Below are 72089 nucleotides of genomic sequence, written 5' to 3'. Positions count from 1 at the left end.
TGACTATGTTTGTAACGTTAAAAGTGTCCTCACCTCCCATAAAGGGAAGTGTTGTGAATTTGGATTCGGGGCTCCCCCGGTGGCTACTGGTGGAATTGAACTGGTGTCTTCATCTTCTCTGTTCACCTGTTCCCATCAAGATGTGGGAGTCGCTATATAACCTTGCTTCTCTGTTAGTTGCTTGCCGGTCAACAATGTTATCAGAAGCCTCTCTGTGCTTGTTCCTGCTCCTAGACAACTACTAGATAAGTTGGACTCTTGTCCATGTTTGTTTTTGCATTTTGTTCCAGTTCACAGCTGTAGTTTCGTTACTGTGTCTGGAAAGCTCTTGTGAACAGGAATTGCCACTCTGGTGTTATGAGTTAATGCCAGAGTCTTAAAGTAATTCCTGGATGGTGTTTTGATAGGGTTTTCAGCTGACCATGAAAGTGTCCTTTCTGTCTTCTGCTATGTAGTAAGTGGACCTCAAATTTGCTAAACCTATTTTCATACTACGTTTGTTATTTCATCTTGATTCACCGCCAATACATGTGGGGGGCCTCTGTCTCCTTTCGGGGTATTTCTCTAGAGGTGAGCTAGGACTAATATTTTCCTCTGCTAGCTTTATTTAGTCCTCCGGCTGGTGCTGGGCATCTAGAATCAACGTAGGCATGCTACCCGGCCACTGCTAGTTGTGCGTTAGGTTTAGTTCATGGTCAGCTCAGTTCCCATCTTCCAAGAGCTAGTTCCTATATATGCTGATGCTATGTTCTCTTGCCATTGAGATCATGACAGTTTGACCGGCCCACTAAAGGGTTAAAATCCTTGGCTGAGAAAGGAGAGTAATAAGAAGTCTGCTGAGTTTTTTTTTTTTTTTTTCTTTGAATGGCTCTGTGTCCACCTGTTTGTAATGGATCTTCAGAGTGTAACTGCAGGTTTGAATAATCTCGCCATGAAGGTACAAAATTTGCAAGACTTTGTTTGTCATGCACCTGTATCTGAGCCGAGAATTCCTTTGCCGGAATTTTTCTCGGGGAATAGATCTGGGTTTCAGAATTTTCGAAATAATTGCAAATTATTTTTGTCCCTGAAATTTCGCTCTGCCGGAGACCCTGCACAGCAGGTCAGGATTGTGATTTCCTTGCTCCGGGGCGACCCTCAAGACTGGGCTTTTTCATTGACACCAGGGGATCCTGCGTTGCTCAATGTGGATGCGTTTTTTCTGGCCTTGGGGTTGCTTTATGACGAACCTCATTTGGAGCTTCAGGCAGAAAAAACTTTGATGTCCCTATCTCAGGGGCAAGATGAAGCGGAAATTTACTGCCAAAGATTCCGTAAATGGTCTGTGCTTACTCAGTGGAATGAGTGCGCCCTGGCGGCGACTTTCAGAGAGGGTCTCTCTGATGCCATTAAGGATGTTATGGTGGGGTTCCCTGTGCCTGCGGGTCTGAATGAGTCCATGACAATGGCTATTCAGATCGATAGGCGTTTGCGGGAGCGCAAACCAGTGCACCATCTGGCGGTGTCCACTGAGAAGTCGCCAGAGAGTATGCAGTGTGATAGAATTCTGTCCCGAAGCGAGCGGCAGAATTTTAGACGGAAAAATGGGTTGTGTTTCTATTGTGGTGATTCTACTCATGTTATATCAGCATGCTCTAAGCGCACTAAAAAGCTTGATAAATCTGTTTCCATTTGCACCTTACCGTCTAAGTTTATTCTATCTGTGACCCTGATTTGCTCTTTGTCATCTATTACCACGGACGCCTATGTCGACTCTGGCGCCGCTTTGAGTCTTATGGATTGGTCCTTTGCCAAACGCTGTGGGTATGATTTAGAGCCTTTGGAGACTCCTATTCCTCTGAAGGGGATTGACTCCACCCCATTGGCTAATAATAAACCACAATACTGGACACAAGTAACTATGCGTGTTAATCCGGATCATCAGGAGGTTATTCGCTTTCTGGTGCTGTATAGTCTACATGATGATTTGGTGCTAGGATTGCCTTGGCTGCAATCTCACAACCCAGTCCTCGACTGGAGAGCTATGTCTGTGTTGAGCTGGGGATGTAAGGGGGCTCATGGGGATGTACCTGTGGTTTCCATTTCATCATCTATTCCCTCTGAAATTCCTGAGTTCCTGTCTGACTATCGTGACGTCTTTGAAGAATCCAAGCTTGGTTCGTTACCTCCGCACCGAGAGTGCGATTGTGCCATAGATTTAATCCCGGTGTAACAGGCCAAAGTAACCCCGTCCCAGATTAACCCCGGGTATAATTTGGCCTAGGCCAGAGTATACCCCGGGGTATAAACTGGCCTAGGCCAAACTATACCCAGGCATAAAATGGCCTAGGCCAAACTATACCCCGGGGTGTAAAATAGCCTAGGCCAAACTATACCCCTCCAGGCCACATTATACCCCCCAGGGTTAAAGTGGCCTAGGCTACATTTAACCCTGGGTATATTTTGGCCTAGGCCAAACTATACCTAAGGATGTAAAACAGCCTAGGCCAAACTATAACAGGCCACACTATACCCTCAGGCCAGACTATAGCCTTTTACTGGTTGCTATGGGATTTTACATGGCCACTTTATCCTAGCAACGCCCTGGATATGGTTGGAAAAGGGGTTTATCTACCTTGGGGGGCACCCTCACAGCACTGCGGGGAAGCCGGGGAACCCTTTTACTGGTTGCTATGGGATTTTACATGACCAATTTATCCTAGCAACGCCTTGTATACGCTTGGAAAAGGGGTTAATCTACCTTGGAGGACACCCTCACAGCACTGCGGGGTGGGTGGGGATCCCTTTTACTGGTTGCTATGGGATTTTACATGGCCACTTTATCCTAGCAACGCCCTGGATACGGTTGGAAAAGGGGTTTATCTACCTTGGGGGGCACCCTCACAGCACTGCGGGGAAGCTGGGGAACCCTTTTACTGGTTGCTATGGGATTTTACATGACCAATTTATCCTAGCAACGCCTTGTATACGCTTGGAAAAGGGGTTAATCTACCTTGGAGGACACCCTCACAGCACTGCGGGGTGGGTGGGGATCCCTTTTACTGGTTGCTATGGGATTTTACATGGCCACTTTATCCTAGCAACGCCCTGGATACGGTTGGAAAAGGGGTTTATCTACCTTGGGGGCACCCTCACAGCACTGCGGGGAAGCCGGGGAACCCTTTTACTGGTTGCTATGGGATTTTACATGACCAATTTATCCTAGCAACGCCTTGTATACGCTTGGAAAAGGGGTTAATCTACCTTGGAGGACACCCTCACAGCACTGCGGGGTGGGTGGGGATCCCTTTTACTGGTTGCTATGGGATTTTACATGGCCACTTTATCCTAGCAACGCCCTGGATACGGTTGGAAAAGGGGTTTATCTACCTTGGGGGCACCCTCACAGCACTGCGGGGAAGCCGGGGAACCCTTTTACTGGTTGCTATGGGATTTTACATGACCAATTTATCCTAGCAACGCCTTGTATACGCTTGGAAAAGGGGTTAATCTACCTTGGAGGACACCCTCACAGCACTGCGGGGTGGGTGGGGATCCCTTTTACTGGTTGCTATGGGATTTTACATGGCCACTTTATCCTAGCAACGCCCTGGATACGGTTGGAAAAGGGGTTTATCTACCTTGGGGGCACCCTCACAGCACTGCGGGGAAGCCGGGGAACCCTTTTACTGGTTGCTATGGGATTTTACATGACCAATTTATCCTAGCAACGCCTTGTATACGCTTGGAAAAGGGGTTAATCTACCTTGGAGGACACCCTCACAGCACTGCGGGGTGGGTGGGGATCCCTTTTACTGGTTGCTATGGGATTTTACATGGCCACTTTATCCTAGCAACGCCCTGGATACGGTTGGAAAAGGGGTTTATCTACCTTGGGGGCACCCTCACAGCACTGCGGGGAAGCCGGGGAACCCTTTTACTGGTTGCTATGGGATTTTACATGGCCACTTTATCCTAGCAACGCCTTGGATACGCTTGGAAAAGGGGCTTATCTACCTTGGGGGCACTGTCGCAGCATTGCATGGAGGCTGGGGAACTCTTTTCCTGGTTGCTAAGCGATTTCAAATGATCAATCTAAGGTACTTACACCATGTAAAACCCTATAGCAAGCAGGGTGCCCCCAAGGTAGATAAACCCCTTTTCCAAGCATATACAAGGCATTGCTAGGATAAAGTGGTCATGTAAAATCCCATAGCAACCAGTAAAAGGGTTCCTCGGTGTAACAGGCCAAAGTAACCCTGTCCCAGATTAACCCCGGGTATAATTTGGTCTATGCCAGAGTATACCCGGGCATAAACTGGCCTAGGCCAAACTATACCCCGGGGTGTAAAATAGCCTAGGCCAAACTATACCCCTCCAGGCCAGATTATGTAACTAATCTGGGGTTAAAGTTGCCTAGCCCAATTTATACCTCTCAGCTCATATTATACCCCAATGAAATCATTTGCATTGAGTGATATACACAAGAATTACTTAATGCTTCAACATTTTATTGAGAAACCAAACTGACAATTCTTAAAGAGTACCTCCCACTATACAAAACTTTTGCCCATGGCAAAAGTAGTTGTAAAGGGGGGTATTTGTAATGCATATGCATTACAAATACCCCCCCATTTTATAGTTACCTTAGGGGGGCTGCCCGATTACCCCCCCTCGCTAACCGCCGCTGCCCGTCTCCTGGTAGACGGGGTCCCCCTCCTGCCGCTAGGTGGCGCTGCCTCTCCATGCGCCGACGTCACAGCCAGGCGCCATAGAGGAGAGCGGCACCTGGCTAGTGCCGTTGGAGCTTGTAGAAGCAGAGCCAGCACCACCTAGCGGTGGGAGGGGGGGCAATAATTTCTCATTAGCTATAAGTCACTTATCATGCAATGCAATTATCTGGGGCAACAAATCGCCCAACAGTCATTCTGTGTATTATGACATTTAGTCTAGCATGTCCTTGCTACCAAATTAACGTTTAAAGCTAAACACTGATAACAACATTGAAATGATCGTGCTTATTTTCAAGATACAGTGCATGTTCAGTTGTTGACTGCAGATTGAAGCTTGCAGGATATGTCAACCAATCCATGGAGTCACCGACGTTTGTGTAGATTATTATGTCGCAACTCAACAGATTCGCCGTGGTCATGATCTCTGCATCAGTTGCCCAGACTCCATCACGAGAGATTCCAGAGATGTTCACATATTCATTCACATTTTGGTTCAAGTAGTCCTGTAGTTTTTTTGTCAAGTCAGTTTTCATATGGTGGATGACTTTATCTCTGAGAAGGGAATGGTTGTCCTCTGTTCCTGTCAAGATGTAGCTGATGGCCCGGAAGAAGCAGTTTCCATCACCTTTGGTTTTATATGTACGCCGTGGTTGTTCAAGGTCTCGTCTGCATCCACAGTATACAACCTTACTAAACGTAAGGCCAAGAGTGGTGCTAAGATACTTCCTTCTTGAACTTGGTAGTAGGTTGAAAGCCTTAGTTTGCTTATTTTTCTGTGTGGCAGAGTCACTGGAATAATCATCATCGGATGGTGGAGAAGCCTCTTTATCCTGGTAAATCTTTAGGTTGCTGGTGTGGTATGTGTTGCTTAATATCTTGCCAGTTTTGTTGTTCTTAAGTTTTACTCGTCCCTTGGTCAAGGATTCCACAACTAAATAAGGTCCAATCCAGCGTGGTTCCATCTTTGAACCTATGCGTTGAATACGGCGCTGATTCTTGATATAAACTATGGTACCAGCAGTGATTTCTTTGTTGCTTTTGTGTCGGCGATCAAAGGCACACTTCTGGTGTTCTTGAGCAGAGTGGATGTTGGTACTGACGTCTGAGTGCAGCTTTTTAAGAATGCTTGACAGTGTATTTAGCACATCAGGGGTGGCATGATCTGAAATGGGCATGGGATCCACCGTATCATCTTTTGAGGGATTAAGGTCCATGGGAAGCTTGGCCTTCCGTCCATACATGACCTCAAATGGAGTAACCTTGGTTGAAGCATGCACAGATGTGTGATAGGCAAACAGAACACCAGGGATGAATTGATCCCAGTTGTTTCCTTGGTCATTGACAAGCTTACTAAGAGCTTCTTTAAGTGTCCGATTATCACGTTCCCGCTGGCCATTTGTTTGTGGGTGGTATGCAGATGAAATACGGTGATCTGTTTGAAAATGTTCCATCAGGTTGTCAATGATCGAGTTTACAAACTCTCGTCCCTGGTCGCTAATCAGAGTCTCCATACAGCCAAGGCGACAGATAACGGAGTACAAAAAATTTGCCACTGACTTGGCACTCTTATCTGGGACAGCTGTTGCTTCAGTCCATTTGGAGAAATGATCAGTGGCAGCAACTATATATTTGTTGCCATTTGATGTTTCCTGAAGAGGGCCAATCATATCAATCCCAACTAAGCTCCATACTTTTCCAGGCACTGATATACTGTTGAGTGGTGGAGCTTCCTTTGTGATTTTGGGATTTATAACAAAACATTTTTGACAGGCTTTCACATACTGGTGAACGTCATTTTTCATTCCCTTCCAGTAAAACCGGTCAGAGATTTTGGCTAAAGTTTTATCTCTGCCAAAATGGCCCCCAGATATTGGGTTGTCATGACAGGCCTTCAGGATATTTGGCAGTCGACTTTTAGTAAGAACCTCCTTTTCCCTATGATAAACAATTCCTCCTTGGGCTCGATATGGCTTTGCTGTTTGTCTAAACTGGGACTTGGCATTTGCACGTTTCTCAGGAGGTAGATCGTAGGTATACTGAGGGTACCTTTGTTCTGTTGCAGTGTAGAATCTCAAAAGCTGGTCATACAATTGATCTTCCATGGTTGTCAAAATTGGAAAAGATTTGGTGTCATAGAGAGCAGAGAGGTGTCATAGAGAACATACAAAACAAGTTATCATTAACTATGCACTGACAGGACAGCGCCATCTACTGTCAGTTCAGATCTGCACACTTTTCAACAAATAAGCAATAGGGTGAGAAAAACAGTGAAGTGATAACATTATGGCCTAGAGAAATACTATAAAAACTATTTTATACCCCCTGGTATAAAGTTTATCCCCCGGGGGTATACTATGGCCTAAGTCAGCTTTTGAATTTTTGTGCTGTTTCCTTCCTCAGTAAAAGGGTTCCCCGGCTTCCCCGCAGTGCTGCGAGGGTGCCCCCATGGTAGATAAACCCATTTTTTAAGCGTATCCAAGGCGTTGCTAGGATAGAATGGCCATGTAAAATCCCATAGCAACCAGTAAAAGGGTTCCCCACCCACCCCGCAGTGCTGTGAGGGTGCCCCCAAGGTAGATTAACCCCTTTTCCAAGCGTATACAAGGCGTTGCTAGGATAAATTGGTCATGTAAAATCCCATAGCAACCAGTAAAAGGGTTCCCCGGCTTCCCCACAGTGCTGCAAGGGTGCCCCCAAGGTAGATAAACCCCTTTTCCAAGCGTATACAAGCCGTTGCTAGGATAAAGTGGTCATGTAAAATCCCATAGCAACCACCTAAGGGGTTAACCACCTATCCTTAAGTGCTGCGAGGGTGCCCCCAAGGTAGATAAACCCCTTTTTCAAGCGTATTCAAGGCGTTGCTAGGATAGAGTGATCATGTAAAATCCCATAGCAACCAGTAAAAGGTTTCCCCACCCACCCGCAGTGCTGCAATGGTGCCCCCAAGATAGATAAACCCCTTTTCCAAGCGTATCCAAGGTGTTGCTAGGATAGAGTGATCATGCTATATCCCATAGCAACCAGTAAAGGGGTTCCCCACCCACCCCTCAGTGCTCGTCAGTGCCCCCTAGGTATACAAAGCCCTTTTCCAAGCATATCCAAGGCGCCAAGACAACGAGCTGGCACGAGCAGGGCTGAAGATTTCATGTCACATGTGACTATAGGGAGGGGGTGGGGCTTAGAAAGGGAGATCCCTGGCGTCACCAGAGGTGGAGGAGCTTGAAAAGGAGCAGTGCCCGATGGGAGGGGGAGCTGTGACCTAGAAGAATGAGCAGCTTTCCCTCAGCTTACCCTGGGGGGTATAATCTGGCCTGGAGGGGTATACTTTGGCCTAGGCTATTTTATACCCCGGGGTATAGTTTGGCCTAGGCCAAAGTATACCCGGGGTATAATCTAGCCTAGGCCACTTTAACCCCGGGTATAGTCTGGCCTGGGGGTATAATCTGGCCTGTTACACCGGGTAGTAAATACCCAAAGGGTCGTTTATTTAATCTGTCTGTGCCTGAACATGCTGCTATGCGTGAATATATAAAGGAGTCCTTGGAAAAGGGACATATTCGTCCATCGTCATCTCCCTTAGGAGCCGGTTTTTTCTTTGTGTCAAAAAAAGACGGCTCTTTGAGACCATGTATCGATTATCGGCTTTTGAATAAAATCACTGTTAAATATCAATACCCATTGCCGTTGCTGACTGATTTGTTTGCTCGCATAAAGGGGGCCAAGTGGTTCTCTAAGATTGACCTTCGTGGGGCGTATAATTTGGTGCGAATCAGGCAGGGGGATGAGTGGAAAACCGCATTTAATACGCCCGAGGGCCACTTTGAGTATTTGGTGATGCCTTTTGGTCTTTCAAATGCTCCGTCAGTTTTCCAGTCCTTTATGCATGATATTTTTCGCGATTATTTGGATAAATTTATGATTGTGTATCTGGATGATATTCTGATTTTTTCGGATGACTGGGACTCTCATGTCCAGCAAGTCAGGAGGGTTTTCCAGGTTTTGCGGTCTAATTCTTTGTGTGTGAAGGGTTCTAAGTGTGTTTTTGGGGTACAGAGGATTTCCTTTTTGGGATATATTTTTTCTCCCTCTTCCATTGAAATGGATCCTGTCAAGGTTCAAGCTATTTGTGATTGGACGCAGCCCTCTTCTCTTAAGAGTCTTCAGAAATTTTTGGGCTTTGCTAACTTTTATCGTCGATTTATTGCTGGTTTTTCGGATATTGCTAAACCATTGACCGATTTGACTAAGAAGGGTGCTGATGTTGCTGATTGGTCCCCTGATGCTGTGGAGGCCTTTCGGGAGCTTAAGCGCCGTTTTTCCTCTGCCCCTGTGTTGCGTCAGCCTGATGTTGCTCTACCTTTTCAGGTTGAGGTCGACGCTTCTGAGATCGGAGCTGGGGCAGTGTTGTCGCAGAAAAGTTCTGACTGCTCCGTGATGAGGCCTTGTGCCTTCTTTTCCCGTAAATTTTCGCCCGCTGAGCGGAATTATGATGTTGGGAATCGGGAGCTTTTGGCCATGAAGTGGGCTTTTGAGAAGTGGCGCCATTGGCTTGAGGGGGCCAGACATCAGGTGGTGGTATTGACTGACCACAAAAATTTGATTTATCTTGAGACCGCCAGGCGCCTGAATCCTAGACAGGCGCGCTGGTCATTATTTTTCTCTCGGTTTAATTTTGTGGTGTCATACCTACCGGGTTCTAAGAATGTTAAGGCAGATGCCCTTTCTAGGAGTTTTGAGCCTGACTCGCCTGGTAACTCTGAGCCCACAGGTATCCTTAAGGATGGAGTGGTATTGTCAGCCGTTTCTCCAGACCTGCGGCGGGCCTTGCAGGAGTTTCAGGCGGATAGACCGGATCGTTGCCCACCTGATAAACTGTTTGTTCCTGATGATTGGACCAGTAGAGTCATCTCTGAGGTTCATTCTTCTGCGTTGGCAGGTCATCCTGGCATTTTTGGTACCAGGGATTTGGTGGCAAGGTCCTTCTGGTGGCCTTCCCTGTCACGAGATGTGCGAGGCTTTGTGCAGTCTTGTGACGTTTGTGCTCGGGCCAAGCCTTGTTGTTCTCGGGCTAGTGGATTGTTGTTGCCCTTGCCTATTCCTAAGAGGCCTTGGACGCACATCTCGATGGATTTTATTTCAGATCTGCCTGTTTCTCAGAAGATGTCTGTCATCTGGGTGGTGTGTGACCGTTTCTCTAAGATGGTCCATTTGGTTCCTCTGCCCAAGTTGCCTACTTCTTCCGAGTTGGTTCCTCTGTTTTTTCAAAATGTTGTTAGTTTGCATGGTATTCCTGAGAATATCATTTCTGACAGAGGGACCCAATTCGTGTCTAGATTTTGGCGGGCATTCTGTGCTAGGATGGGCATAGATTTATCTTTTTCGTCCGCTTTCCATCCTCAGACGAATGGCCAGACCGAGCGGACTAATCAGACCCTGGAGACATATCTGAGGTGTTTTGTGTCTGCTGACCAGGATGATTGGGTTGCTTTTTTGCCATTGGCGGAGTTCGCTCTCAATAATCGGGCCAGCTCTGCCACTTTGGTGTCCCCGTTTTTCTGTAATTCGGGGTTTCATCCTCGATTTTCCTCTGGTCAGGTGGAATCTTCGGATTGTCCTGGAGTGGATGCTGTGGTGGAGAGATTGCATCAGATCTGGGGGAAGGTGGTGGACAATTTGAGGTTGTCCCAGGAGAAGACTCAGCTTTTTGCCAACCGCCACCGTCGTGTTGGTCCTCGGCTTTGTGTTGGGGATTTGGTGTGGTTGTCTTCTCGTTTTGTCCCTATGAGGGTCTCTTCTCCTAAGTTTAAGCCTCGGTTCATCGGCCCGTATAAGATATTGGAGATTCTTAACCCTGTTTCCTTCCGTTTGGACCTCCCTGCATCCTTTTCTATTCATAACGTTTTTCATCGGTCATTATTGCGCAGGTATGAGGTACCGGTTGTGCCTTCCGTTGAGCCTCCTGCTCCGGTGTTGGTTGAGGGTGAGTTGGAGTACGTTGTGGAGAAAATCTTAGACTCTCGTGTTTCCAGACGGAGACTCCAGTATCTGGTCAAGTGGAAGGGATACGGCCAGGAGGATAATTCTTGGGTGAATGCATCTGATGTTCATGCCTCTGATCTGGTTCGTGCCTTTCATAGGGCCCATCCTGGTCGCCCTGGTGGTTCTGGTGAGGGTTCGGTGCCCCCTCCTTGAGGGGGGGGTACTGTTGTGAATTTGGATTCGGGGCTCCCCCGGTGGCTACTGGTGGAATTGAACTGGTGTCTTCATCTTCTCTGTTCACCTGTTCCCATCAAGATGTGGGAGTCGCTATATAACCTTGCTTCTCTGTTAGTTGCTTGCCGGTCAACAATGTTATCAGAAGCCTCTCTGTGCTTGTTCCTGCTCCTAGACAACTACTAGATAAGTTGGACTCTTGTCCATGTTTGTTTTTGCATTTTGTTCCAGTTCACAGCTGTAGTTTTGTTACTGTGTCTGGAAAGCTCTTGTGAACAGGAATTGCCACTCTGGTGTTATGAGTTAATGCCAGAGTCTTAAAGTAATTCCTGGATGGTGTTTTGATAGGGTTTTCAGCTGACCATGAAAGTGTCCTTTCTGTCTTCTGCTATGTAGTAAGTGGACCTCAAATTTGCTAAACCTATTTTCATACTACGTTTGTTATTTCATCTTGATTCACCGCCAATACATGTGGGGGGCCTCTGTCTCCTTTCGGGGTATTTCTCTAGAGGTGAGCTAGGACTAATATTTTCCTCTGCTAGCTTTATTTAGTCCTCCGGCTGGTGCTGGGCATCTAGAATCAACGTAGGCATGCTACCCGGCCACTGCTAGTTGTGCGTTAGGTTTAGTTCATGGTCAGCTCAGTTCCCATCTTCCAAGAGCTAGTTCCTATATATGCTGATGCTATGTTCTCTTGCCATTGAGATCATGACAGGGAAGCCTGTTCAAGTATACTTATTGTTTTGCACTCAACAAAATTGTATGTCTGTTTACTAATCTGTATTGTTGTTTTTCTTCCCAGTCCCGGAGTACTGTGTTTAACCAGGGGGGAGTGCAGCGCCCCAGAGTCCTGGTCGTTGCAGTACTGTGGCTCCGCCACTAAGGGGAGCCATGGTACGTTCGATGGCACTGAAGGAGTTCCTCCAATCAGGTATCACAGACACCAATATGTTTCACAGCAGGGCCTCCGGGGGGAGCTAAGGGTGCTATTCATTAGGCCACTCCCCACCATAGTGGGTAAACTGGGGGTCAGGCAGGAAGTTAGGGAGAACGCTGACGGGATTGAACGGAGCAACACCCTGTGGCAGAGGGTGTTGTGAAGGGAGAGACTGTAGGGTCTCTGCCAGGGGTGGGACCCTGGCAGAGGCTTGGCATTGAGAGAACGTAACGGGACCGTGCCTGCTCAGCTTAGCGGCGGTGCCCAAGAAAGGACTAGAAGCGAGGCAGATTGTGCTGAGTGAGAAACGAGATCAAGCAGAAGGAGAATACCAGCAGGGGTTTTGTTGAAAGAGGCAGCACCCTGTTGAGGCGCAATACCGGTGGCCGGAACGCCGAGGGAGTGGATTAGAATACAGCTTCAAGCCATACTCCAAACAGCGGCAGGACAGTCGGTCTCAGGCGGGCTGTCTACCACATATCACCTATGAAGTCTTGGGAGGCAATTGCGGGAGAGGGGCGTCTCTAGGGTCCCGGAAGAACTCCAGGCCTACCTGACAAACGGGTGCCATTCCAACCTGAATACAGGGAGGGGTGGATTACAGAGGAACATCAAATCGAGTTGTGAGGGAACTTAAGAAACAGACACAACCGTTGTGGGGTCACTTTCCGTGAGCACAGCAGGGAAGGACTACAACACATAGCGCTAGAAGGAAGGCACAGATTTCCACCTGAGAGGAGGACTCTGGAGGTGCCATTGGACCGGCCGGACTTGCGCAGCCTGGTGAACCGTATTCTGGACTGAGGACTCAGAGATCTCCAGTAAAGAGGTAAAGAGACTGCAACCTGGTGTCCTCGTTATTTACCGCGACCTGCACCCCACAACTGCACCGCTACACCACCATTAGCACCACATTTCACCGGACGTCCCCCACTGACGGACAGGGCCACGGACCGGGTCTAGCCACCGTGACAACCCCAGGACTGAGACCTAGAGGCCCGGCTCCGGGTACCCCTCGGCCCTGCGGCGGTGTGGGGGCGCGCCGCACATGCACGAACTAGCACATGCGCGATCAATATGCGTTAGTCTAGGAATGTCACTGGCAAGTGTTCTTACAAAGGTCTCCGGCTGCAGAACCTCCACTTGTTTACCCACTACAGTGAGCCCGTCAGCTGTTACGGTAGTGGACATGCCTGCTGTTTTTGACATATCTCAGACACCGAGCACACCACATCTTTCGCCATCCACCATAACATTTGCACCTCTCTCATGGTCCAGCAGTTTGTCCTGTTCTTCGTACTTCATCCTCTCTCAGCACTGCAGCCAGCCAGGAAATTGCTGCTTTTCCGCCTGGTAGAACCACATGCTTTCCTAAAGCTGATGCCCATCGCAGTCCCCCATAGCCAGTTGCCAGTTGCCCAGTCGCCATTACTTCTCTCAGAAAGATGTGCCTGCGCTACACCAGCTTGTTGCAGACAATATCATCTGTTCCTTGAAAAAAAATCAATGTCTGCCAGGTTGCATTTCACCACTGACACCTGGATGTGCAAACATAGACAGGGGCTTACCATCGCACTGGGTGACTTCGGTGGGTGTGGAGGTAGGTGGTCAAGGGGCTGCTCCACAAGTCATTTAATCCCCAAGGCTTGTGGGACAAACCTCTGTATCTTACACTTCCTCCTCTTCTTCTGGCTCCTCCACCTTATCACCTTAAAATGGCAATGAAGGAATAAGTACCCTTAGCTGTTTTAATGTGTACCACCGATTGCAAGAGGTTAACTCATTTTTTATGTTTCTCACCTGTTTGTCATTTGTAACCAAATTATTTTTCAAAGTTATGCCTTTTTTAAAGTCTTTTTTTAGTACATCCTTATGTTCATCTTTGTGGGGAGCAGTTTGGTGTTTTCAGGTGGTTTTCGTCATCAATAGGGTTCAGCGAAACGGATCGGACAAATTAAAAAATCGCCGACTTTCGGCAAAGTCGGGTTTCATGAAACCCGTCCCGCCCCTAGTGTGGGATCGGCCATGAGGTCGGCGATCTTCGCGCCAAAGTCGCATTTCGTATGACGCTTTCAGCGCCATTTCTCAGCCAATGAAGGAGGACGCAGAGTGTGGGCAGCGTGATGACATAGGTCTCGGTCCCCACCATCTTAGAGAAGGGCATGACAGTGATTGGCTTGCATTCTGCGACGTCACAGGGGCTATAAAGGGGCGTGCACGCCGACCACCATCTTCTGCCGATCTTAGCATAGGGAGAGGTTGCTGCAGCTTCATCAGAAGCAGGGATATAGTTAGGGAGGGAAGATTAACCCCCAAACTGCTTGTGCTGTAGCGATTTCCACTGTCCAACACCACCTTTTCTTTGCAGGGACAGTGGAGGTTATATCTTTGTGCATCAGCTCTGTAGCTTATAAGGCTCCCTGATAGCTGCATTGCTGTGTGTACGCCGCTGTGCAAGCCAACTGCTTTTTTAAAAGCAAAAATCCTGTTGCTCCTTTCTGCAGTTATCTTGTTTATTTGTCCACACTTCTGTGTGCAGCAGTCCTTTGTATTGCTGCCATACTTGTCCTGAGATCATTGTAGGGAGATTGTTATTGTCGTACAGTCCTTGTATTTTTTCATATATCTTCCAGCCACTTTCTGACACTTACATTGTGTTGTTTTATACACAGGGCCTGAGTTTTGGTTCAGTCTCCAAAAAAAAAGGGAGATTCAAATTCTCAACAAGTTTATATACACCTTCTACCTTGTTTTACAGTACCATATAACGGTTGTTATTTTGGTTAGACTTTCAAAATAATGAGGAGGTCTGGTGGAAGAGCCTGTGGGCGTGGTTGCCAGCTGGTACTGATGGTGGTGGTGGTGGTGGTGGAGCATCTAGTGGTAGTGGCAAAAGCACAATAGCACCTAAGGCTGGTGCTGTTGAGCCAGCGTCATCCAATCATGGATTTCAAATTATTTGACCCCCACCTTCCCCAGCTTGCCTGAAAAATGTCTTGGTTTTGGCCTCTTCTTACTGACTTCTCCAATTCCTCCATATGCAGCTGCTGAATGTCCACCATAGGCCATTTTTATACCTCCCTAAATGGGCTGACTCCCCCCACAGGGCCGTGGTCACCACCTGGCGCAAGCACCCATGCGAGTGCCGTTTGCCTGGACAGGTGGGTGTGCCCACTCTTGGGCGACGGCACTGGCACTGGGTCCCTCATAGTACAATGAAGTGTCTCTGACGGTGGTGGTGCACAACCAACGTCAGACACACTGTCATAATATGAGGGGCCCTGTGCCAGTACCGCCGCCCACGAGAGAGTGTTCCCCCCAGCTCAAACAGTGCTCTACCACTTGCAATACTTACCTCTCCCTGCTCCACCACTGTGTAGTCTGTGCTGTTAAAACCTTCAATGGCACTGCCAATACAAGTTTGTTGAAATGATAGATGATAGTTAAAATATACAGGGGCCCTGGCCTCCATTTAGACCAGTTAATACTTTGAGACTACTACCACTGTCTGCTACTCAGCACAGGAGCCCGCCCCTGTACCTAGCTATGCCACCTGTTTATTTATGAACAATTTTTTGGCAGACATTTTGCCCACTTTATTATTTTGGCCTACTAACTGTGTCTGCCACTCCTTACAGTTGTCCTCCACTGAACAAAGCAATGCCGCCTGGTTAGTCCTGTTACCAATTTTGAACTGCATTTAGCCTACTTTATTATTTGGGCCTACTAACTGTGTTTCCTCCTCATCCTTCCCATTGCCCAGCCAGTGCTAGATTAGCCCGCTGGTACATTGACCCAGACCACTACATTCCCCTTGCACTCTACACAGCCAGAATCTGACCCTGCTGAAAGTCAGGTTCCCCTTCCCGCATACTATACCACCTTACACAGGGACAAAGAGGAAGGTGCAGGTGAAAGTGCAGGTTCCTTCATCAGGTGGGGGGGAATACTCGTTGGCACTGGCACAGGGCCCCTCATAGTACGCAGAAGTGTCTCTGCCGGTGGGAGGCGCCCCCACCGTCAAACACAACGCTGTACTATGAGGGGCCCTGTGCCAGTGCCAATGCTAACGAGTGGGCCCCCCCTGCTTGCTCAGGATCACGGCACTTCCAAAGTTGAAATACTTACCTCTCACTGCTCCACCGCCGTGACGTATTCCACATTTCCTGGGCCCACGAAAATCTTGAGCCAGCCCTACCCCCGCCCCCCACAACTTTAGCCAAATGACCCCCAGTTTTCAATGTCTAACTATTATTATAAAGTAAATTAAGATTGACAAGCTTCAGTAACAAGAAATGATGTTTTTGGCATTAAAATGGGCACTGTAGGTGTTTTACCGTCCTCCACTCACTGCTGACTTTGCTCCCCCATTGACTTGCATTGGGTTTCGTGTTTCGGTCAGCCCCTGAATATTCGCAATAATCGGCCAATTTCACCCGACCCGACTTTTGACAAAGTCGGGTTTCGCGAAACCCGACTCGATCCTAAAAAAGTAAAAGTCTCTCAACTCTAGTCATCAATTTGCAACCTTTTTTAACCCCTTTACTACCCGAAGAGTTTCCATTTTTTTAAAATCATTTTCATCTTTTCCTCCCCTTTTTGAAAGAGACATAAACTTTTTAATTTTTCTGTCCATATAGCTGCATTAGGGCTTGTTTTTTTGCTGGACGAGTTGTACTTTGAATGACATCATTCATTTATCATATGATGTACTGAAAGGAGGGAAAAAATTCCAAGTGCGATAAAATAGCAAAAAAGTACAATTCCACAATTGTTTTTTTTTTATTTATCATCTTCACTATATGGCTACAATCCCTTGGCAATATGATTCTCCAGCTCAGTATGAGTGCACAGATACCAAATATATATTTTTTTTTTAAGTAGTGAAAAAATTTTGGGGAAATTTGTAAGAAATGTTTCTTTTGCCATTTTCCGAGACCTGTAAAGTTTTCATTTTTTGAGCTATTAGGCTGGGTGAGGGCTTATTTTTTGCACCCTGAGCCAAAGTTTTTATTGATACCATTTTGGAGTAGATACAATGTTCTTATCACCTCTTATTGCATTTTATTGCAACGTTGTGGCAAACAAAAAAACGGAATTTGGGCGTTTACATTTTTTTCTCGTTATGCCCTTTACTGATTAGATTAACTTACTTTATATTTTGATAGAACAGACTCTTATAAAAGCAGCGATACCAAATATGTGTATTTTTTATTTTCTTTTTAATTGTTTTATTTTTATTGGGTTAAAAGGGGGGTGATAAGAACTGCCTTTTTGTTTTATTAAAAACTTCTTTTTTTGTTACTTTTTACTGTATTTAATAGTCCCCTTAGGAGACTTGACGCTGCTATCATCCTTTCATTTGTACTATACACAGCACGGCTTCAGCACTGCTCTGTATAGATAAAATCACAATCTTATCCAGAAAAATGAAGGCAGCACTCCAATAGAAAAAATAAATGTGGTTTATTGGCCCATGTGCGACTTTCATTTTTCTGGATAATAGCATGAGGTTTGGTATATACCTGGAAGGATTTTTTGCACCCTTTGTTTTCTTTTGGTGCTGCTTTTTGTTTTCTTTTTCTATAAAATCACGGTCTGCTATGAGTGCAACATAACACGCTGACTCTCACAGGAGGATCGGACTGACAGGTATGGGGGTCTTCAGCAGACCCCGGCTGGCATAGCGTCCTGTTATGATCTGGTGGCCTAAGAGCAGCATGAGACGTACTCTGGAGAAGGTGGTACCTGTACTGACCGCAGACCCTGAACTTAACACCGCAACTAGAAGTAGCCGTGGAATGTACCTAGCACTCCCTGGACATCTCGACACAGCCGGAGGACTAATTACCCCTAGAGATAGAAAAGGGAAAACTATCTTGCCTCAGAGAAAATTCCCAAAGGACAGACAGCCCCCCACAAATATTGACTGTGAGAGGAGAGGGAAAAAACATACACAGACTGAAATCAGAATTTAGCAAAGGAGGCCACTTCTAGCTAAATAGAAAGGATAGGACAGAGTACTATGCGGTCAGTATTAAAACACTAGAAAATATCCACCACAGAAAATACAAAAACTCCACAGCTAACTAAAGATATGGAGGGTATATCTGCATCTCCAGAGATACCAGCTTGGCTAAACAAATCCTTATACAGACCAAGCTGGAACAGACAAAAACATAAAAAAGAACTGAACAATAAGGCCACAGCAGGTGGACAGCAAAAAATCAAGGCCAGAACTTATCTTTGATGAAAAGAACTGCAAAGCAGGAGAGACCAGGCAGAGATGTGAATCCTCCAGGAACAATGGACAACTGGCACTGACTAAAGGGTGAAGCAAGACTAAATAGCCCAGTCACAATTGCAAAAAGTGAACACACCTGATAAATGCTGAGATTCAGAGACAGCAGCGCTACCACTTACAACCACCAGAGGGAGCCCAAGAGCAGAATTCACAACAGTACCCCCCCCCCCTTGAGGAGGGGGTCACCGAACCCTCACCAGAGCCCCCAGGCCGATCCAGACGAGCCAAATGAAAGGCACGAACCAAATCATCAGCACGAACATCGGAGGCAACAACCCAAGAATTATCCTCCTGGCCATAACCCTTCCATTTGACAAGATACTGAAGCTTCCGCCTCGAAAAATGAGAATCCAAAATCTTCTCAACCACATACTCCAACTCCCCATCAATCAACACCGGGGCAGGAGGATCAACAGAGGGAACAACGGGCACCACATATTTCCGCAAAAAAGATCTATGAAAAACATTATGGATGGAAAAAGAGGCTGGAAGGGCCAAAGGAAAAGACACTGGATTGATAATCTCAGAAATCCTATAAGGGCCAATAAACCGAGGCTTAAACTTAGGGGAAGAAACCTTCATAGGGACATGACGGGAAGACAACCAGACCAAATCCCCAACCCGAAGCCGGGAACCAACACACCGACGACGGTTAGCAAAACGCTGAGCCCCCTCCTGAGACAACACCAAATTGTCAACAACATGAGCCCAAATTTGCTGCAACCTGTCAACCACAGAGTCCACCCCAGGACAATCAGAAGGCTCAACCTGCCCCGAAGAAAAACGAGGATGAAAACCAGAGTTACAAAAGAAGGGTGAAACCAAGGTAGTAGAACTAGCCCGATTATTAAGGGCAAACTCGGCCAATGGCAAGAAAGCCACCCAATCATCCTGATCAGCAGACACAAAGCATCTCAAATAAGTTTCCAAAGTCTGATTAGTTCGCTCGGTTTGGCCATTTGTCTGAGGATGAAATGCGGAAGAAAAAGACAAATCAATGCCCAGCCTAGCACAAAAGGCCCGCCAAAACCTAGAAACAAACTGGGAACCTCTATCGGACACAATATTCTCCGGAATGCCATGCAAACGAACCACATGCTGAAAAAACAACGGAACCAAATCAGAAGAGGAAGGCAACTTAGGCAAAGGTACCAAATGAACCATCTTAGAAAACCGGTCACAAACCACCCAGATAACTGACATCCTCTGGGAAACCAGAAGATCCGAAATAAAATCCATAGAAATATGCGTCCAAGGCCTCTCAGGGACCGGCAAAGGCAAAAGCAACCCACTAGCGCGGGAACAGCAAGGCTTGGCCCGCGCACAAGTCCCTCAGGACTGCACAAAAGAACGCACTTCCCGTGACAAAGAAGGCCACCAAAAGGACCTACCAACCAAATCTCTGGTACCAAAAATCCCCGAATGACCAGCTAACAGAACAATGAACCTCCGAAATCACTTTACTAGTCCATCTGTCAGGAACAAACAATTTCCCCACTGGACAGCGATCAGGTTTATCAGCCTGAAATTCCTGAAGAACCCGTCGAAAATCAGGGGAGATGGCAGAAAGAATTACCCCTTCCTTCAGAATACCGACCGGCTCAAGGACCCCAGGAGAATCAGGCAAAAAGCTCCTAGAGAGGGCATCAGCCTTAACATTCTTAGAACCCGGAAGATACGAGACCACAAAATCAAAACGGGAGAAAAACAGGGACCATCGGGCCTGTCTAGGATTCAGCCGTTTGGCAGACTCGAGATGAATCAGATTCTTATGATCGGTCAAAACCACAATACGGTGCTTGGCCCCCTCAAGCCAATATCGCCACTCCTCAAATGCCCACTTCATAGCCAACAACTCACGATTGCCGACATCATAATTGCGTACCGCAGGCAAAAACTTTCGAGAAAAGGCGGCACGCGGTTTAATCAAGGAACCATCAGAATTCCTCTGAGACAAAACGGCCCCTGCCCCAATCTCAGAAGCGTCAACATCAACCTGAAAAGAAAGAGAAACATCCGGCTGACGCAACACAGGGGCAGAAGTAAATCGGCGTTTAAGCTCCTGAAAGGCAGAAACAGCCGCAGAGGACCAATTCGTCACATCAGCGCCTTTCTTCGTCAAATCGGTCAGGGGTTTAACCACACTGGAGAAGTTAGCAATGAAACGGCGATAAAAATTAGCAAAGCCCAAAAATTTCTGAAGGCTCTTCACGGATGTGGGCTGGATCCAATCATGAATGGCCTGAACCTTAACCGGATCCATTTCTATAGATGAGGGAGAAAAAATGAAGCCCAAAAAATAAATCTTCTGTACTCCAAAGAGGCACTTAGACCCCTTCACAAACAAGGCATTATCACGAAGGATCTGAAATACCATCCTGACTTGTTTCACATGAGACTCCCAATCATCTGAAAAAATCAAAATATCATCCAAATATACTATCATGAATTTATCAAGATAATTCCGAAATATATCATGCATGAAGGACTGAAACACAGATGGAGCATTAGAGAGTCCGAATGGCATCACAAGGTATTCAAAATGGCCTTCGGGCGCATTAAACGCAGTTTTCCATTCGTCACCCTGCTTAACACGAACAAGATTATATGCCCCTCGAAGGTCAATCTTAGTAAACCAACTAGCCCCCTTAATCCTAGCAAACAGATCAGAAAGCAAAGGCAAAGGGTATTGGAATTTGACCGTGATCTTATTCAAGAGGCGATAATCAATACAGGGTCTCAAGGAGCCATCTTTTTTGGCAACAAAAAAAAAAACCTGCTCCCAATGGTGAAGAAGATGGCCGAATATGCCCCTTCTCCAAGGACTCCTTAACATAGCTCCACATGGCGGTATGTTCTGGCACAGACAGGTTGAAAAGTCGGCCCTTAGGGAACTTACAGCCTGGAATCAAGTCAATCGCACAATCACAGTCCCTATGCGGTGGAAGGGAACTGGACATGGGCTCATTGAATACATCCTGGAAATCTGACAAAAACTCAGGAATTTCAGAAGAGGGGGAGGAGGCAATTGACATCAAAGGAACGTCACCATGAACCCCCTGACAACCCCAACTAGTCACAGACATAGATTTCCAATCTAATACCGGATTATGCACCTGTAACCATGGGAAACCCAGCACAATAGCATCAGGCAAATTATGCAACACCAGAAAACGACAATCTTCCTGATGGGCTGGCGTCATGCACATGGTCAGCTGTGTCCAAAACTGTGTCCAATATGATTCTGTCGCTTCTTGACCCTGAGACAGGGCCAACAAGGTCTTCTCAGCATGATCCACTGAATTAGGTTCGTCGTACAATAACCGAAGCGCCTGAAAAAACGTGTCTACATTAAGCAACGCCGGATTCCCAGGTTCCAGGGCAAATGCCCAATCCTGGGGGTCACCATGCAGCTGAGATATAACAATTTTAACCTGCTGGATGGGATCACCAGAAGAACGGGGTTTCAGAGCAAAAAACAGTTTACAGTGATTTTTAAAGCTCAGAAATTTGGACCTATCCCCAAAAAACAAATCAGGAGTTGGAATTCTAGGCTCTAAAACCGGAGTCTGAACGATATAATCGGAAATACCCTGTACTCTAGCAGCAAGTTGATCCACACGAGAAGCCAATCCCTGAACATCCATATCAGCGCTGAACTCCTGAGCCACCCAGAGGTAAAGAGGGGAAAAAAAAAAACACAACAGACTACAGGAAAAAAAATGGCTCAGCACTTTCCTTCCCTTCTTCTGAGATGTGGTTAACTCATTGTTGGCCAGTTGTACTGTTATGATCTGGTGGCCTAAGAGCAGCATGAGACGTACTCTGGAGAAGGTGGTACCTGTACTGACCGCAGACCCTGAACTTAACACCACAACTAGAAGTAGCCGTGGAATGTACCTAGCACTCCCTGGACATCTCGACACAGCCGGAGGACTAATTACCCCTAGAGATAGAAAAGGGAAAACTATCTTGCCTCAGAGAAAATTCCCAAAGGACAGACAGCCCCCCACAAATATTGACTGTGAGAGGAGAGGGAAAAAACATACACAGACTGAAATCAGAATTTAGCAAAGGAGGCCACTTCTAGCTAAATAGAAAGGATAGGACAGAGTACTATGCGGTCAGTATTAAAACACTAGAAAATATCCACCACAGAAAATACAAAAACTCCACAGCTAACTAAAGATATGGAGGGTATATCTGCATCTCCAGAGATACCAGCTTGGCTAAACAAATCCTTATACAGACCAAGCTGGAACAGACAAAAACATGGAAAAGAACTGAACAATAAGGCCACAGCAGGTGAATAGCAAAAAATCAAGGCCAGAACTTATCTTTGTTGAAAAGAACTGCAAAGCAGGAGAGACCAGGCAGAGATGTGAATCCTCCAGGAACAATGGACAACTGGCACTGACTAAAGGGTGAAGCAAGACTAAATAGCCCAGTCACAATTGCAAAAAGTGAACACACCTGATAAATGCTGAGATTCAGAGACAGCAGCGCTACCACTTACAACCACCGGAGGGAGCCCAAGAGCAGAATTCACAACAGCGTCCTATCGGTGCCCCACGATCACATCACGGGCACATCAATGGGCACATGGAATGATTCTCTCCACGCCAGTGTGAGAGAGTGCCAGGGCCATAGTCATGGCCGAGGGCTCCTGGGCATCTGTGCCCTGGCTTCCCATCACATGAAAACGTTGTGCATCACTTTGCAGACCTGTGGCTCCACTTTCTGTGCCGTCAGGGTCACCTCTGCTTCGCTGTAGGTTCCCATCAGTCAGTGTTATAAAGATTGAGACACAGTCCTTTTCGACTTTCAACTAAACAACTTTACTATTTCCTTTACGCATCACATCCAGATTCTTCACAGCATTTACAACAGGATTCGCATTACACATATCCTCTTCTTTCCCTGCACTTTCCTTCCTGTCACACAGCACTCACCTGGGTCGGACCGTACGGCACAGTTCCTCAGCATCCTCCCAATTCAGCTCTGCTATGGTTAGACCTTCCTTAGTCTGTTTCACCCCAGACAAGAGAATTTCTGTTTCCAAAGCTATTTGCCGCTTGCGACGGACCGGCCCTTCTGTACTGTGCTTTGTGGTGACCCAGCGTACTCCTGTTCCAAGCTCACTGCATCTGAGAATTCCCTCAGCTGTTTTGCCCTGGTATTGAGGGCGTCTGCCCAAGCTATAAGCTGCCACATCATGGAGCTACCTGTGTCTCCGTCCTGTCACTGCTTCTGTCTTGATTCTCCTTTCCTGCTGCTGTACTGGCCACCGCTGTTCAGGCCCAATGCTATGAATGGCTGGGCTTTCTCTCTTGCATGATCGCTGCTCTTATCTCTGGGCACTCAAGCCTGTGCTGGTGGTACGGGCACCCTGGGACCTACTAACTCAAATGAGGGAGTCCTCCCTGTCTTAACTGCAGCTGACCCCTCCTATCATAACTATGCACATTATTATGCCCCCCTAGTGTCCACACTTCAATACTACACTTTCCCTATTTAACAAGTACACGCAATCTAAAATTATATACATTACATTAGGCACATAGCAGCATTATCAAATATTCACAGTAAGGAAAAGTAACATGTAGTTATTTTACATCCCTTATATCCATCTCAAAAGAGAGGGGAGTGGAGTATTATACGTACCCGGCACATCCCTTACACTGGCGCAAACTAAATGCCACCATCAGAGATTGACAGCGGGATTAAACAGGTTAACAGCCACGGCTGATCAAATCAGCAGCTATGTGGGGAAAGTCAGGAATACAACTTTTGGTGAAAAAGGGGTTCAAAAGTTGTAAAATTTGGCACAAATGTTCTCCCGTCAATTCTGGCGTGATTTTGTGTATGTCTATTATTTTTCAGCCAACTTTGAACCATTTTAGGAAATATGAGACTTTTGGCTTTAATAAGTGGCACAACAGGTCCAAGACAAAAGAAAGCCATTTTTTGAGCTAGCGCTAAATCAATGCATGCCTTCACTGAGGCTGCGCTCCCTGAGGCTGCATTCCCAGCCGGACTGAACTGCGGTGACCTCAGTGACATCCCCGCTAGCACCATGAGAAAAACTCTCAACTGCTGTAATCATGGTCCACCACTTTCAATGTTTGTAGTCCTCAGTTACTTTTCACTATGAGACATAAATGCATTCAGAGGTCCAACTCAAACTTCTTGGGCCCAATGCAAAATATGCAACAGGGCCCCTCAGCTACCATAACCATTTGTAACAGTGATGAATATGTATGTGGCAGATGAGGGGTCCCAATGTGACTGCTCGTTCTACGCTCCCTATGGCCAAAGGGAAATGTTCATCTTGGAGACCAGAAAACTATTTAGAATCTATATGGTCATGCCCCTGAATGCTATCATACAGTGGGTACGGAAAGTATTCAGACCCCTTTACATTTTTCACTCTTTGTTTCATTGCAGCCATTTGGTAAATTCAATAAAGTTCATGTTTTTCTCATTAGTGTACACCCTGCACCCCATCTTGACTGAAAAAAAACAGAAATGTGGAAATTTTAGCAAATTTATTAAAAAAGAAAAACTGAAATATCCCATGGTCATACTGTAAGTCTTCAGCCCCTTTGCTCAGTATTGAGTAGAAGCACCTTTTGAGCTAGTACAGACATGAGTCTTCTTAGGAATGATACAATAAGTCTTTCACCCCTGGATTTGGGGATCCTCGGCCATTCTTCCTTGCAGATCTTCTCCAGTTCCGTCAGGTTGGATGGTGAACGCTGGTGGACGCCATTTTCAGGTCTCTCCAGAGATGCTCCATTGGGTTTAGGTCAGGGCTCACAGAGTTGTTCTGAAGCCACTCCTTTGTTATTTTAGCTGTGTGCTGAGGGTCATTGTCTTGTTGGAAGGTGAACCTTCGGTCAAGTCTGAGGTCCAGAGCACTCTGGAAGAGGTATTCATAAATTTCCCAGTGAATGCATTTGTACTGGTTGAAAGCAATGCTAAAGTTGATAAACACATCAAAAACGCTACATGTGAACATAGCCCAAGTGGTGGAGGTACATTTTTTTTGGGGGGGGGTCTTTATTTTGCCTTACATACAAATCATTACCCTGGAAATGATGTTCCTTAACATATTTCCCAGGAAAATCCTTTTTTGGTTTCGTTCTTGTATGTTTCTTGGTGCACCTGTAAAAATGGCGTCACACTCTGACAACATTACTTACAGCTGTGACCTAGGAGTCAGGAATGCTTCCAGGGGCGATCCCCATGATGTTCCTGTGTTATTTGAGCAGTGTTTCCATCATTTTCAGACGTTTTTAGACCTTAAAGACCCCGGGGGGATCGCGGTAAAAATACTGGGGTCTCCCATATTGATACAGGAAAGATATATATCTTGGTACCGTGTTCGCCAGTAGATAGAAAAATATTTAGAATTGAGAGTCCTCAGTGGTTGATACCTTTTAATGGCGAACTGAAAAGATGGTAACAAATTGCAGCTTTCGAGATTACTCAGGTCTCTTCATCAGGCAGAGAATGATAGAAATTCTGAAGAATCACATATTTATGCACAATACAGCACAGAAAAATGCCATAGATAAGACAGGTGACGTGAAGCAGAATTACCATTAGTGATAATCAGTTATGTCCATAAATATTGGAACAGTTCTTAGATAAGGAGTGTTTTATTGTCCTCTGATTGGGTCTGGTTCTGTTGTGTTCTGTTTGGGTCTCCCATAGACTTACACTGGGGTCGTTGTTCTGCCCTAGTGGAGCGCCCCCACACCGCCGCAGGGCCGAGGGGTACCCGGAGCCGGGCCTCTGAGTCTCAGTTCTGGGGTTGTCACGGTGGCTAGACCCGGTCCGTGGCCCTGTCTGTCAGTGGGGGACGTCCAGTGCAATAAATGATGATAATGGTGCAGTTGTGGGGTGCAGGTCGCGGTAAATAATGAGGACACCAGGTTGCAGTCTCTTTACCTCTTTACTGAAGGTTTTGGAGACCTCAGTCCAGAGCGCTGTTAACTGGGTTGTCAGAGACCGGCCGGTCCAAAGGCACATCAGGAGTTCTCTTTACAGGTGGGAATCAGTGTCTACCTTCTAGCGCTGAGTGTTGTAGTTCTTCCCTGCTGAGCTCCCGGGATAGTCCTCACAACTGTTTCTGTCTGTCTCTGATGTTCGTTTTCTCCGTCCCCCAGATGATATGGTAGGACGCACCCGTATGACGGGGTAGGCCTGGAGTTCTTCCGGGACCCTAGAGTCGCCCCTCTCCCACAGCTGCCTCCGTTGTCTGCTTAGGTGTTAAGTGAGACAGCCAACCTATAATTGGCTGTCCTGCCGTGGTTTGCAGTAGTACTTAAAGTCTCTTACTTGCTCGGCGTTCCGGCCACCGACTGTTTGCGCCTCAGAAGGATGTTGCCTCGGTCTAACAGCACGACTCCTTCTGGTTCTAATTCCTCTTTACTGTATTCCCGTTGTTCACTGGTTAGTTCTGCTCTGAGGAGTCTGCCAGGATCCCATCCCTGACAGATCCTCTCAATAGCTCTTCCCAGCTACTTCTCTCTGCCTTCCTGTCCAACCCCCAGTTTTACCATAGTGTGAGGAGTGGCCTACTAGATAGGACCACCCCCCCTGGTGGCCGGAGTGTGAAGTGTAGTGAGGTGTTACCTGATCAGAGAAACTCCTTTAGTGCAATCAGACGTACCATAGCTCCCCATAGTGGCGGAGCCACAGTACTGCAACAACCAGGACTCTGGGGTGCTGCACTCCCCCCCGGTTAAATCCAGTACTCCGGGACTGAGAAAACAAGAACAATAATACATGTTAACAGAAAACACACAATTTTTTGAAATAGCATAACAATTGAACATAACAATGCTTCCCTTTACGGGAGGTGAGGATTCTTGAACGTTGCAAAAGTTAGGTCATGCACAGTTTATGACTCTCAGTTCAGTGGTTGAAACAACGGGGACCCCGGGTAAACAAAGGGGTCCCCCTTTTTGAAAGTTTTTGAGCAATTCACCGTCCATTACTCTATTGTCCATTTAAAAACCTGTAACAAAAAGATATGCATACAAACATTTTCAATTAAATAGCAGCCCTTATTAATACCTCCAAGTTTTGTAGCGGAGGGGAGTTTGATTTTGAGTGCTGCGTGTGGACCTTCGCAGCGCAGGGGTTGCTATTGGCCTAACAGGGCCCGCTATGCTTGCTACCGCTGGTGTAGTGCACTATCTTCTAGCTACACTTCTAGTGAGTCTGGGTAGCACTGGCAGGTTGGGGCTCTCGGAGCTGCTGCTATCAACAGTGGGTACAGCAGATTCACTGATAGCAGAGGGAGGATTTGCTGGTTCAGCGGTTGGCATGGCTTCATCAGGTAAGGCTTGTTGAGGTAGCGGGGCCGGCTGATCTGGTACCACCATTGTTTCTGGTGGGTCCGGCTGTTGGAACATTAGAACAGGCACCACGATGGCTTGGTTTATCTGAGTCCAGGACTGGGGAAAGTCACCAAGGACGGTATGAAACATCTTCTCCTTTTCCACCGGCGGGGAGATTTCTGGGGCCGTGCCCCTCTCTTTCAACTTATCGGGGCAGACCTTAAGGTGATCCCTGGATACCGCTGTCGAGGTCTCCCCTCTGTCCTTGCTGATGAGACAAACCTTTGAGTTATCGAAGTCGGATGGCAGGATGGTATACGGTTCCGCTTCCCATTGGTCATCGAGCTTGTGTAATCTCCTCTTTCGTTTAAGTACTTGCTCACCAGGTGACAGGGGAATCGCAGGAGCGTGTTGGTTGTAGTCCCTTTCTTGTTTCTGCCTAGCCTGGGCGAGACTTCTCTCTACACACTCCTGTACTTCGCGGTATCTTCGCTGCCTTTCTGAATCCCAATCTTCCTCCGGCGAGGTATCTTCGGGTACTAGGACCCCCATGTCCAGATCAACGGGTAACCGACTAGATCTTCCTCGCATCAGGTACGCTGGAGTACAATTGGTGGAACTTACTGGGATGTGGTTGTACATATCCACCAAGTCAGGCAACTTTATTGGCCACAGGTTCCGTTCCTCCACAGGCAAGGTCTTCAATAAATCGATTACCACCTGGTTCATCTTCTCGCACATCCCATTAGTTTGAGGGTGGTACGGTGTGGTCCTGATCTTCTTACACCCGTACAGTTGGCAGAATTCTTGGAACACTTCTGCTTCAAAGGCAGGTCCCTGGTCGGTCAGTACCTTCTCTGGGTAGCCATGGGGCCTACAAAAGTGCTGCTGGAAGGCCCTGGCGGCAGTCCTGGCCGTTAGATCTTTAACAGGCACAACCACCAAAAACCTGGAGTAGTGGTCCACGATGGTAAGGGCGTAGATATAGCCCGACCGGCTAGGTGTCAGCTTCACATGATCCAGCGCGACCAGTTCAAGCGGCCGTTTGGTGATGATAGGCCGCAGGGGAGCCCGTTGACTGTCACGGTCCTTTCTGCGCAGACTACATGGACCACACTCCCGACACCACTTCTCAATGGTTCTCTTCATGCCAATCCAATAAAACCTCCCTCGGAGTAGCTTCTCCAGCTTCCTCCATCCGAAGTGTCCGGCTCCATCATGGTAGGCTCCCAGAACCATGGGCGCATCTCGCCTTGGCACCACTATCTGCCACACCAATTCATGAGTACGTGGGTCGATGCTCCTCCTGCACAGCTTGCCATCATGGATAAACAGCTTGCTTCTCCCCTTCCACAGCTGTTGGGTTTCTTGTGGATCATCTGGGCCAGGGTGCAACCCAGCCTGCGTCAAGAGCTCCTTCACCTGACGGACCGCGGGGTCACTATCCTGGGTTTCTGCCCATCCGTGGTGGGGCAGGGGATTCAGCGTGGCATCCGGTTGGTTCTTGTGCCTGTTCTTCACATGGTGAGAGTTCTGAGTGGCTTTGGGGCGATGGAAGGCAGGCAGCTCCACCTCTTCAAGTGCCTCCGGGTCTTCTCCCACTTCCGGTAAATTGGGCATTCGGGACAGAGCATCGGCATTGGCATTCTGGTGTCCTGCCCGATATTTGATGGTGAAATCATAGTTGGACAGCCGGGCCATCCACCGCTGTTCCAAAGCCCCGAGTTTGGCAGTATCCAGATGCGTTAGCGGATTGTTGTCCGTGAAGACGGTGAATTTCGCGGAGGCCAGGTAGTGCTTAAACCTCTCTGTCACTGCCCAGACAAGGGCAAGGAATTCCAGTTTGAAGGAACTGTAGTTGTCAGGGTTCCTTTCCGTGGGACGGAGTTTCCTGCTGGCGTAAGCGATCACTCTTTCTTTGCCTTTCTGGACTTGAGACAGCACGGCTCCTAGTCCCACATTACTGGCATCTGTGTACAGCACAAACGGTTGGTCGTATTCGGGGTAAGCCAGTACCTCTTCTCCCGTCAGCGCCGACTTCAAGCAGGTGAAGGATTCCTCCAGCTCCCCGTTCCAGTCAAAGGGGGTGTTCTTCCCCTTGGTCTTCTTTGGTTGGCCCACCAACAGGTTTTGCAAGGGTGCGGCCTTCTTGGTGAAGTCTTTAATGAACCTCCGGTAATAGCCTACCAGCCCTAGGAACTGCCGGACTTCGTGGAGGTCACTGGGCTTTGGCCAGTCCTTGATCACTGTGACCTTGTCGGGGTCTGGGGCCACTCCTTCAGCGCTCACCACATGGCCCAGGTACTGCACTTTAGGTTTCAGCAGATGACACTTGGACGGTTTCACTTTTAGGCCGAAGTTGGACAAGGCTTCAAACACCTCGGCCAGGTGCTTCAGATGGTCTTCGTAGGTTTTAGAGAAGACTATGACGTCATCCAGATATAGCAGCACGGTTTCAAAGTTCAGGTGTCCCAGGCAGCACTCCATCATCCTCTGGAACGTTCCGGGAGCATTGCACAATCCGAAGGGCATGTAGTTGAACTCACAGAGACCCATTGGCGTCGTGAAGGCCGTCTTCTCTTTGTCCGCCTCCGCTACAGGAACCTGCCAGTACCCACTGGTGAGATCTAAGGTAGAGAAGTAGTTAGCAGATTTTAAGGCAGCCAGAGACTCCTCTATCCTGGGCAGTGGGTATGCGTCCTTATGTGTAATGCGATTCAACTGCCTGTAATCAACACACATCCTCATTGTACCATCTTTCTTTTTAACAAGGACTAACGGAGCTGCCCAGGGGCTACAGCTGTCTCTCACCACCCCAGCCTCCTTCATTTCCCGCAACATGTCCTTGGCACACTGGTAATGAGCTGGGGGTACAGGGCGATATCTCTCTTTTATGGGTCGGTGATCTCCCGTGGGGATGTGATGTTGGATCCCTTTCACCTGCCCAAAATCTGAGGGGTGTTTGCTGAATACCTGCTCAAACTCGTGTACCACCCTGTAAGCCCCCTGTATTTGATGAGATGGGGTAGAGTCAGTGCCCACATGCAATTCCCGACACCAGTCTTTCGAGTGCTCTGCAGAACCTTTGTTCTCCGCCACGTTTGACGGGACCAAGGGTTCAGGTGTCTGTATTACACTATTGTTGACAGTGAACAGTTTGGCGAGCGTGGTATACTTGGTTAGGTGGACCTCTTCCTCCCCACAATTGAGGACACGTACGGGCACTCTCCCCTGACGGACGTCGACCACCCCCCGGGCTGTCAGAACAGTAGGCCTATTGTCTGAATATACGGGTTCTACCAAGGCCTGGTAGTCCTTACCCCTGAGGCCTATGGCTGCTCGACACCATATTAACATTTCACTCTTGGGGGGTATCGCGATGGGGTTTGAATCACTCACAGTGACACGACCAATCTCACCACCAGTCAGCTCTACCTGCTGTCTCTGCATCAGAGCTCTGATTTCCTTCTGCAGGGCACGTTGCTCACTGTGGCCAGCGGTTTCTGCCACCTGTTGCAACAAAACAATCACTTCTGCAAGACAATTTTCTATAACATTAGTACCAAGAGTCATCATGGGATTACATTCTCGACGATCAATATCTACAATCACAATCCCTTGGGCTTTCAATTCCACCCGCCCCACTTTGATGGTGACCTCCTTATACCCCACTTGTGGCAACGGCTGACCATTACTGGCGATTATGGTGAAATCATCGTCAGGGCCACGAGTAATATCAGCGTCCTCCCAATACCGTTTGTAGAGCACGTAAGGTATAGTCGTCACCTGAGAACCGGTGTCCAGCAAAGCATTCAAGGGGATTCCATCAATCACTACAGGGAGAACTGGTCGTCCTCCAATATACTTGGTTCTCCAATGCTGCGGGCCTGACCGTCCTACTCCTGGGGGTTGGCCCTTTGCCCCAGGGGTTGCACGTTTAAAGGATAGTACCTTGCAAGATGGCCCACCTGGTGACATCGGCGGCAGATGGGTCGACCGTCCTACTGGAAGCGATCGCTGTCCCGGCCTCTGGTCGGTGGGGTCCTCTTCTGTCGCGTCCAGGGAACATCCTCGGGTCCGGAGGCTAGCTGGATCTTTTCTTTGGGGGCCTCCTGTAGGGACTGCACCGTCCGGGCTAGGGCAGCAACGCTCTTGGTCAGCTCCTGCATCTGAAGACGGAGTCCTGCAGGGGAGTCGTCCTCGAAGCTCTGGGCGTCGGCCTCCGCGGCAACTGGGGTATCCGATGCCACCTCCTGGTGGTATGTGAAAGCGGGGCGCCTGGGTGGTATTGCGCGGCTGGGCTGTCGCTCCTGCAATGCCTGGATAGCTTTATCTTTAAACTGCGCAAAAGTCAAGTCTGGATTTTGCATGGCCAGGAAGTGCAATTGGCCCCGCTGGTGACTGCACAGGAGCCCCTCAATGAACCGCTCCTTCAGGATTTTATCCTCATCCTGCATGCTGCCGGGGTCACTCTGCTTAATGGCCCGCATCGCTTCCTGGAGATTAAGGGCATAGTCCCGTAAGCTATCCTGTGGCCTTTGTTTGCATCCATAAAAAGTCAGTTTAATTTCTGTAGCAGTGCAAGTATCAAAGGTGGCTTTAAGCTTGGCAAAAATCTGTTGTGCAGTTTCTTTATCCTCAGCGAGCCAGGATTTCAATTCTCTCAGAGCCGCCCCAAAGAGTTGGCCGGTTATCATATGGACCTTCTGAGGCTCGGTTAGGGGATAGAACTCGAGCAGGCTGCAGAGCCCCTCTTTAAAGTCAGTGAACGTATGCGACTCCCCAGAGTATCGCGGAAGCCAGGCCGCTCCGGGCAGGTACGGCATAGAGAAGGGCATTATGGCTTTTGTGTTAGCGGCAGCGTCCGGCTGGCTGGGAGGAACAGCGGGTTCTGCGGCTACCGGTGGTGGTATTAGGGCCGCGGCTCCGTCCGCTGCGGGGACCGGAGCTGCCCCTGCGTCCGCGGCTGCGACCGCCACCTCCTCTCCTCCCGACTCAGACATGGCTGTCCCTTCCTCCCACTAACCTGCTGGAGGTCGGAGTTCCTCTTCCGGGATTGGCGCCTTACCGCGCTTTCCGTTCCGCGCTTCTTTTGGCTGATTCCGCCCACGTAGCTAAGGCTCCTCCCTCCGTGCGCGGCAATGGCGAATTTTGGCGGTAAATGGCAGTACACAGTCTTTTCAATAAAGTACAGTTCAAGCGCAATAAATCACAGTTCCAAGGCACACATGACCTGATTCTTCAGGCTTAAGTAGATCCTGTTCGTGACACCAGGTTGGAGCGCCCCCACACCGCTGCAGGGCCGAGGGGTACCCGGAGCCGGGCCTCTGAGTCTCAGTTCTGGGGTTGTCACGGTGGCTAGACCCGGTCCGTGGCCCTGTCTGTCAGTGGGGGAATGTCCAGTGCAATAAATGATGATAATGGTGCAGTTGTGGGGTGCAGGTCGCGGTAAATAATGAGGACACCAGGTTGCAGTCTCTTTACCTCTTTACTGAAGGTTTTGGAGACCTCAGTCCAGAGCGCTGTTAACTGGGTTGTCAGAGACCGGCCGGTCCAAAGGCACATCAGGAGTTCTCTTTACAGGTGGGAATCAGTGTCTACCTTCTAGCGCTGAGTGTTGTAGTTCTTCCCTGCTGAGCTCCCAGGATAGTCCTCACAACTGTTTCTGTCTGTCTCTGATGTTCGTTTTCTCCGTCCCCCAGATGATATGGTAGGACGCACCCGTATGACGGGGTAGGCCTGGAGTTCTTCCGGGACCCTAGAGTCGCCCCTCTCCCACAGCTGCCTCCGTTGTCTGCTTAGGTGTTAAGTGAGACAGCCAACCTATAATTGGCTGTCCTGCCGTGGTTTGCAGTAGTACTTAAAGTCTCTTACTTGCTCGGCGTTCCGGCCACCGACTGTTTGCGCCTCAGAAGGATGTTGCCTCGGTCTAACAGCACGACTCCTTCTGGTTCTAATTCCTCTTTACTGTATTCCCGTTGTTCACTGGTTAGTTCTGCTCTGAGGAGTCTGCCAGGATCCCTGTCATGAATCCCAATGGCTAGGGATAGCAAGGGACAAGCAAAGTAATACAAAATATCGGACGAGCTCTAGGGTGATGGAACCTGGGCTGACCGCTGCCCTACGCCTGACAAACGCAACTAGAGATAGCCAGGGAGCGTGCCTACGTTGGTTCTAGACGCCACGCACCAGCCTAAGAGCTAACTAGTACTGCAGAGAAAATAAAGACCTCACTTGCCTCCAGAGGAATGAACCCCAAAAGGTATAGTTGCCCCCCACATGTATTGACGGTGAAATGAGAGGAAGGCACACACATAGAGATGATATATATAGGTTCAGCAAATTGAGGCCCGCTGTAAACTAGAAAGCAGAACGATACAAAAGGGGTCTGAGCGGTCAGCAAAAAACCCTAATCAAAAAACCATCCTGAGATTACAAGAACCCATGTGCCAACTCATGGCACATGGGGAGAACCTCAGTCCACTAGAGCTACCAGCTAGCATAGAGACATAATAAGCAAGCTGGACAAAAAACCAAACAACTGAAAATCAGCACTTAGCTTATCCTGAAAGATCTGGGAGCAGGTAGGCAGGAACCAAACAGAGCACATCTGAATACATTGATAGCCGGCAAGGGAATGACAGAAAGGCCAGGTAAAATAGGAAACACCCAGCCTCTGATGGACAGGTGGAAACCAAAGGCCGCAACCCACCAAAGTCACCCAGTACCAGCAGTAACCACCAGAGGGAGCCCACAAACAGAATCCACAACAGATCCCATCCCTGACAGATCCTCTCACTAGCTCTTCCCAGCTACTTCTCTCTGCCTTCCTGTCCAACCCCCAGTTTTACCATAGTGTGAGGAGTGGCCTACTAGATAGGACCACCCCCCCTGGTGGCCGGAGTGTGAAGTGTAGTGTGAGTGTTACCTGATCAGAGAAACTCCTTTAGTGCAATCAGACGTACCATAGCTCCCCATAGTGGCGGAGCCACAGTACTGCAACAACCAGGACTCTGGGGTGCTGCACTAGTACCTGAGTACCCTCACGAGAACCCCCAGGGCGATCAGGGTGAGCTCTATGGAAGGCGCGGACCAAATCAGTCGCATGAACATCGGAGGCGACCACCCAGGAATTATCCTCCTGACCATAACCCTTCCACTTAACCAAATACTGGAGTTTGCGTCTGGAAACACGAGAATCCAAGATCTTCTCAACAACATACTCCAATTCTCCCTCCACCAGCACCGGAGCAGGAGGCTCAACCGAAGGAACAACGGGCACCTCATACCTCCGCAACAACGACCGATGGAACACATTATGAATAGCAAACGATGCTGGGAGATCCAAACGAAAAGATACAGGGTTAAGAATCTCCGAGATCCTATAAGGACCGATGAACCGAGGCTTGAACTTAGGAGAAGAGACCTTCATAGGGACAAAACGAGAAGACAACCACACCAAATCCCCAACAAGAAGTCGGGGACCCACGCGGCGACGGCGATTAGCAAACTGCTGAGTCTTCTCCTGAGATAACTTCAAATTGTCCACCACCTGGTTCCAAATCTGATGCAGCCTGTCCACCACCACGTCCACTCCAGGACAATCCGAAGACTCCACCTGACCAGAGGAAAAACGAGGATGAAACCCCGAATTACAAAAAAAAGGAGAGACCAACGTGGCAGAACTAGCCCGATTATTAAGAGCAAATTCGGCCAGTGGCAAAAAAGCAACCCAGTCATCTTGATCAGCAGAAACAAAACACCTCAAATAAGTTTCCAAGGTCTGATTAGTTCGCTCCGTCTGGCCATTCGTCTGAGGATGGAATGCAGACGAGAAAGACAAATCAATGCCCATCTTGGCACAAAACGTCCGCCAAAATCTAGACACAAACTGGGATCCCCTGTCAGAAACGATATTCTCCGGAATCCCATGCAAACGAACCACGTTCTGAAAAAATAAAGGGACCAACTCAGAGGAGGAAGGCAACTTAGGCAAGGGCACCAAATGAACCATCTTAGAAAAGCGGTCACACACAACCCAGATAACGGACATTTTCTGTGAAACCGGGAGATCAGAAATAAAATCCATGGAAATGTGCGTCCAAGGCCTCTTCGGGATGGGCAAGGATAACAACAACCCACTGGCCCGAGAACAGCAAGGCTTAGCTCGAGCACACACTTCACAAGACTGCACAAAGGTACACACATCCCTAGACAAGGAAGGCCACCAAAAAGACCTGGCCACCAAGTCTCTAGTACCAAATATTCCAGGATGACCAGCCAACACAGAAGAATGGACCTCGGAGATGACTCTACTGGTCCAATCATCCGGAACAAACAGTCTTTCTGGTGGACAACGATCCGGTTTATCCACCTGAAACTCCTGCAATGCACGTCGCAAGTCTGGGGATACGGCGGACAATATTACCCCATCCCTAAGGATACCAGTAGGCCCAGAGTCTCCAGGAGAGTCAGGCACAAAACTCCTGGAAAGAGCATCTGCCTTCACATTCTTTGAACCTGGCAGGTATGAAACCACGAAATTGAAACGAGAAAAAAACAACGACTAACGAGCCTGTCTAGGATTCAAACGCCTGGCAGACTCAAGGTAAATGAGATTCTTGTGATCAGTCAAGACCACCACACGATGTTTAGCACCCTCAAGCCAATGACGCCACTCCTCAAATGCCCACTTCATGGCCAAAAGCTCCCGATTACCCACATCATAATTGCGCTCGGCGGGCGAGAATTTTCTAGAGAAGAATGCACATGGCTTCATCACCGAGCCATTAGAACTTCTCTGTGACAAAACCGCCCCCGCTCCAATCTCGGAAGCATCAACCTCAACCTGAAAAGGAAGTGAAACATCTGGTTGACACAACACAGGAGCAGAAGAAAACCGGCGCTTAAGTTCCTGAAAGGCCTCCACGGCCGCAGGAGACCAATCAGCAACATCAGCACCCTTTTTAGTCAAATCAGTCAAAGGTTTAACAATACTGGAAAAATTAGCAATGAACCGACGATAAAAATTAGCAAACCCCAAGAACTTCTGAAGGCTCTTAACAGATGTAGGTTGTGTCCAGTCACAAATCGCCTGAACCTTGACGGGATCCATCTCAATAGTAGAAGGAGAAAAAATGTACCCCAAAAAAGAAATCTTCTGGACTCCGAAGAGACACTTTGAGCCCTTCACAAACAGAGAATTGGCCCGCAGAACCTGAAACACCTTCCTGACCTGTAGAACATGAGACTCCCAGTCATCAGAAAACACCAAAATATCATCCAAATACACAATCATAAACTTATCCAGATATTCACGGAAAATATTGTGCATAAAGGACTGAAAGACTGACGGAGCATTGGAGAGTCCAAAAGGCATTACCAAATACTCAAAATGGCCCTCAGGCGTATTAAATGCGGTTTTCCACTCATCACCCTGTTTTATCCGCACCAGATTATACGCACCGCGAAGATCTATCTTAGTGAACCACCTAGCCCCCTTAATGCGAGCAAACAAATCAGTCAATAATGGCAATGGATACTGATACTTGACTGTAATCTTATTCAGAAGGCGATAATCTATACAAGGCCTCAGGGAACCATCTTTTTTTGCCACGAAAAAAAAACCTGCTCCCAGAGGGGACGAAGATGGACGAATATGTCCCTTTTCCAAGGACTCCTTAATATAATTCCGCATAGCAGTATGCTCTGGCAGTGACAGATTAAATAAACGACCCTTAGGGAACTTACTGCCAGGAATCAATTCTATAGCACAGTCACACTCTCTATGAGGAGGGAGCGAATTGAGCTTAGGCTCCTCAAAAACATCCCTATAGTCAGACAAAAACGCAGGGATCTCAGAAGGAGTAGATGAAGCAATTGAAATCGGAGGTGCATAATCATGAACCCCCTGACATCCCCAGCTTAACACAGACATTGTTTTCCAGTCCAGGACAGGATTATGAGTTTGTAACCATGGCAGACCAAGCACTAGTACATCATGTAAATTATACAGTACAAGGAAGCGAATCACCTCCTGATGAACGGGAGTCATGCGCATGGTCACTTGTGTCCAATACTGCGGTTTATTCATAGCCAATGGTGTAGAGTCAATTCCCTTCAGAGGAATAGGAACTTCCAGAGGTTCCAGACTAAAACCGCAGCGTTTAGCAAATGACCAATCCATAAGACTCAGGGCAGCGCCCGAATCCACATAGGCATCGACGGAAATGGAAGACAGTGAAAAAATCAGAGTCACAGACAAAATGAACTTAGGCTGCAGAGTACCAATGGCAAAAGATTTATCAACCCTTTTTGTGCGTTTAGAGCATGCTGATATAACATGAGCTGAATCACCACAATAAAAACACAATCCATTTTTCCGCCTATAATTTTGCCGTTCACTTCTGGACTGAATTCTATCACATTGCATAGTCTCAGGTGCCTGTTCAGAAGACACCGCCAACTGGTGCACGGGTTTGCGCTCCCGTAAACGCCGATCAATCTGAATGGCCATAGCCATCGACTCATTCAGACCTGTAGGCGTAGGGAACCCCACCATAATATCCTTAATGGCCTCGGAAAGACCATTTCTGAAGTTTGCAGCCAGGGCGCACTCATTCCACTGAGTAAGCACCGACCATTTCCGAAATTTTTGACAATATATTTCCGCTTCATCATACCCCTGAGAGAGGGCTAATAAAGCCTTTTCAGCCTGAATCTCCAGGTTGGGTTCCTCATAGAGCAATCCCAATGCCAGAAAAAACGCATCCACATTGAGCAATGCAGGATCCCCTGGTGCCAATACAAATGCCCAATTCTGAGGGTCGCCTCGCAGGAAAGATATTACAATCTTGACCTGTTGAGCAGGGTCTCCAGAGGAGCGAGATTTTAAAGAAAGAAACAATTTACAATTGTTCCTGAAATTCAGGAAGGTAGATCTATCTCCAGAAAAGAACTCTGGAATAGGAATTCTAGGTTCAGACATGGGAGTGTGAACAACAAAATCCTGTATGTTTTGAACCTTTGCCGCGAGATTACTCAGGCTGGAAGCCAAACTCTGGACATCCATGTTAAACAGCTAAGATCAGAGCCATTCAAGGGTTAAGAGGAGGTAAGAAGCAGCTAGACAGCAATTAAGGGCTAGGCAGCAAAACTCTGAAGGGAAAAAAAAAAAAAAAAAAAAATTTCCCTTAAACACTTCTTTTTCTCCTGCTTCAGCCCAAACAATTAACACTTTGTGGGCCGGCTATAGTGTCATGAATCCCAATGGCTAGGGATAGCAAGGGACAAGCAAAGTAATACAAAATATCGGACGAGCTCTAGGGTGATGGAACCTGGGCTGACCGCTGCCCTACGCCTGACAAACGCAACTAGAGATAGCCAGGGAGCGTGCCTACGTTGGTTCTAGACGCCACGCACCAGCCTAAGAGCTAACTAGTACTGCAGAGAAAATAAAGACCTCACTTGCCTCCAGAGGAATGAACCCCAAAAGGTATAGTTGCCCCCCACATGTATTGACGGTGAAATGAGAGGAAGGCACACACATAGAGATGATATATATAGGTTCAGCAAATTGAGGCCCGCTGTAAACTAGAAAGCAGAACGATACAAAAGGGGTCTGAGCGGTCAGCAAAAAACCCTAATCAAAAAACCATCCTGAGATTACAAGAACCCATGTGCCAACTCATGGCACATGGGGAGAACCTCAGTCCACTAGAGCAACCAGCTAGCATAGAGACATAATAAGCAAGCTGGACAAAAAACCAAACAACTGAAAATCAGCACTTAGCTTATCCTGAAAGATCTGGGAGCAGGTAGGCAGGAACCAAACAGAGCACATCTGAATACATTGATAGCCGGCAAGGGAATGACAGAAAGGCCAGGTAAAATAGGAAACACCCAGCCTCTGATGGACAGGTGGAAACCAAAGGCCGCAACCCACCAAAGTCACCCAGTACCAGCAGTAACCACCAGAGGGAGCCCACAAACAGAATCCACAACAGATCCCATCCCTGACAGATCCTCTCACTAGCTCTTCCCAGCTACTTCTCTCTGCCTTCCTGTCCAACCCCCAGTTTTACCATAGTGTGAGGAGTGGCCTACTAGATAGGACCACCCCCCCTGGTGGCCGGAGTGTGAAGTGTAGTGTGAGTGTTACCTGATCAGAGAAACTCCTTTAGTGCAATCAGACGTACCATAGCTCCCCATAGTGGCGGAGCCACAGTACTGCAACAACCAGGACTCTGGGGTGCTGCACTAGTACCTGAGTATTCCAATCTGCTCAACCCGAGCAACGAGCACCCGAGCATTTTAGTGCTCGCCCATCACTGGCTGTACCTGATGGTGGACTGGGCGTGTTTCCAGTCTGAGCAGTCCACCATCAGGCACAGCATTTGCACACTTATACTCTTATACTCTTCCCTGGGTGCAATGCTTTATCTGCATAATCTACGCTGAACATCCAGTCCTTTTTGTTTGCATATTATCCCATTCACACACAATATGAGTGCTTTCCTATATACTTGGACTACATCTCCATAATGCTTACAAGCTTTTTGCTACTTGGCCATTTAATATTACCATATGTATGACTTTTTGAAGATAGCAGGTCATCATTATCTTCTTTGTAAGCTTATCAATTGTCACTTTATGAATGTTTTAGATTTATGGGTAATTATTATATATCATCTATTTATCATTATCTTTAGCTCACATGTAACAGCACCTTATCCCATTGTTTACTAGGGATATTCATTTTTATGAAATGAACCATGTAATACTGCTCTACCTGTCACCACTATGGCTTCTTTATAAAACATTTCCTCAGCTGTCACTCTGCCATGTGAACCCCTTTTTTGAATTTTTTATGGTATGATATTTCTCTAACTATTTTAACTTTATATTTATATCAATAAAAATTTATGATTTTATTGGGACCTTGTATTGTACTTTCCTTTTCTTTGATTCCATTTTCAGTGCATGCATGCCAGAGGGCCACAGTGCAAGACTTGCTCAAAAGATTACCCTCCGACAATGCTGGTGGCAGATGTACCGGCTCTTTTCACTCACAAGGATCTGTGGGTGTAACTATGACGAGGCGGTAGAAGTTGACCAAGATGGTGAATCTATGGAGAATTGTCAAGAGGAAGATGAGAGACACCAGACCCAACAATGCAGACGAGCTGAAGGCTGCTATCAAAGCAACCTGGGCTTCCATAGCCCCTCAGCAGTGCCACAGGCTGATCGCTCCAAGCCACGCCGCATTGATGCAGTAATTGATGGAAAAGGAGCCCCGACCAAGTATTGATTGCATTTACTGATCATACATTTCAGTAGGGAACATTTCGGATGTTAAAATCACTTTTCAATCTGGTGTTATAAAGTATTCTAATTTACTGAGATATTGACTTCTGGGTTTTCATTGGCTGGAAGCCATAATCATCAACATTAACAGAAATAAACACGTGAAATAGATCACTCTGTGTGTAATGAGTCTATAGAATATAGGAGATTCACTTTCTGTATTGAAGAACTGAAATAAATTCAAATTTTGATGATATTCTAATTTAGTGAGAAGCACTTCTATGTCTGGTTAAAAATCAGTTACGCCTTAGGGTTTTAACTAAAAGTGTTCTCTGCTCCATCCTCTATATATCACTGTACATAGCAGACTACAGAATGAGTTACCAGTGCTCCCTCAGTGATCTCTGTATCTCCTCTCTTCTCCATTATCTATGTTGTGGTGTACATGGCAGACTGCAGAACGAGTTACCAGTGATCCCTCAGTGAGCTCATTCTGATCTGTGACCCTTATCTCTCTTCTTCTGATCCATCTTCTAATCTGATTCATCATAACATAAAAGTTTAGCTCATCGGACTGAGAAGAGGATAAGTGTTTCAGAGCAGAGACGAGCTCACTGATAGGTCACTGCTACCTCTTCTGCAGTCTGCTTTGTACAGTGATACCTAGAGGATAGAGAAGACAAGATGTTTCTAATTTTGTAATGAAACGCTATCATGAAAATGTTTTAAATAGAAAATATATGGATTTAAGGAATAAAAATATTCTTCTCCCTCCTTATCCTTTACTTTCCCTCTTGGCTGGAAGTGAAGCCTGTAAGACCCTTAGCACGAACAAAACTTTACCCAAAAGCAGAGAATATGAGAGTATTTATTTAGGGAAGGTGTTCCTGGCACTTGTATGAGTACATGGTATTGGGGGTCGGCAGGTGGAGGTCTCTGCGGTCGGCAGCTTCAGACCACAACGCGTCCTTGGTTTGTTCCCCCAGCGATCACACTTGTGCTTCCACTTCGGAATAGCTTACAGATGACGTTATTACACTTCTTCTTCTTCTTCCCAGATCTTCTGACACGAACAACCTGAAACATAGAAGAAATACAGGGACATGAGGGACCTAGAAGAAGCTTTTACCTGAGGGGCATGAGGGAGCTCTCATGACTTATGGTGATGGAGCAGAATGGACCCAGAAGAAGCTTTTACCTGATGGGCATGAGGGAGCTCTCATGACTTATGGTGATGGAGCAGAATCGACCTAGAAGATGCTTTTACCTGAGGGGCATGAGGGAGCTCTCATGATTTATGGTGATGGAGCAGAATCGACCTAGAAGATGCTTTTACCTGAGGGGCATGAGGGAGCTCTCATGATTTATGGTGATGGAGCAGAATCGACCTAGAAGAAGCTTTTACCTGAGGGGCACGAGGGAGCTCTCATGACTTATGGTGATGGAGCAAAATGGACCCAGAAGAAGCTTTTACCTGAGGGGCATGAGGGAGCTCTCATGACTTATGCTGATGGAGCAGAATGGACCTAGAAGAAGCTTTTACCTGAGGGGCATGAGGGAGCTCTCATGACTTATGGTGATGGAGCAGAATGGACCCAGAAGAAGCTTTTACCTGAGGGGCATGAGGGAGCTCTCAAGAGTTATGGTGATGGAGCAGAATGGACCTAGAAGAAGCTTTTACCTGAGGGGCATGAGGGAGCTCTCATGAGTTATGGTGATGGAGCAGAATGGACCTAGAAGAAGCTTTTACTTGAGGGACATAAGAGAGCTCTCATGGCTTATGCTGATGGAGCAGAATGGACCCAGAAGAAGCTTTTACCTGAGGGACGAGGGAGCTCTCATGACTTACGGTGATGGAGCGGAATGGACCTAGAAGCTTTTACCTGAGGGACATGAGGGAGCTCTCATGGCTTATGGTGATGGAGCAGAATGGACCTAGAAGAAGCTTTTACCTGAGGGACATGAGGGAGCTATCATGACTTATGCTGATGGAGCAGAATGGACCTAGAAGAAGCTTTTACCTGAGTGATATGAGGGAGCTATCATGACTTATGGTGGAGCAGAATGGACTCAGAAAAAGCTTTTACCTGAGGGACATGAGGGAGCTCTCATGACTTATGCTGATGGAGCAGAATGGACCTAGAAGAAGCTTTTACCTGAGGGATATGAGGGAGCTATCGTGACTTATGGTGATGCAGCAGAATGGAATCTGGAGGCGGCATCCGCCTGGCGAATATGAGAGAACTGATCTTTTCTGGTGGAGCAACGTAAAGCCTAGAGGTTATGGGACAGGTCTTTTCTATATTGGTAGAACTGAAATGGTCCCCGGAAGAATCATCCATCTGAGTTATATAAGCGATCTCATCCCTACTAGAGGAGCAGGATGGGACATGGAAGAAACATCAAACTGCACAATATAAGTAAGATCTTATCTGGTGGAGCAGAGATGGAGCCCAGAAGAATCATCCACCTAAGGTTTATAGGAGATATCATCTATAGTGGTGGAGCAGAATTGAAGTCTGGAAGAAGAATCCATCTGAGGGATATGAGAGACCTCATTTTTACGGATGGAGAAGAAAAATAGCCTTCAAGAATCATCCACCTGTAGAATTGTGAAAGGTTTTATCTATACTGGAGACTAGAGATGGGTGAATCCAAACAGTAAGGTTCAAGGTCCATACCGAACAGCTGGAGTTTGGGCATGGACCCCGAACACGGACTTCTCCAGGAAGTCTGTGTTACTGTTCGGCACCCCAAACATCGGGTGTTTACCACCCTATAATCTGCATAACAGTGCGAGAAACATTGGCGGCTCTGATCATCAGTAAAATCATTACCGCTAGTCAGAGAGCTGCGGTTCCCATGCTGTCAGGTGATAGTGTGAGCCAGCAACTGACACTGGTAGTAAAAAAGTTACCTTTGGTCACATGCGCCAGCTGATGAGGAAGTACTACTCCCACTAGCCCACACCTGCTGTCACTGAAAACAGCAAAAGCAGGCACGGCTGATGGGAGTTTTTGAACAACTGGCGCCTGTGCTATAAATAAATATATATATTTTTTTTAAATGACGTGGGGTTTCTTCTATTTTTGATAGCCACCAAGCAAAACTGACAGCTACAACCCTCAGCTGTCAGAGTTGATGTCAGTTGTTTTATGGCCGCTGACATCAAGCCCACAGGTTAGTAATGCAGAGGTGTTTTAAGACAACCCCATATAACTGTGAGTATAACTGTGCTTTTTTATTATATTTTCAAATAAAATGAGTCTGTGTCATTTATTTCAATTAAAGGATTTTATTCTGGCTGTGTGTTTATTTCAAAACTTACTATGGGGTTAGTAATGGGGGTTTCTTACAGACGCCTCTCCATTACTAAACTCTGGGCTTGATGCCAGCGGCCATAAAGCAGCTGACATCAACCCCACAACCATTTCCCCACATGCCACTGCACCAGGGCAAGAGGGAAGAGCCAGGCAAAGCGCCAGAATTGATGCATCTAAAAGATGTGCTTTTTCTGGGGCAGCTGCAGGCTGGGGGTGACAATATCCATGGCCCTTACTAGTCTGAGAATATCAGCCCCCAGCTGTAAGCTTTAGATTAGCTGGCTGTCAAAAATGGGGAGGACCCCACAACTTTTTTTTAAATTACTTATTTAAATTATTTGAAAAAATGGTGTGGACACCCCACTATTCTTGATAATCAGCCATGATAAAGCTGAGGGTTGCAACGAGTATACTCGTTGCTCGGGGGTCCTCCGAGTATTTTTTGGTGTTCGGAGATTTAGTTTTCCTCACCTCAGCTGAATGATTTACATCTGTTAGCCAGCTTGAATACATGTGGGGATTCCCTAGCAACCAGGCAACCCCCACATGTACTTAAGCTGGCTAGTAGCTGTAAATCATTCAGCTAGGGTGATGAAAACTAAATCTCCGCGCACTAACAAATACTCGGAGGTCATCCGAGCATGCTCTGGAAAACCCGAGTAACGAGTATACTCGATCATCACTATAGGGGATGTCTCATCTATAGGAGCGTTCCTACAAGGCGCATCCACCCAAGGAATATGGGACCAATCTAATCTACACTGGTGTAAAAGGCGAGTGCCTACAAGGGGCATCCACCTATACTGGAGGAGCATGAGAGCACTTTCAAGGGGCATCCAATGGAGGAATAAGGGAGATGTCTCATCTATAGGAGCATGCCTATAAGGGGCATCCACCCAAGGAATAAGGGAGTGGTCTCATCTATACTGGTGGGGCTGGAGACAGCCAACAAGGAACATCCATCAGAGGAATATGGGAGAGGTCTCATCTATACTGGTGGGGCAGGAGAGTGCCTACAAGAGGCATCCACCCAAGGAATAAGGGAGTGGTCTCTTCTATACTGGTGGGGCAGGAGACAGCCAACAAGGAACATCCATCAGAGGAATAAGGGTGCAGTCTCATCTATCTATACTGGTGGGGCAGGAGAGTGTGCAGCGCCCCAGAGTCCTGGTCGTTGCAGTACTGTGGCTCCGCCACTATGGGGAGCTATGGTGCGTCCGATGGCACTGAAGGAGTTCATCTGATCAGGTATCACAGACACCAATACATTTCACAGCCGGGCCTCCGGGGGGAGCTAAGGGTGCTATTCATTAGGCCACTCCCCACCATAGTGGGTAAACTGGGGGTCAGGCAGGAAGTTAGATCAGAAAGCTGACTGGGTTGGAACCAGGCAACACCTTGTGGCAGAGGGTGTTGCAGGGGAAGATACAGTAGGGTCTCTGTCAGGGGTGGGATCCTGACAGAGGCTTGGCAACGAGAACGAACGTAACGGGACCGTGCCTGCTCCGGGTAGCGGCGGTGCCCAAGAAAGGATTAGAAGAGAGATAGATTGTGCTGAGTGAGAAACGGGATCACGCAAAGGAGAAATACCAGTAGGAGTCGTGCTGTAAGACCGAAGCAACATCCTACTGAGGCGCAATACCGGTGGCCGGAACGCCGAGGGAGTAGAACAACATTCAGCTTCAAGCAATACTCCAAACAGCGGCAGGACAGTCAGTCTCAGGCGGGCTGTCTAACTCAAATCACCTATGAAGTCTTGGGAGGCAATTGTGGGAGAGGGGCGTCTCTAGGGTCCCGGAAGAACTCCAGGCCTACCCGTCAAACGGGTGCCGTTCCTACCCGAACCTCAGGGAGGGACGGAGGATTAGCAGAACATCATCTAGTCGAGTTGTGAGGGAACATCAGAAACAGACACAACAGTTGTGGGGTACTTTCCGTAAGCACAGCAGGGAAGGACTACAACACATAGCGCTAGGGGGAAGGCACAGATTTCCTCCTGTGAAGAGAACTCTGGAAGTGTCATTGAACCGGCCGGACTTGCGCAGCCTGGTGAGCCGTATTCTGGATTGAGGACCCAGAGATCTTCAGTAAAGAGGTAAAGAGACTGCAACCTGGTGTCCTCATTATTTATCGCGACCTGCACCCCACAACTGCACCGTTACAACACCACTTATTGCACCGGACGTCCCCCACTGACAGACAGGGCCACGGACCGGATCTAGCCACCGTGACAACCCCAGGACTGAGATCCCAGAGGCCCGGCTCCGGGTACCCCTCGGCCCTGCGGCGGTGTGGGGGCGCTCCAACTTGGTGTCACGAACAGGATCTACTTAAGCCTGAAGAATCAGGTCATGTGTGCCTTGGAACTGTGATTTGTTGTGCTTGGACTGTACTTTATTGCAAAGACTGTGCTGCGCCATTTACCGCCAAAAGTTCCCGCCAAAAACCGCCGCCATTGCTATGCCAGAGAAGCAGGAGGGCGTGCCATGGGAGGGGACTACCAAAGTGGCGCCAGAAGCGGTGATCGCCCCCTGCGCCTCTTGTTGCAAAGCGATGACCTGCCTCAAAGCAGAGAACCGCCCCCTGACTTGCGATGGCGGGAACGAGGTGAAGGAGGAGCTCGACCTTGGAGAAATGGCAGAGTCAGATGCATGCATTGCCGCCGAATGCCGGACAGCGACGATGAACAGCAGGTGCCCGAACAACGGCGAGGTGATCCCGGTTTGTCCTCACCCATCAGAAGAGGACTCGCGTCCACCGCCGGTGAGGGACCTGGACTCCTTGGAGACACCAGTGGAGGAGCCGAGCCTGCCTATCCTAGTCACGGAATCATGGAGGGCGGAGTTACGTCAAGAGATGACTCCGGAGGAGCCGCGGTCCGGGCTGCAGCCGATTCCAGTGTCCTTGTCAACGGACCGGAGCGACATCGGTGGAATCACATCAGGCGCAGGTATGGACGACATCCCTACTCCCCTGGCCGATTCTGCTCTCCCGACCGATCCGGCTCCCCTGATCGATCCCACTCCCGTGACTGCTCCCCACCCCGGCAATGATCTTCCTTCTTGGTGGAGCGGGATATCCTCACCTCCAACGCGATGGGGAAGCTAGTGCCTCCGCTACCAACCAAGATGGGAGAACCCATAGGTGTGGGCCTAGACGGGGTGATCCTTCGGTGGGACACCCCCTGGACAGGGCCGGATGGGACCCGGGAGGATGGCCTCACCCTTGCGGTACTTACCTGGGAGCAGTATAAGCAATGTCTGATCCAACACTGGAAAGATCGGGACGAGACCGAACCACCTGACACGCAACGTAAGAAGTCTGCTCCCGGCAGGAAAGACGTAGTAAAGCGGGGAACTGTACTGGCCTACCACCCGAAGAGGGGATGGGGCTCCATACAGGAACCGGGGCTACCAACTGATGTCTTTGTCACTGGCTATAATGTGAAGACCCCCTGCTGCAGTCGAAATGGTGACCCGTTACAAAGAGGGGATCAGGTGACTTACACCCGCCATCGGAGTGCACAAGGATGGTGTGCCCGGAACGTTCGACGGTGTGAGCCTGAGAGAGCGCCCCCTGTTGTCCCGATCATGACTGATCCCGATTTGCCGGACCTCGTTCCCATCACCACGGTACGTCTTGTAGCGGCTACCGAACTCACAAGCAGGATTAGCCTTCAAATCCAGGCACCGGCTGATCTGATGGCATCTGAGAGACCAACTACCAGTACGGGTGCCACGTTGGCTGGGGGACAAAGACCGCCCCCAGACTTAGAAGAATAAACCTCGATACCATGAATCTGTAAATAGTTACTGTTTTCCTGTGTTCTGCTAAACCCGTCCAGGGTAAACTTTTAAAGGGATCCTTTTGTTGACCCGGGATCCCTAGTGTTTTGTTTTGTTTGTCTTTCCAAAGTTTTTGCACAAGTCTTAAAAACTGCCGCAATCATGAACAGTGCATGATACAAACTTCTTGTACATAGTTTGCACCTTATTAAAGGCGCTCCCTACTGGTTTTACTTAAAGAAGGACTCTTTGCGAAGATACCGCACTGGAACCTTTGCTGAGTATGGACTGGTAGCTTGAGAAAATACGCTACCTCACAGAGACTTGGTCCTCTCTTAAAGGGGATGTTCATTTGCCGCATTTCGATAGAAATATTGCTTAAGACAAGTAGCAATAATGTTGATGAGAGAAAAGTGATGATAATGTTGTACGAGAAAGTTATATGTGTTTAATTAGTTAAATGTGAAGAAATACTGATGATGTGCTCTGAGAAGTAAAAAGGTGAAAGGTAGAAGAAGGATGCAGTGGACCCGTAGGGATAGACGTGGAGTCCAGCATGCATGATAGAAAGAAAGATAATGAGAAGGCTTAATGTTCAGAAGAAAATGCTTGATAATGTTGATAGATAGTTAGGATAGAAGGTAAACCCTGAGTCCTCATAGGAGTCATATAGAGATGGCTCAGTGCTCTTAAACTGAAAGTAATGTTATGTTCTATACTGTGTATAGTAGTTGAAAAGGCAGTAGGCCCTGGCTGAACGGGGCGGTCCTGTAACAGAAAGGAGAGGCAGTAGGTCTGGTGCCGATAGGACAGGCGGTCCTGCAGATTTAAAGAAGGAGAATGAGAAAGTTAAATTGCCTTATAATGTGATTATAAGAAGGTCTTTGGTGGATACAGAGTGTATGTCCTTAAAGGCAATGTTAAAGTATTGTTCAGCAATTTTTGCACTTAGTAGAATACCCGGTTGGGTAACAGGAGTTATTTATAGCCTGTAATTTATAATGTTTAATGTTTAACCATGTTTTGTAACGTTCAAGTATTCTCACCTCCCATAAAGGGAAGCTTGTTCAAGTATACGTATTGTTATTTGCACTCAACAAAAATTGTATGTCTTTTTGCTAAACTTGTATTGTTGTTTTCTTCTCAGTCCCGGAGTACTGTGTTTAACCAGGGGGGTGTGCAGCGCCCCAGAGTCCTGGTCGTTGCAGTACTGTGGCTCCGCCACTATGGGGAGCTATGGTGCGTCCGATGGCACTGAAGGAGTTCATCTGATCAGGTATCACAGACACCAATACATTTCACAGCCGGGCCTCCGGGGGGAGCTAAGGGTGCTATTCATTAGGCCACTCCCCACCATAGTGGGTAAACTGGGGGTCAGGCAGGAAGTTAGATCAGAAAGCTGACTGGGTTGGAACCAGGCAACACCTTGTGGCAGAGGGTGTTGTGGGGGAAGATACAGTAGGGTCTCTGTCAGGGGTGGGATCCTGACAGAGGCTTGGCAACGAGAACGAACGTAACGGGACCGTGCCTGCTCCGGGTAGCGGCGGTGCCCAAGGAAGGACTAGAAGCGAGATAGATTGTGCTGAGTGAGAAACGGGATCACGCAAAGGAGAAATACCAGTAGGGGTCGTGCTGTAAGACCGAAGCAACATCCTACTGAGGCGCAATACCGGTGGCCGGAACGCCGAGGGAGTAGAACAACATTCAGCTTCAAGCAATACTCCAAACAGCGGCAGGACAGTCAGTCTCAGGCGGGCTGTCTAACTCAAATCACCTATGAAGTCTTGGGAGGCAATTGTGGGAGAGGGGCGTCTCTAGGGTCCCGGAAGAACTCCAGGCCTACCCGTCAAACGGGTGCCGTTCCTACCCGAACCTCAGGGAGGGACGGAGGATTAGCAGAACATCATCTAGTCGAGTTGTGAGGGAACATCAGAAACAGACACAACAGTTGTGGGGTACTTTCCGTAAGCACAGCAGGGAAGGACCACAACACATAGCGCTAGGGGGAAGGCACAGATTTCCTCCTGTGAAGAGAACTCTGGAAGTGTCATTGGACCGGCCGGACTTGCGCAGCCTGGTGAGCCGTATTCTGGATTGAGGACCCAGAGATCTTCAGTAAAGAGACTGCAACCTGGTGTCCTCATTATTTATCGCGACCTGCACCCCACAACTGCACCGTTACAACACCACTTATTGCACCGGACGTCCCCCACTGACAGATAGGGCCACGGACCGGGTCTAGCCACCGTGACAACCCCAGGACTGAGATCCCAGAGGCCCGGCTCCGGGTACCCCTCGGCCCTGCGGTGGTGTGGGGGCGCTCCAAGTGCCTACAAGGGGCATCCACCCAAGGAATATGGGAGAGGTCTCATCTATACTGGTGGGGCAGGAGAGTGCCTACAAGGAACATCCACCAGAGAGATCTAATTTATACTGGTGGGGCAGGAGAGTGCCTACAAGGGGCATCCACCCAAGGAATATGGGAGAGGTCTCATCTATACTGGTGGGGCAGGAGAGCGCCTACAAGGAACATCCACCAGAGAGATCTAATTTATACTGGTGGGGCAGGAGAGTGCCTAGAAGGAACATCCACCAGAAGAGTATGAAGTATACGGGACAGGTCTCATCACTGTGGAGCAATTATGGGTTGATGAAAGATTGGTGAAACTATCGGCTCTGTGGTGCTAATATATTACTAACCAGTGGGACACCAGGCCATCTTTTACATCATTACAGTCCGGGATCCAAGAGTTCACGTTTCTCCTTGTGGAGAGTGACATGCTAAGCCTGACATGCTGAGGTGAGGAGACTTTTAAGCCGCAATGCTCCTCTGGGAAATATGCAAATTGTCTCTTCAGAGAGGAAGAGGACTGGAACTCTAGAGTCACCTATTGGAAATAGCAATCCTAACAGTCAATATCGACTCTCTAACGAGCCTTGTCACATGACTTAGGATGAAAGCCAAAACCAAAATCTGAATTTGCAGACACTGTATTTTGGGTTTGGCTGTTTGAGAGGCGTCTGACTGTGATCCATGGGGTGACATTTCTGCTTGTGGAGAGTGACATGTTTTGACGAGGGACAGTACTCCGAAATACAGTGTCTGCAAACTGAGATTTTGAAGTAGTATTTTTTCCTAAGTCATGGGGCAAGGCTCGTTAGAGTCGATACTGACTGTTAGGATTGCTACTTCCAATAGGTGGCGCTAGAGTTCCAGTCCTCTTCTTTTCTGCAGACAATTTGCATCATTACAGTTCAGAAAGTTCAATTGTATATAAGACATAAGTCCCTTTAAGAATCACAGGTTATTAATTTAATTGAGAAGAAAAACAAGAAAGATACAAAAAAAGATTATAATCATTTAAATTATTATTGAAAACATCCCGATCATTGGAGAAGAGTCAACTGCAGAGGAAGAAAGGGGGAAGAAGGAAATGTTCTGTAAAGAGATAAACAAAGAAAACCTAAGGAGATGCGGAAAACCACTTAGTGGTGCTCCAAGAAATAAAACATTCCAGAAGAATATCAGCTGTATGATCATTGTGGGTTCAATAGTGAAAATGTTGCTTTTAACTTCAAATTATTCAATAGCTTTCTTCTTCATCAAAAAGAGCAGTGTAAAGTATGGGGGTAACGTAAGGGGAGGAGAATATCAGGAGCGGTGACACCTTTCAGTAGATGATATTTGAGGCATTTCATCCAAAAAGGAATACAGTCTCCTATGGTTGTATTACCTTGTTCTGGCCGATACATTGTATATCCTTAGAGCCATCATCACCCAGATCCAGAGCACACATTTTCACATCCTGCAACAAAGACACAAGAAAAGTCATCAACAGAAGAAGAAAGCCGAAAACTGATCACAATTATCACATAACCTGAGTGTAAATGTAACTAATTCACCACAAGACGAGGAACAAAGATGATATCCAGCAATCAACAACTAGAAAAGGAGTCCAACATCATTATAACCACATGGAACACAAAAGATGAATCTGGGGAGATAGATAGATATACAGTGGGTACGGAAAGTATTCAGACCCCTTTACATTTTTTACTCTTTGTTTCAATGCAGCCATTTGGTAAATTCAAAAAAGTTCATTTTTGTACTGTGTTTTACATAGAGGCAGTATTATAGTACTTATATTCTTGTACATAGGGGGTAGTATTATAGTACTTATATTCTTGTACATAGGGAGTAGTATTATAGTAGTTATATTCTTGTACATAGGAGCAGTATTATAGTAGTTCTATTCTTGTACATAGGGGCAGTATTATAGTAGTTATATTCTTGTACATAGGAGCAGTATTATAGTAGTTCTATTCTTGTACATAGGAGCAGTATTATAGTAGTTATATTCTTGTACATAGAGGCAGTATTATAGTAGTTATATTCTTGTATATAGGGGCAGTATTATAGTAGTTATATTCTTGTACATAGGAGCAGTATTATAGTAGTTATATTCTTGTACATAGGAGCAGTATTATAGTAGTTATATTCTTGTACATAGAGGCAGTATTATAGTAGTTATATTCTTGTACATAGGAGCAGTATTATAGTAGTTATATTCTTGTACATAGGGGCAGTATTATAGTAGTTATATTCTTGTACATAGGAGCAGTATTATAGTAGTTATATTCTTGTACATAGGAGCAGTATTATAGTAGTTATATTCTTGTACATAGAGGCAGTATTATAGTAGTTATATTCTTGTATATAGGAGCAGTATTATAGTAGTTATATTCTTGTACATAGGGGCAGTATTATAGTAGTTATATTCTTGTACATAGGAGCAGTATTATAGTAGTTATATTCTTGTACATAGGAGCAGTATTATAGTAGTTATATTCTTGTACATAGGAGCAGTATTATAGTAGTTATATTCTTGTACATAGGGAGCAGTATTATAGTAGTTATATTCTTGTACATAGGAGCAGTATTTTAGTAGTTATATTCTTGTACATAGGAGCAGCATTATAGTAGTTATATTCTTGTACATAGGAGCAGTATTATAGTAGTTATATTCTTGTACATAGGGGGCAGTATTATAGTAGTTATATTCTTGTACATAGGGGCAGTATTATAGTAGTTATATTCTTGTACATAGGAGCAGTATTATAGTAGTTATATTCTTGTACATAGGAGCAGTATTATAGTAGTTATATTCTTGTACATAGGAGCAGTATTATAGTAGTTATATTCTTTTTAGTTATGTTACTCATGTCAATAATGAGCAAACAAGAATTCAGTACAATGCCAAGAATCTATCTAGCAAAATTTGCTGACTGATATATTTTTTTAGCTACATTAACCCCTTCACCCCCAAGGGTGGTTTGCACGTTAATGACCCGGCCAATTTTTACAATTCTGACCACTGTCCCTTTATGAGGTTATAACTCTGGAACGCTTCAACGGATCTTGGCGATTCTGACATTGTTTTCTCGTGACATATTGTACTTCATGATAGTGGTAACATTTCTTCAATATAACGTGCGTTTATTTGTGAAAAAAATGAATATTTGGCGAAAATTTAGAAAATTTCGCAATTTTCCAACTTTGAATTTTTATGCCCTTAAATCACAGACATATGTCACGCAAAATACTTAATAAGTAACATTTCCCACATGTCTACTTTACATCAACACAATTTTGGAACCAACATTTTTTTTTGTTAGGGAGTTATAAGGGTTAAAAATTGACCAGAAATTTCTCATTTTTACAACACCAATTTTTTTTAGGGACCACATCTCATTTGAAGTCATTTTGAGGGGTCTATATGATAGAAAATACCCAAGTGTGACACCATTCTAAAAACTGCACCCCTCAAGGTACTCAAAACCACTTTCAAGAAGTTTATTAACCCTTCAGGTGTTTCACAGGAATTTTTGGAATGTTTAAATAAAAATGAACATTTAACTTTTTTTCACACAAAATTTATTTCAGCTCCAATTTGTTTTATTTTACCAGGGGTGAAGGAGAAAATGGACCCCAAAAGTTGTTGTACAATTTGTCCTGAGTACGCTGATACCCCATATGTGGGGTTTAACCACTGTTTGGGCGCATAGCAGAGCTCGGAAGGGAAGGAGCGCTATTTTACTTTTCAATGCAAAATTGACTGGAATTAAGATGGGACGCCATGTTGCGTTTGGAGAGCCCCTGATGTGCCTAAACATTAAAACCCCCCACAAGTGACACCATTTTGGAAGGTAGACCCCTTAAGGAACTTATCTAGATGTGTGTTGAGAGCTTTGAACCTCCAAGTGTTTCACTACAGTTTATAACGCAGAGCCGTGAAAATAAAAATTCTTTTTTTTTTCACAAAAATGATTGTTTAGCCCCCAGTTTTGTATTTTCACAAGGGTATCAGGATAAATTGGACCCCAAAAGTTGTTGTCCAATTTGTCCTGAGTACACTGATACCCCATATGTGGGGGGGAACCACTGTTTGGGTGCATGACAGAGCTCGGAAGGGAAGGAGCGCCATTTGGAATGCAGACTTAAATGGTTTGGTCTGCAGGCGTCACGTTGCATTTGCAGAGCCCCTGATGTACCCAAACAGTACAAACCCCCCACAAGTGACCCCATATTGGAAACTAGACCTCCCAAGGAACTTATCTAGATGTGTTGTGAGAACTTTGAACCCCCAAGTGTTTCACTACAGTTTACAACGCAGAGCCGTGAAAATAAAAAATCCTTTTTTTCCCCACAAAACTTATTTTTTAGCCCCCAGTTTTGTATTTTCCCAAGGGTAACAGGAGAAATTGGACCCCAAAAGATGTTGTCTAATTTGTCCTGAGTACGTCGATACCCCATATGTTGGGGTAAACCCCTGTTTGGGCACACGGGAGAGCTCAGAAGGGAAGGAGCACTGTTTTACTTTTTCAACGCAGAATTGGCTGGAATTCAGATCGGATGCCATGTCCCGTTTGGAGAGCCCCTGATGTGCCTAAACAGTGGAAACCCCCCAATTATAACTGATACCCTAATCCAAACACACCCCTTACCCTAATCCCAACAGTAACCCTAACCACACCTCTAACCCTGACACACCCCTAACTCTAATCCCAACCCTATTCCCAACCGTAAATGTAATCTGTTATGACCCCAATGGCAGAGGGTCTCAAAAGTACATACCAAGTCTGCAAACACAAAAAACCAGCTCATAGGGCAGTGGTAACTGGGCTGACCGTATATCTAATCCTAGCACCACAAATAGCAGCAGCCGGGGAACGTGCCTACGTTGATTCTAGACGTCTCGCGCCAGCCGGAGAACTAACTAACCCTAGAAGGGAAAAGATAGACCTTTCTTGCCTCCAGAGAAAAGACCACAAAAGTTGGATACAAGCCCCCAACAAATAATAACAGTGAGGTAAGGAGAAAAGACAAACGTAAGAATGAACTAGATATTTAGCAAAGAGAGGCCCACTGACTAATAGCAGAATATAGTAAGACGACTTATATGGTCAGCAAAAACCCTATCAAAATTTCCACGCTGGATATTCAAGAACCCCCGAACCGTCTAACGGCCCGGGGGGAGAACACCAGCCCCCTAGAGCTTCCAGCAAAATCAGGAATCACATTTAGTACAAGCTGGACAAAAAATAAGAGCAAAGCAAATAACCAAAAAACAAGGAAGCAGGACTAGCTTAATTTTGCAAGATCCAAGACCAGCAGACAGGAGCAAACAGAAAGGAACTGATTACAACGATGCCAGGCACTGGACTGAGAAACCAGGAAGTTTATATAGCGACACCCCTGGACTAACGACCCAGGTGGGTGCCAAACTGAGGAAAGACAATCCCAGAGTCATATCACTAGTGACCACAAGAGGGAGCCAAAAAAGTCTAATTCACAACAGTAATCCAAACCCTAACCCTAACTTTAGCCCCAACCCTAACTGTAGCCTTAACCCTAGCCCCAACCCTAGCCCTAACCCTAGCCCTAACCCTAACCCTAGCAATAACCCTAGCCCTAGCCTCAACCCTAGCAATAACCCTAGCCCTAACCCTAGCCCTAACCCTAACCCTAGCCCTAACCCTAGCCCTAACCCTAATGGGAAAATGGAAATAAATACATTTTTTTTATTTTTTTATTTTTCTCTAACTAAGGGGGTGATGAAGGGGGGTTTGATTTACTTTTATAGCGGGTTATTTAGCAGATTTTTATGATTGGCAGCCGTCACACACTGAAAGACGCTTTTTGCAAAAAATATTTTTTTGCATTACCACATTTTGAGAGCTATAATTTTTCCATATTTGAGTCCACAGAGTCATGTGAGGTCTTGTTTTTTGCGGGACGAGTTGACGTTTTTATTGGTAACATTTTCGGGCACGTGACATTTTTTGATCGCTTTTTATTCCGATTTTTGTGAGGCAAAATGATCAAAAACCAGCTATTCATGAATTTCTTTTGGGGGAGGCGTTTATACCGTTCCGCGTTTGGTAAAATTGATAAAGCAGTTTTATTCATCGGGTCAGTATGATTACAGCGATACCTCATTTATATCATTTTTTTATGTTTTGGCGCTTTTATACGATAAAAACTATTTTATAGAAAAAATAATTATTTTGGTATCGCTTTATTCTCAGGACTATAACTTTTTTATTTTTTCGCTGATGATGCTGTATGGCAGCTTGTTTTTTGCGGGACAAGATGACGTTTTCAGCAGTACCATGGATATTTATATCTGTCTTTTTGATCGCGTGTTATTCCACTTTTTGTTCCGCAGTATGGTAATAAAGCGTTGTTTTTTGCCGCTTTTTTTTTTTTTTTCTTACGGTGTTTACTGAAGGGGTTAACTAGTGGGGCAGTTTTATAGGTTGGGTCGTTACGGACGTGGCGATACTAAATATGTGTACTTTTATTGTTTTGTTTTTTTTATTTAGATAAAGAAATGTATTTATGGGAATAATATATTTTTTTTTCTTTATTTAGTATTTTTTTTTTTTTTTTTTTTTTTTTACACAAGTGGAATTTTTTTTTTTTTACTTTGTCCCAGGGGGGGAAATTACAGATCGGCGATCTGACAGTTTGCACAGCACTCTGTCAGATCACCGATCTGACTTACAGCACTGCAGGCTTACCAAGCGCCTGCTCTGAGCAGGCACTCGGTAAGCCACCTCCCTCCCTGCAGGACCCGGATGCCGCGGCCATCTTGGATCCGGGACCTGCAGCGAGGAAGGAGGTAGGAGACCCTCGGAGCAACGCGATCACATCGCGTTGCTGCGGGGGTCTCAGGGAAGCCAGCAGGGAGCCCCCTCCCTGCGCGATGCTTCCCTGTACCGCCGGCACACCGCGTTCATGTTTGATCGTGGTGTGCCGGGGTTAATGTGCCGGGGGCGGTCCGTGACCACTTCTGGCACATAGTGCCGGATGTCAGCTGCGATATGCAGCTGACACCCGGCCGCGATCGGCCGCGCTCCCCCCGTGAGCGCAGCCGATCGCGTATGACGTACTATCCCGTCGGTGGTCATATGGGCCCACCCCACCTCGACGGGATAGTACGTCAGATGTCAGAAAGGGGTTAAAATCATTGCTGTCAGCATCATGAGTGTAAAGATTGGATGTATATGACAATGGTTCTTCTGTCCACATACAATTTAGTTGGTTTAAGTGAATAGTTCTTTAAACGTATATAGATTAATACTAGATGGTGGCCCGATTCTAACACATCGGGTATTCTAGAATATGCATGTCCACGTAGTATATTGCACAGCGACGTAGTATACAGCACAGAGCCACGTAGTATATTGCACAGCGACGTAGTATACAGCACAGAGCCACGTAGTATATTGCACAGCGACATAGTATACAGCACAGAGCCACGTAGTATATTGCCCAGCTACGTAGTATATTGCCCATCCACATATGTCACAGGTTAAAAAATAAAAAATAAACATAATCACCTTCCGAGGGGCCCTTGTAGTTCTGTCGCCTGTGTTCGGTTCAGGCAGCAGCTTCCGGTCCGAGGGTGTGATGACGTCGCGGTCACATGACTGTGACGTCATGGCAGGTCCTTGTCGCACATCAACCTTAGCACCGGAACCTGCCGCTTGCATGGACCGGTCACTGGAGCGTCGAAAAGGCGGCGGAAGGTGAGTATATAATCATTTGGGTTTTTTTATTATTATTTTTAACATTAGATGTGTTTACTATTGAGGCTGCATAGGCAGCCTCAATAGTAAAAACTTGGTCACACAGGGTTAATAGCTGCGGTAACGGAGTGAGTTACCCGCGGCATAACGTGGTCCGTTACCGCTGGCATTAACCCTGTGTGAGCGGTGACTGCGGGGAGTATGGAGCGGGCACTGACTGCAGGGGAGTAGGGAGGGTCTAATCGGACTGTGCCCGTCGCTGATTGGTCGCAGCAGCCATGACAGGCAGCTGGCGAGACCAATCAGCGAATGAATATCCGTGACGGAAGTTGCAGACAGAAAGACAGGAGTACCCCTTAGACAATTATATATATAGATATGCCATACATATTTTTAGTGGTTATTTATGGACACAAATCTTCCTGTTTCCTTATTTGGTTTTGGTCTTGTAGTGATGGAACAATCTCCTAATAACATTAAATCATAGAATGATAGAGTTGAAAAGGACCTCCAGGGTCATCGGGACCTCCAGGGCTATCAGGACATCTGGAGTCCTTGTGTCTAACCCCCTGCTCAATGCCGGACTCACTAAACCATCTCAGATAGATGTCTGTCCAACCTCTGTGTGAGGACTTCCATTGAAGGAGAACTCACCACCTCTCATGGCAGCCTGTTCCACTCATTGATCACCTTCACTGTCAAAAAGATTTTTCTAATCTCTAATCTGTATCTTCTCCCTTTTAGTTTCATTCCGTTGCTTCTCGTGTTTCCATGTGCAAATGACAATAATGATGATCCCTCTGTGACAGCCCTCCAGATATTTGTCGACAGCTCTTACAAGTCTCCTCTCAGCCTTCTTTTTTGCAAGCTAAACATTCCCAGATCCTTTAACTGTTCCTCATAGGACATATTTTGCAGTCCACTCACCATCCTGGCAGCTCTTCTCTGAACTTGCTCCAGTTTTTCAATGTTTTTTTTACAATGCGGTTGTTACAGAACTGCAACACAGAACTAGGATAGGATAGGGGGAAAACTGACCCTGCACTGAGACTAGGCTGATACCCTACGATGGAGTGGGCGACCCATTCCTTGCGAATACACCCACCGACGACTAGGTTAATCTCAGCGAAGACCTATAAATAGGTGGAAGGAGGTCCCTGAAAGATCTAAGGACTGGGTACAAAAACAGGTCACCTCCTAATAGAAAACACAGAGAAGGCTGCAGGAACAAACTGAAAACAGAAACTAAGGCTAGCAGAACCAGAGGTCCCAGAACTGCACAATATCAAACATAGAAAGCTATCAAAGCACCTAGCCAGAACTCTAGCGGAATAACACTGTTGTCCAGCAAGGACTGGGAGGCAGGTGCTGGGTAACAGTGGCGCCCAGAACTGGACACAGTATTACAGATGAGGTCTGACCAAAGAGGATTAGAGGGAGATAATGACTTCACGTGATCTAGACTCTATGCTTCTCTTAATACATCCTAGAACTGTGTTTGCCTTTTTGCTGCTGCATCACATTGTTGACTCATGTGCAGTTTGTGATCTATTAGTATACCCAAGTCTTTTTCACACGTGCTCTTGCTTAGTTCTATTCCTCCCATTCTGTAGAGGTAATTTTCATTTTTCTTTCCCAGATGTAGAATATTGCATTTCTCACTGTTAAATACCATTCTGTTAGTCGCTGCCCATTGTTCAAGCATCTCTAGATCCTGCTGAATCCTTTCTATCTTCTCTAGTGTTACCTATCCTTTCTAGCTTTGCATCGTCTGCAAATTTGATGAGTTTACCTACACTGAGCCAGTTATGAATCCACCTAACCGTTGTCTTGTCAATCCCATACTTGGTCATTTTTTTCAATAAGGATAGTATGAGATTCCTTATCAACTGGTCCTTAGCGTCTTGCCACCATCTTCTTTCCTTTTTTGAAGATTGCAACAACATTTGCCCTTCTCCAATCTTCTGGGACTTTTCCTGTTCTCCATGATTTTTCAGAGATTCTGGCTAGTGGTTCTGCATTTTCCTCTGTTAACTCTTTCTATACACTAGGATGTAATTCATCTGGACCAGGAGATATAAATTAACTCAGTGTTCCCTCCCAGTCTCTCTGTTTATGGATAATGTGGATTATTTTATTCCTTTGATGGCACCGTGAAGATCAGTTGATGTTACAATTACTTTCTTAGAGAACACAGAGGCAAAATAGGAATTTAAAAGTTCTGCCTTTTCAACATCATTTTTGACCACTTCACCCTTTTAATCCTGTAAAAATCCTATAGCATCTGTGACTTTTCCCTTTTCAACATCATTTTTGACCACTTCACCCTTTTAATCCTGTAAAAATCCTATAGCATCTGTGACTTTTCTTTTGCTTTTGACATATCCCCCAAAATCCTTTGTATTACTTTTGGTCTCCCATGCATGCCTCACTTTATTGCTGGCTTTTAGCTCTTCTAACTCTTGCCCTGCATTCCCTGCAAACAGCATTATATTCTTCTTTAGATATGCCCCCTCTTTCCGTTTGATATACTTGTACATTTCTTTTTTTCCTTTTTACCAAGTGTTCAAGTTCTGTTCATCATCCACAGAACTGTACAGAACTTGTACTTTATGTCTGACCAGTGGATCAGCCCGGGAGGAGATACTTAATAATAAGACTTTTGGGATATTATGCAGGGTATACATTATGTTATGTGTTATCTCTGTGTTTCCATTACTCACTCCGTCCGGCTTGAAATCACATTGCGATAAATCCGGATGCTCAGACTTCAGGCACACCGTCTCTTTAATGATGAAGGATCTTCCATCTGGGACTTTACCCTCCTATTAAATAGAGAAGGATAAATATTTATATTAAGTAATAGAAACTCGTGACAGTTACTATTGTTCCTGACGTTGTCACACTTTTTTTTACACTCTACAATAAAATATTCTCTATGTTTTTTCAAGATTGTTCCCTTGTCAGCAGAGGAGCAGATTTGGATGTAAAACTGTAAATATGCAAATATCTAATTTACATAACAAGCTGCAAATGAAATGCATTCTGGGTAATTCTTTATAATCAGTGCTTTACCTCTGGGGGAGCAATGTGGATCTGCTGCAGGGATTTGTATAAGTATGTGACCCCCTCCTTCTGGTTGTAGAGGTCGGTGATGTCTCCTATAGATCTTCCATCTTTGATCCCCGGATCTGCAGTGTCAGAGAGACAGCTGTGTAATGTGACACCAGAGAGCAGCAGCAGAGACAGCCGAGACAGCCGAGACAGCCTCCAGCTCCTCATCGTGGCCTCTGTTAGGGGTAATGTCCGCTCCCCGCTCCGCTGCTCTTTTTTATTGAACCTCTAGTTCCTCATATTCCTGGGCGATGGTGAAATCCTTACATCCGCGCTGCTGACGGGAAACTGAGGCTGAGGAGAAATGACTGAATCTAACCGAGATCTCCCTGGGACAAAGCAACTCAGTCAGAGGAGATTACAGCTTGAGGACAAGGAATCTCATCTCATTATCATTAAAGGGCGGGGTCAGCAGAGTAATCTCATTATCATTAGAGGGCGGGGTCAGCAGAGTAATCGCATTATCATTAGCGGGCGGGGTCAGCAGTGTCATCTCATTATCATTAGAGGGTGGGGTCAGCAGAGCAATTGCATTATCATTAGAGGGCGTGGTCAGCAGAGTCATCTCATTATCATTAGAGGGCAGGGTCAGCGGAGTCACCTCATTATCATTAGAGGGTGGGGTCAGCAGAGTAATCGCATTATCATTAGAGGGTGGGGTCAGCAGAGTAATCGCATTATCATTAGAGGGCAGGGTCAGCGGAGTCACCTCATTATCATTAGAGGGCAGGGTAAGCGGAGTCACCTCATTATCATTAGAGGGTGGGGTCAGCAGAGTAATCTCATTATCATTAGAGGGTGGGGTCAGCAGAGTAATCGCATTATCATTAGAGGGCAGGGTCAGCGGAGTCACCTCATTATCATTAGAGAGTGGGGTCAGCGGAGTCACCTCATTATCATTAGAGGGCGGGGTCAGCGGAGTCACCTCATTATCATTAGAGGGCAGGGTCAGCGGAGTCACCTCATTATCATTAGAGGGCGGGGTCAGCAGAGTCATCTCATTATCATTAGAGGGTGGGGTCAGCAGAGTAATCTCATTATCATTAGAGGGCGGGGTCAGCAGAGTAATCTCATTATCATTAGAGGGCGGGGTCAGCAGAGTAATCTCATTATCATTAGAGGGCGGGGTCAGCAGAGTCATCTCATTATCATTAAAGGGCGTGGTCAACAGAGTCATCTCATTATCATTAGAGGGCGTGGTCAGCAGAGTAATCGCATTATCATTAGAGGGTGGGGTCAGCAGAGTAATCTCATTATCATTAGAGGGTGGGGTCAGCAGAGTCATCTCATTATCATTAGAGGGCGGGGTCAGCAGAGTAATCGCATTATCATTAGAGGGCGTGGTCAGCAGAGTCATCTCATTATCATTAGAGGGCAGGGTCAGCGGAGTCACCTCATTATCATTAGAGGGCAGGGTCAGCGGAGTCACCTCATTGTCATTAGAGGGCAGGGTCAGCGGAGTCACCTCATTATCATTAGAGGGCGGGGTGAGCAGAGTCATCTCATTATCATTAGTGGGTGGGGTCAGCAGAGTAATCGCATTATCATTAGAGGGCGGGGTCAGCAGAGTAATCTCATTATAATTAGAGGGCGGGGTCAGCAGAGTAATCTCATTATCATTAGAGGGCGGGGTCAGCAGAGTTATCTCATTATCATTAAAGGGCGTGGTCAACAGAGTCATCTCATTATCATTAGAGGGCGTGGTCAGCAGAGTAATCGCATTATCATTAGAGGGTAGGGTCAGCAGAGTAATCTCATTATCATTAAAGGGCGGGGTCAGCAGTCATCTCATTATCATTAGAGGGCGGGGTCAGCAGAGTAATCGCATTATCATTAGAGGGCGTGGTCAGCAGAGTCATCTTATTATCATTAGAGGGTGGGGTCAGCAGAGTAATCTCATTATCATTAGAGGGTGGGGTCAGAAGACTAATCGCATTATCATTAGAGGGCAGGGTCAGCGGAGTCACCTCATTATCATTAGAGGGCGGGGTCAGCAGAGTCATCTCATTATCATTAGAGGGTGGGGTCAGCAGAGTAATCTCATTATCATTAGAGGGCGGGGTCAGCAGAGTAATCTCATTATCATTAGAGGGCGGGGTCAGCAGAGTAATCTCATTATCATTAGAGGGCGGGGTCAGCAGAGTCATCTCATTATCATTAAAGGGTGTGGTCAACAGAGTCATCTCATTATCATTAGAGGGCGTGGTCAGCAGAGTAATCGAATTATCATTAGAGGGTGGGGTCAGCAGAGTAATCTCATTATCATTAGAGGGCGGGGTCAGCAGAGTCATCTCATTATCATTAGAGGGCGGGGTCAGCAGAGTAATCGCATTATCATTAGAGGGCAGGGTCAGCAGAGTCATCTCATTATCATTAGAGGGCGGGGTCAGCAGAGTCACCTCATTATCATTAGAGGGCAGGGTCAGCGGAGTCACCTCATTATCATTAGAGGGCAGGGTCAGCGGAGTCACCTCATTATCATTAGAGGGCGGGGTCAGCAGAGTCATCTCATTATCATTAGAGGGTGGGGTCAGCAGAGTAATCGCATTATCATTAGAGGGCGGGGTCAGCAGAGTAATCTCATTATCATTAGAGGGCGGGGTCAGCAGAGTAATCTCATTATCACTAGAGGGCGGGGTCAGCAGAGTCATCTCATTATCATTAAAGGGCGTGGTCAACAGAGTCATCTCATTATCATTAGAGGGCGTGGTCAGCAGAGTAATCGCATTATCATTAGAGGGTGGGGTCAGCAGAGTAATCTCATTATCATTAGAGGGCGGGGTCAGCAGAGTCATCTCATTATCATTAGAGGGCGGGGTCAGCAGAGTAATCGCATTATCATTAGAGGGCGTGGTCAGCAGAGTCATCTTATTATCATTAGAGGGTGGGGTCAGCAGAGTAATCACATTATCATTAGAGGGCGGGGTCAGCAGAGTCATCTCATTATCATTAAAGGGCGTGGTCAACAGAGTCATCTCATTAGAGGGCGTGGTCAGCAGAGTAATCGCATTATCATTAGAGGGTGGGGTCAGCAGAGTAATCTCATTATCATTTGAGGGCGGGGTCAGCAGAGTCATCTCATTATCATTAGAGGGCGGGGTCAGCAGAGTAATCGCATTATCATTAGAGGGCGTGGTCAGCAGAGTCATCTCATTATCATTAGAGGGCAGGGTCAGCGGAGTCACCTCATTATCATTAGAGGGCAGGGTCAGCGGAGTCACCTCATTGTCATTAGAGGGCAGGGTCAGCGGAGTCACCTCATTATCATTAGAGGGCGGGGTCAGCAGAGTCATCTCATTATCATTAGAGGGTGGGGTCAGCAGAGTAATCGCATTATCATTAGAGGGCGGGGTCAGCAGAGTAATCTCATTATCATTAGAGGGCGGGGTCAGCAGAGTAATCTCATTATCATTAGAGGGCGGGGTCAGCAGAGTTATCTCATTATCATTAAAGGGCGTGGTCAACAGAGTCATCTCATTATCATTAGAGGGCGTGGTCAGCAGAGTAATCGCATTATCATTAGAGGGTGGGGTCAGCAGAGTAATCTCATTATCATTAGAGGGCGGGGTCAGCAGTCATCTCATTATCATTAGAGGGCGGGGTCAGCAGAGTAATCGCATTATCATTAGAGGGCGTGGTCAGCAGAGTCATCTTATTATCATTAGAGGGTGGGGTCAGCAGAGTAATCACATTATCATTAGAGGGCGGGGTCAGCAGACTAATGGCATTATCATTAGAGGGCAGGGTCAGCAGAGTCATCTCATTATCATTAGAGGGTGGGGTCAGCAGAGTAATCGCATTATCATTAGAAGGTGTGGTCAGTAGAGTCATCTCATTATCATTAGAGGGGTGGTCAGCAGAGTCATCTCATTATCATTAGAGGGTGGGGTCAGCAGAGTAATTGCATTATCATTAGAGGGCGTGGTCAGCAGAGTCATCTCATTATCATTAGAGGGCGGGGTCAGCAGAGTAATCTCATTATCATTAGAGGGCAGGGTCAGCGGAGTCACCTCATTATCATTAGAGGGCGGGGTCAGCAGAGTAATCTCATTATCATTAGAGGGTGGGGTCAGCAGAGTAATCGCATTATCATTAGAGGGCAGGGTCAGCGGAGTCACCTCATTATCATTAGAGGGCGGGGTCAGCGGAGTCACCTCATTATCATTAGAGGGCAGGGTCAGCGGAGTCACCTCATTATCATTAGAGGGCGGGGTCAGCAGAGTAATCTCATTATCATTAGAGGGTGGGGTCAGCAGAGTAATCGCATTATCATTAGAGGGCAGGGTCAGCGGAGTCACCTCATTATCATTAGAGGGTGGGGTCAGCGGAGTCACCTCATTATCATTAGAGGGCGGGGTCAGCGGAGTCACCTCATTATCATTAGAGGGCAGGGTCAGCGGAGTCACCTCATTATCATTAGAGGGCGGGGTCAGCAGAGTCATCTCATTATCATTAGAGGGTGGGGTCAGCAGAGTAATCTCATTATCATTAGAGGGCGGGGTCAGCAGAGTAATCTCATTATCATTAGAGGGCGGGGTCAGCAGAGTAATCTCATTATCATTAGAGGGCGGGGTCAGCAGAGTCATCTCATTATCATTAAAGGGTGTGGTCAGCAGAGTAATCGAATTATCATTAGAGGGTGGGGTCAGCAGAGTAATCTCATTATCATTAGAGGGCGGGGTCAGCAGAGTAATCTCATTATCATTAGAGGGCGGGGTCAGCAGAGTAATCTCATTATCATTAGAGGGCAGGGTCAGCGGAGTCACCTCATTATCATTAGAGGGCAGGGTCAGCGGAGTCACCTCATTATCATTAGAGGGCGGGGTCAGCAGAGTCATCTCATTATCATTAGAGGGCGAGGTCAGCAGAGTAATCGCATTATCATTAGAGGGCGTGGTCAGCAGAGTCATCTTATTATCATTAGAGGGTGGGGTCAGCAGAGTAATCACATTATCATTAGAGGGCGGGGTCAGAAGACTAATGGCATTATCATTAGAGGGCAGGGTCAGCAGAGTCATCTCATTATCATTAGAGGGTGGGGTCAGCAGAGTAATCTCATTATCATTAGAGGGTGGGGTCAGCAGAGTAATCGCATTATCATTAGAGGGTGTGGTCAGTAGAGTCATCTCATTATCATTAGAGGGGTGGTCAGCAGAGTCATCTCATTATCATTAGAGGGCGTGGTCAGCAGAGTCATCTCATTATCATTAGAGGGGTGGTCAGCAGTGTCATCTCATTATCATTAGAGGGTGGGGTCAGCAGAGTAATCGCATTATCATTAGAGGGCGGGGTCAGCAGAGTCACCTCATTATCATTAGAGGGCAGGGTCAGCAGAGTAATCGCATTATCATTAGAGGGCGTGGTCAGCAGAGTAATCGCATTTTCATTAGAGGGCGGGGTCAGCAGAGTCATCTCATTATCATTAGAGGGCGGGGTCAGCAGAGTAATCGCATTATCATTAGAGGGCGGGGTCAGCAGAGTCACCTCATTATCATTAGAGGGCAGGGTCAGCGGAGTCACCTCATTATCATTAGAGGGTGGGGTCAGCAGAGTAATCACATTATCATTAGAGGGCGGGGTCAGCAGAGTCACCTCATTATCATTAGAGGGCAGGGTCAGCAGAGTAATCGCATTATCATTAGAGGGCGTGGTCAGCAGAGTAATCGCATTATCATTAGAGGGCGGGGTCAGCAGAGTCATCTCATTATCATTAGAGGGCGGGGTCAGCAGAGTAATCGCATTATCTTTAGAGGGCGGGGTCAGCAGAGTCACCTCATTATCATTAGAGGGCAGGGTCAGCGGAGTCACCTCATTATCATTAGAGGGTGGGGTCAGCAGAGTAATCTCATTATTATTAGAGGGCGGGGTCAGCAGAGTCATCTCATTATCATTAGAGGGCAAGGTCAGCAAAGTCATCTCATTATCATTAGAGGGCGTAGTCAGCAGAGTCACCTCATTATCATTAGAGGGCGGGGTCAGCAGAGTCATCTCATTATCATTAAAGGGGTGGTCAGCAGAGTCATCTCATTATCATTAGAGGGCGGGGTCAGCAGAGTCACCTCATTATCATTAGAGGGCGTAGTCAGCAGAGTCACCTCATTATCATTAGAGGGCGGGGTCAGCAGAGTAATCTCATTATCATTAGAGGGCGGAGTCAGCAGAGTCATCTCATTATCATTAGAGGGCGGGGTCAGCAGAGTAATCACATTATCATTAGAGGGCGTGGTCAACAGAATCATGTCATTATCATTAGAGGGTGGGGTCAGCAGAGTAATCACATTATCATTAGAGGGCGGGGTCAGCAGAGTAATCTCATTATCATTAGAGGGTGGGGTCAGCAGAGTAATCGCATTATCATTAGAGGGCGGGGTCAGCAGAGTAATGGCATTATCATTAGAGGGCAGGGTCAGCGGAGTCACCTCATTATCATTAGAGGGTGGGGTCAGCAGAGTAATCACATTATCATTAGAGGGCGGGGTCAGCAGAGTCATCTCATTATCATTAGAGGGCAAGGTCAGCAAAGTCATCTCATTATCATTAGAGGGCGTAGTCAGCAGAGTCACATCATTATCATTAGAGGGCGGGGTCAGCAGAGTCATCTCATTATCATTAGAGGGCGGGGTCAGCAGAGTCATCTCATTATCATTAGAGGGCGGGGTCAGCAGAGTCACCTCAATATCATTAGAGGGCGGGTCAGCAGAGTCACCTCATTATCATTAGAAGGCGTAGTCAGCAGAGTCACCTCATTATCATTAGAGGGCAGGGTCAGCAGAGTCACCTCATTATCATTAGAGGGCGTAGTCAGCAGAGTCATCTCATTATCATTAGAGGGCGGGGTCAGCAGAGTCATCTCATTATCATTAGAGGGCGGGGTCAGCAGAGTCTCCTCATTATCATTAGAGGGCAGGGTCAGCAGTCACCTCATTATCATTAGAGGGCGGGGTCAGCAGAGTCATCTCATTATCATTAGAGGGCGGGGTCAGCAGAGTCATCTCATTACCATTGTCTGGGTCTTCTTTCCCTTACTACTGTATACTTTGCACATTGTTCTGCTGCTCTTTATCCCTCTCCTCTCATGGACACTGATGTAACTTCTGCAGATCCGTTTTCCCATACAGATTGTTTTTGTAAATGCATTTCATTGTCCCCTGCGATCCTGTAAACCTTGTGCTATGAAGTTGCCACCAATGGCAGCCATTATTGATGCTATGGATGGTCTTCTGCTATCATCCATCCTCATTCTTCCCATGTCTGTCAGTCTTGTGTGTTTGTTCTGTGACAATTATGTCCTAATACACAAGAAAATACACACTTATGTACTGAACTAGGACTGGCCATATTGACAGCCCAAACGCACTTTGGCATTCACAAATACATCTCCTCCTCGGGTGAGGACCCGCCAACACCAGCAAATGCTTCCGCTGGATGTGCATCCTCGTACACACATTCAGCTGAAGTGTATTGCAGTGCACAGACCCATCGGGTCCATGCATGGCAATACACAATGCCAGCCAATCAGAGGCCAACAGGTGACGTCACCGTGCATGTGACTGGGGGCACATGGCAGTGACATCATGCGCTCCTGTCGCTTGCACACTGAAATCAGCTGCAACGGGGAGTGCATTATATATGGATGACTATGGGCTGTGTGACATATATGGAGGACTATGGACTGTGCATTATACTATATGGATGACTATGGGGAGTGCATTATATACAGTACAGACCAAAAGTTTGGACTCACCTTCTCATTTAAAGATTTTTCTGTATTTTCATGACTGAAAATTGTACATTCACACTGAAGGCATCAAAACTATGAATTAACACATGTGGAATTATATACTTAACAAAAAAGTGTGAAACAACTGAAAATATGTCTTATATTCTAGGTTCTTCACAGTAGCCACCTTTTGCTTTGATGACTGCTTTGCACACTCTTGGCATTCCCTTGATGAGCTTCAAGAGATCATCACCGGGAATGGTCTTCCAACAATCTTGAAGGAGATCCCAGAGATGCTCAGCACTTGTTGGCCCTTTTGCCTTCACTCTGCGGTCCAGCTCACCCCAAACCATCTCGATTGGGTTCAGGTCTGGTGACTGTGGAGGCCAGGTCATCTGGCGTAGCGCCCCATCACTCTCCTTCTTGGTCAAATAGCCCTTACACAGCCTGGAGGTGTGTTTGGGGTCATTGTCCTGTTGAAAACTGAAGGTCCAACTAAACGCAAACCGGATGGAATAGCATGCCGCTGCAAGATGCTGTGGTAGCCATGCTGGTTCAGTATGCCTTCAATTTTGAATAAATCCCCAACAGTGTCACCAGCAAACCACCCCCACACCATCACACCTCCTCCTCCATGCTTCACGGTGGGAACCAGGCACGTAGAGTCCATCCGTTCACATTTTCTGCGTCGCACAAAGACACGGTGGTTGGATCCAAAGATCTCAAATTTGGACTCATCAGACCAAAGCACAGATTTCCACTGGTCTAATGTCCATTCCTTGTGTTCTTTAGCCCAAACAAGTCTCTTCTGCTTGTTGCCTGTCCTTAGCAGTGGTTTCCTAGCAGCTATTTTACCATGAAGGCCTGCTGCACAAAGCCTCCTCTTAACACTTGCTGTAGAGATGTGTCTGCTGCTAGAACTCTGTGTGGCATTGACCTGGTCTCTAATCTGAGCTGCTGTTAACCTGCGATTTCTGAAGCTGGTGACTCGGATAAACTTATCCTCAGAAGCAGAGGTGACTCTTGGTCTTACTTTCCTGGGGCGGTCCTCATGTGAGCCAGTTTCTTTGTAGTGCTTGATGTTTTTTGCCACTGCACTTGGGGACACTTTCAAAGTTTTCCCAATTTTTCAGACTGACTGACCTTCATTTTTTAAAGTAATGATGGCCACTCGTTTTTCTTTACTTAGCTGCTTTTTTCTTGCCATAATACAAATTCTAAGTCTATTCAGTAGGACTATCAGCTGGGTATCCACCAGACTTCTGCACAACACAACTGATGGTCCTAACCCCATTTATAAGGCAAGAAATCCCACTTATTATACCTGACAGGGCACACCTGTGAAGTGAAAACCATTCCCGGTGACTACCTCTTGAAGCTCATCAAGAGAATGCCAAGAGTGTGCAAAGCAGTCATCAAAGCAAAAGGTGGCTACTTTGAAGAACCTAGAATATCTACTATATATTTGTCTAAGGGTCACTTCCATCTTTCTGTCTGTCTGTCTGTCTGCCTGTCACGGATATTCATTGGTCATGGTCTCTGTCTGTCATGGAAATCCAAGTCGCTGATTGGTCATGGCAAAATGCCCACAACCATTGCCATGACCAATCAGCGACGGGCACAGTCCGGCGGCAAAATGGCCGCTCCTTCCTCCCCGCAGTCAGTGCCCGCTCCATAATCCCCTCCAGTCAACCCTCACACAGGGTTAATGCCAGCGTTAACGGACCACAGTGTAACGCACTCCGGTAACGCAGCTATTAACCCTGTGTGACCAACTTTTTACTATTGATGCTGCGTATGCAGCATCAATAGTAAAAAGATCTAATGATACAAATAATAATAATAATAATAATAATAATAATAATAATAATAATAAAAAGGTTATTGTCACCTTCCGACGCCACGGCCCTCCTCAGCAGTGCAAGCGGCAGGTTCCGGTGCCAAGGATGCTATGTGAGAAGGATCTGCCATGACATCACGGTCATGTGACCGCGACGTCTTCACAGGTCCTGCGCTCATACCAACCCTGGGACCGGAAGCTGCCTCGTGCACCGCACACAGGCATCAGGACTTCAAGGGGCCTTCGGAAGGTGAGTATATGTTTATTTTTTATTTTAAGTCTTTTTTAACCACGCATATAGTGCCCACATTGCTATATACTACGTAGGCTGTGTTACATACTGAGTGGGCTCTGTTATATACTACATCTCTGTGCTATATACTGTGTAGCTGGGCAATATACAACGTGACTGTCCAATATACTATGTGCTGTGTTATATACTACGTAGCTGTGCAATATACTATGTGGCTGTGTCGGTTCTGTTATATACTACGTCGACTGTGCAATATACTACTTGGCTCTGTTATATACTACGTTGCTGTGCAATATACTACGTAGCTATGCAATATACTACGTGGCTATGTTATATACTACATGGCTCTGCTATATACTACATCGCTGACCAATACACTACATAGCTGTGCAATATACTACGTGACTGTGTTATATACTACGTAGGTGTGTTATATACTACGTAGCTATGTTATATACTACGTCGGTTGTGTTATATACTACTTTACTGTGCAATATAGTACGTAGCCTGTGCTATATACTACCTACATATTCTAGAATACCCGATACGTTAGAATCGGGCCACCATCTAGTAAGACATAATTTCAGTTGTTTCACACTTTTTTGTTAAGTATATAATTCCACATGTGTTAATTCATAGTTTTGATGCCTTCAGTGTGAATGTACAATTTTCATAGTCATGAAAATACAGAAAAATCTTTAAATGAGAAGGTGTGTCCAAACATTTGGTCTGTACTGTATGGAGGACTACAGGCTGTGCATTATACTATATGGATGACTATGGGGAGTGCATTATATATGGAGGACTACAGGCTGTGCATTATACTATATGGATGTGCAGCGCCCGAGAGTCCTGGTCGTTGCAGTACTGTGGCTCCGCCACTATGGGGAGCTATGATACGTCTGATTGCACTAAAGGAGTTTCTCTGACCAGGTAACACCTCACTACACTTCACACTCCGGCCACCAGGGGGGGTGGTCCTATCTAGTAGGCCACTCCTCACATTCTGGTAAAACTGGGGGTTGGACAGGAAGACGGAGAGAAGTAGCTGGGAAGAGCTAGAGAGAGGACCTGTCAGGGATGGGATCCTGGCAGACTCCTCAGAGCAGAACTAACCAGTGAACAACGGGAATAC

The 72089-nt window shown here is 46.7% G+C and overlaps 1 protein-coding gene across 1 annotated transcript; it reads right to left on the bottom strand.

The window, feature by feature from the left end:
- Positions 1–41678: 41678 nt before the first annotated feature.
- Positions 41679–61452, bottom strand: LOC143781314 (cathelin-related peptide SC5-like). Its single transcript, XM_077267862.1, has 4 exons — positions 61103–61452; positions 60751–60852; positions 51667–51738; positions 41679–41901 (listed from the first exon to the last, which is right to left on the bottom strand). Exons 1-4 carry the CDS (start codon positions 61307–61309, stop codon positions 41776–41778), a joined length of 507 nt encoding a protein of 168 aa, XP_077123977.1. The 5' UTR covers positions 61310–61452; the 3' UTR covers positions 41679–41775.
- Positions 61453–72089: the final 10637 nt, after the last annotated feature.

The sequence above is a fragment of the Ranitomeya variabilis genome, chromosome 6, assembly GCF_051348905.1.
Source record: "Ranitomeya variabilis isolate aRanVar5 chromosome 6, aRanVar5.hap1, whole genome shotgun sequence".
In the NCBI taxonomy this organism is placed as follows: domain Eukaryota; kingdom Metazoa; phylum Chordata; class Amphibia; order Anura; family Dendrobatidae; genus Ranitomeya; species Ranitomeya variabilis.
The sequence above is the reverse complement of the archived record's forward strand: the minus strand, read 5'-3'. Positions and strand labels throughout refer to the sequence as shown.

What these genes read in the sequence shown, in the direction of transcription:
- LOC143781314 (XM_077267862.1), bottom strand. Translation starts at nt 61,309, where the DNA reads ATGAGGAGCTGGAGGCTGTCTCGGCTGTCTCGGCTGTCTCTGCTGCTG. An exon ending in GTGATTTCAAGCCGGACGGA is followed by an intron (nt 51,739 to 60,750) that starts GTGAGTAATGGA and finishes TCTTTGTTGCAG; the next exon opens with GATGTGAAAATGTGTGCTCT. An exon ending in AATGTATCGGCCAGAACAAG is followed by an intron (nt 41,902 to 51,666) that starts GTAATACAACCA and finishes TCTATGTTTCAG; the next exon opens with GTTGTTCGTGTCAGAAGATC.